The following is a 70,729-nucleotide window of genomic DNA, read 5'->3' as shown; positions in this document are numbered from 1 at the left end:
CCCGTTCCTCGTACTCGAATTTTCATTCGGGGGGAAAAACCCGTCATCGTACCCGTCCAACTTTCCGGCACGCATGACCGCTAATAGATGTCTGCTTTTGTCAGTTTTGTTTTGTCAACATGGCCGTCGTCGTCGTCGGGTGCTTGTGTGTATGTCCTGCCCCGGTTGGTGAGCATTTAATCCTTTTCTTCCTTGCCGGAAGTGCCTGGGAAGCGACTGAAGTTGATGAACCTGATCAAATTACAAGCAGCAGCTCGGTTAAAACCCTTTTCAGGTTTGACCTTAGCTGGTGGAGGCGGATGGGTACTTTGGGAACGCGAGGAAGGTGTATCTTGTTGCGGCGTGTGTCGATTATGTAGATTAGCATCTTCGTGCTGGACATGAAGTGTGTGTGTGTGTGTGTGTGAGAGTGGCTTTATGCAAATGATAATGAACGCAACAATGGCTTAACCTTTTTGCAAACCGAAAACTTTCGGTAAATAAGAATATGCTTTCCCTTCCGAAAGGTGGATCTTGCGTTCACTTTCGTCCTTTGCTGCGCAAACAAGCGCCCTATTTTCAAGGGCAACAGCATGATTTCCATCAAGAGATTCAGAGATATTGTGCCCCGAACTTACGCCCTGATAGTGGTTCGCTTTCTAAAAGGTCAAATAGTCGACTAACATTCGGGAAAATTTCAACCAGCTAGAACAACCGCAAAACCATCGGGGATGGACAAACACCCTATCTCAAAATTGGACCAACGGATTTTCTCACGCCTTTTCCTTACATCCCGAATCCCGGAATGCCGGTGAGTCACGCAAAACCTCGTCGGGATGTGTGCGTGGTCAAATTAACGTAACTAATGGAGCGATTTATCTTCACTTTGGTAATTACCTTCCACGGAATTATTGGACGAAATAGTTCAATGGTTTAATAGGATTTTCCTTTTATCTTTTAGAGAGAATGTTGGAGTTTACACAAGGAGGATTAGAAATTACTTACCGTGGTACACTAATACCACCTTCAAAAAATGCTAATGCTAGCTCATCTTTATCCTAACGCAATCTTACACAACTGCAAACAAATAAACAAAAAATAACACACTCTCGCATCGGACGCGCATCGATACTTCCAATGGGCAGGTTTCCGAACGTTCCGACTCATAATTACCAATGAGCATAAATCATTCCACCCCTCGTCCATCGTGGCTGTTGGGTTCGGGATAAGCCTACAGACAGATAGACGCACGGATCTCGCGTCGATAGGGAAAACACTATCCCTGCGCTATCGTGGAGGGAAAACTGCCTCAGCCTTTCCCTGACGGGGAGAATATGTTTTTTGTTCACGCTGCTTGTGTCCCTTCTACCGTGGACCGCTTTCTCCGAGGCAGCGCACAGAGTATGTGGCAATGTGTGCCGTTTATTTATCATTAACAATTTAACAGCTATTGAGATCGAATTAGGGGTTGCGTGTTTGAGGTTTTGACGATGCGGAAGAAAGCCGGAACCGGTACAGGAACTGCAACAGGAAAGAAAAAAATTAGACCCAAACAAAACGGTGAGAAACACAATCGAACACCAGCCCAAAACGCGAAGCGCAACCCGTACCGTACCGTTTGTGCCACGTGTCGGAACTAAAGTGGAACTAAAAGAATGTACACGATACAACCCAAAAAAAAAAAAAAATAAACGGTTCACGACGTCGTTCAAGTGCTGCAATTCGATCGTGCTTTCTCAGAGTAGGAAAGTTTTATCTTGTAGCAAAATGGGTTTCTCACCACCAACCTTGGTTCTAGGTCGCAAACCATCCAAATCGGTATGCCGCTGGAACGTGAATTCCGCACTGTCAAAAAGTGAATTTGCGCGATAGCGAAGGTTCCCGATTCCGCTAATTGCTTTGATTAATGGTGTGGTGGTGCGTGAAACATTGAAAGAACATGCCGCCAGCCCCGCTAGGCCAAATCGTCTATCGCACAAACCTCCCCGGGATCGGGAAGGTGATGTTGATTAATGGTTGTTTCTGTTGTCGGTGCTCCGCAGGTTTGCCAGCTCGATACCGACGAGAGTGCGTGTACAAGGCGGAATTGCAAAGACGCGCAAGGATCTGTGTCTTTGGTTGGGGACGTGCTCGCCTAAACGAGGTTGACGGGGAGGGATTCCGTTTGATGTGGTGTCCCTGTTTGTGTTACATAATCAAAAGTTAATTAGCACGTGCTTTTTTCTGTTGTCGGGATGTCACTTCTAACTGACATCACCTTAACCGTTTAATGGGTCTTTTGTTATGTTATTTTTTCCTTGTATGCGTGATCATCATCATCAGGAGGAAAACAATCATTAATTAGCGTTTGGAATGGTGTGACGATACTTTATCTATTGATATATTTTATTGAGTCCTGTAATACACATTGTCGTAACTTCCCAAACTTGAAGTAGAAAGGTGAATCAAATACATGACAACTGTTTATTGGAACTACTCATACACAGGGTGTGAACTACACACCCCGTCGTATGAGAAGACTTTTTCTAGAGAAGCAGAGAGTATGAGAAGAGTCTTTTATATAAATCTTCAGTAAAGAGTCCTTCAGTCCTGAATGATTCAGTTATTGAGCCCTCAACCATTCATGGATCCTCAAAGATTTAAGATTCCTCAACAATCCGTTAAGCTCCGTAGATTCCCGAGTCTAAGAAGACCAATGAACATCAGGAAAAATTCTAAATCCTCAATAATTTATGAATCCTTAAAAATTCATGAATAAAAGCAGTGCCTCACCATCTGTACCAACTGATCGGTTCAACGTTTCCAGTGTCAAAAACTGTACTGCTTCCGTACGGTTTGAATTTAAGATTTTCATTTCATAGCTCATTTTATTCTCTTCATTTTATCCTTTCTTTTGTTATGCTGTGATAATTTATGTTTTTTCTCTCTTCATTTGAGCCTTCTTTTTTATCGTTTTAACATTACAAATACTCAAGCTCTTTATGTACATATTTACAGAACAATTAATGCTACCAGTGTTTCTTTTTTTTTACTTTCACATTTTTCCCCGTTTTTATCCTGTTTTTTTTCCTGCTCCGTACAGGATTTGATTACATGCGACATATGCGTAGAATGTACTTTAATTTTAAATTCGCGTTTTTTCCAGCCGGACCATTGTCCGGTTTGTCCGGTATGTATTACGCAAGCCAACCGTGCTTGGTTCTTTATCACATAATTACTCCTCTCTGGGTTGTCACTTTCCCCGCCGAGTAGGGAGAGAGAGGGAGAGAGAGTGAAGATAAAAAACAAACCCTCACCGATCGTACGTACAGATTCGCCACTTGTCCATCCTAATTAAATTCAGACCCGGGTTTTCGTTCGGCCGCACCGAAATTAAAAACAAACAAATGGCTCCCGAAACGAGGTGAAAAATATCGACACCTTAAAAACGTAACGCGAAACCCTTAAGGGCGTCCTCACCGAGTAGCACTCGATAGCGGGAGGCGGGTGGCGACCAACGCGGGCAAGAGATTGATGGCCTGGGGAGACGCCCGATAACTCCCCACAGGAGAAGCCCGAAAAAAAAGGCGTACCGGGAGGTTGTCGTAAAGGGACCCAAAAAAGCTTCCTCAAGAAAAAATATGACCATCATTCCCGAGGGTGCTCATTAAAAACCACTTACCGGGTGTGTTGTGTGTGAGTGTGCCAGTGGCAAAGTGTGTGACAGTGTGGAAATTGCTACAGGCACTAAATACATAGCACACCATCCGCACAAGGAACACGCTGGCGCGATTCCAAATCACCCATAAAAGCCGACATGTCCTTGTGCGATCCTGTCCACGGAAGGGATACAATCATGTGCAGTCATCACTCATCATATTCTTATCAGCTGCTGAAAGGAGTGAATGAGAGTGCGGTGTGGGGGGGATGGTATGGGTGGCAAGCGAGGTGGTGAACGTTTACATCATAAAAGCCCGTTTCTCTCCTCATTGGTGCCGATTTTCCATCATACGCGACATAACGATCGCGATTGTCGCGAGTGTTGATCGAATAATTCACGCATTGACACTTTCCCTGTATGGCCGGGATGGCAAGAAGGCTGCAGCACAAGTCGTCCCAAAAGGCTACCGTTGTTGGCGTCAGTGATATGAATCGCGTGAACCGTAATCAATAATCTGCCTCCTTTTGTCGCCATCGGAATATGCTAATGAGAAGACAAAAACTCATGTCATAAACAGTGAGGGAAGAAATACCAACGAAATACACACACCAAAAAAAAAAACCGGGTTGCCAGTAAAGGGTCGCTCCAAAACTGCATGAAATTAAAAGCGTTGAAATCGAAAGTGCATCACTCATCGGTTGGTTGGAGCAGCAAAGGGAGGCCAGCGGGTAAACGACGAACTCGTACGAATAAAATGTCCGCACAACAAAAAAAAAACACCACTTCTGCCGTCACCGGACCGAAACTCATCCAAACAAAATCGCAGGTCGCGTGCATCGTGGTTTTTCGTCTGCCCAAGCCCCAACCCCCGCGTGCGATAGCAGCGCAAAACAGGCCAGCAAAGAAACAGTTCGCGGTGCGTATGAATAAATTACCGCCAACCGAATGCCTCCTGTTGGCATTGCGAATGGCAACTGCGATTCATACCGGCTCCAGGTGCATCTTACGCAGCACGTAAGCGAATGGGGTTTCGTTCAACGCAATAGCAATGCGCAACCTGCGCAGGACTCCACGATCGATCGGAGCCGTCTTCGCTTGCAGCTACCCCATTCTGAAAAATGCACCAGAACCAGATTGGTAAAGGGCCGGGACAGAATGGAAAGCTGCATCTGACAACTTTATTCGCCACCGATGCTTCTGCTTCTGCTCGGGCCCCATCATCATCGTCATCTTTGCGCGAGCTACTTCCAGTAGACCAATGTGGACCTTCGGTTCCCATTCCACCCCCCGACCAGAACTCCGTGGAATGTCGACACAAAGCATTGGCTAGATGTAGCAATTCCCGGAACAACCTGGTACTCTCGTTCTCGATCTCAACCGGCTGATATGATGGATACTGCCACACCGTCCGCAAGTGCCTCTGCACGTTTTTCCGCGTGCAACTGACCTACGGCAACGCCACGTGCTCAGGATCCGAAGTACCTACGGAAGGGTGAGTTGCCGCGTACATTCAACGCTCACGAGTTCACATGCAATCACGGTTCAAAGTTCATGCGTTGCGATGCATTGCATTGCCACCCTCAACTGCACTCGGTGGAAAGGCCCTCGCGATGACGGGAAGACGACGTTCGGTGAACAATACTATCGACAAATCGATTGGAATTCAGTCCGTCGGTCGTATTTCACTTTTCGCTCGTCGATCGTCGGACAGTGCGCGCGCTGCCTCAAAAACACGATCGCGCCGGGAAAAGCCGCATTTGGGGGGTTTTGTTTTATTTTATTTCCACCGTACTATTTTGCCGCTGCTTATCTGCGCTGACTATTTCACACCACGCGTTCTAACTAAGGGAGCGCAATTATAGCAACTATGCGAAGATAGTTTTCTTTCTGTTTTGTTTGCATACCGATCGATAACAGTCGCTGGACAGGGAAAATTATGAGCTATGGTTGAAATGTTCTTGCTGTGCGGTTCATTTTTCTTGGGATCTCCGACAAGACGGACACCAAGGCGGAGAGAAACTTGCGCCAGTGGCATGAAGAGGACTAACAAAATATGTGCCCAACCGGATTTTCTTAGGCAACTTTAGTCTTAAAGTATACGAGGAGACTGACTATGAAATCTTAAACTTGTGTTAAGTGGAAAAGGAAATTTGATTTCTGTTTCATTTACTCCTGATTTTGGACGATAAAGTCATGTAAATTTTTCTTTATAAAAATTATGACGGTAATGAATTTGCGTCTAGAGATCAACTGATCTTTACTTTAGCAAGATTATGATCACTTTCACTGTTCACTGAGAAGGAAGTCTCTTCAAAAGAATGTAAATTCTACCTTAGATTAAGTTATATTTAGTTATAAGCAATATGATCTGGCCGTCCTTTTTGGCTACAAAAAAGACTACACTTAAATATGTAAAGTTAACCTCAAGATGATTACTTATAAATTTTCATTTCCCGAGGTACTGCAAAGAGGTTACTTTTGTTTAGGCTTTTGACTGAGTTTTGTGAAGTGCAAAATATGTATTTGACATCTCTTCAAGCAATTGAGGTGATTCAACATAATGTGAGAAATTCTGTGACATTTTATTCATGAAATCTTCTTGGCGAGAGGTTTTAATCGTCCATCGATTGGTATAGACAAATGATTTTAATCAATGGAAGATTTTAAATAGGCTGTTTTTCACCATTTCAACCTCGTTTTTTACCTTCTACCAGATGCATGCTCTAGCTGTATGTTAAGCGCACATCCGCCTGATCGATTGCATTGCCGGTTCCAGGTGTCATAGTAAAAAATCTACCCCACAACTTCGAGGTGACACATCGTCCAATGTCATCCTTTCTAGCTCTTTCCAGTAAGCGGTTAACTGCTCATCTATGGGGAACAAAACAAAAAAACATTACAAAAAACCCCAACCCTTCCAGCCGGTAAAACACTTCAAGGGACACAATCGAAGCGTTACTCTGTCACCGGGTATCTTCCCGCGGGGTGAATAATTTAGCAATAAAACGCTCATGAATGAGCAAACATTGAGCAGAAATTGGGAGCGAAAAAAAAGCAAGAGGACACTGCTGCAAAGTCATAAAAACCGAACCGGTAAATAAAAACAATATGCTTAAACGGAGGATATTATGCGAGGATCGGGTGTGTGGAGGGAGTAGTTTTTTATGTTTGACTCTACTAAAGTTTTTTTTCAGTTTAATTTTGTTAGAAAAAAAACCACTAAAAAATAAAACAACAAACAATCCTCCCCGGTGCATCTTTTGAGTAATATACAAAAAAATAAACCACTCACACACTCTCACATTCCAACAACATACGGTTGTGGCGTGGTTGTAATTTATTGAAATGTTATGTAAATTATCCCAAACACTACCAGCAAACAAAAAAACCCTTTTCACCCGTTTTTTTCCTCCAATTCTTTCACCCTCAACGCTGTTTGCTGTCCGTGTTTGGATTGATGGTTTGCGTTCGATGACTGGTGCAGAAGCCATTGCCACAAAGCCGAGAAGAGGCGAAGCGTTTCGTCATCCACGTCCAGTCCACTGACGAACTTCTCGCCTGTCTGTGGGATCACCTCAAGCTGAACGATTTGTCTAGGTGGTGCGACGATATTAAATTAATTTTCTGATTGACAGGCCCGATCGGTCGACGCGTTCGTCGAAATTCATTGAGGTACCTGTTGCCAACATTTCATTGGATTCATTTCAAATTGTTTCAACAAGCGGCTGGTCCGCCCGGGAACGCACGACCCATGGCCGGGATTCGGGTGCGATCGGAAACATTTCAATAAACGATTTTTCATTTCACCACAAAACAGCGCTTCGAGTGGGATCCATTTCGGGTGAACCATTCTTAATGCCATGTTCTGGCGCTATCGGTCCAATGGTCAGAGCAATCGATTATCGTAAAATTAATCATATCCTCAACGTAACAACCAATTCACGAACTATGAACGACTGCAAAAGGGAAGAAAGCAAGCCTAGAGCAACAGCGTGCGCCTGTTAAAAACAATAAAACACGAACACGAATGGTAAACAATCGAAAATATCTATTTCACCCGTCAACCGTGTGACCCCGGGAGCCTTTCCGCACCATTAATCACTGGCGAATGGACCGGACGGTTCGTACGGTTGTGAGAAGCTAAGACAACGACATTAGTTTTGTGGCTCGTAGCCCGATCCGGTTAACTTTATGCTAAACGCATCTTGAGCTTGCCGCAATGTCACAGCGACTGTGCAATGCAGCATCTTGCGCATAAAGGCGATCATACGCGAGCCGCGCATGCATGCGATCAGCCAACAGGCTCCCGTTTACATTCGCAGCTGTTCAACCGGGTGGAGTCTGGGATTGTGGCTGTTTGCCTTCTTGCGTTCCCGTTTCCCTCCCACTCTTTAATTACTCGCGCTTAATCGATGCCAACGCACAGTGGACACGGAACGGAATGCCAAATTCCAAAAGTTATGATGTTGATCCTTTAATGAAATGACAATTTTTGGGAAATCTTCAACTCAACTCAACGATTTTTAGATGTCTTTAATATTGGATTCAGTTGGAAGATTAGATTAAAACAACGTTAAATTATATTCAGATTCAAAGATGTAAATAGTTGGACAAAATGTATGAAAAATGCAGGAGTTCGTGAGGTCCATCCTTTTCTTTATCCAACCTCGTGAGATTCATGGCATTAAGCCATTATAAATCAATAGTACAAAATGTTGATGGAGCTCTTTGTGTTGATAAAGTTAAATTAGCTTATGTTAGCCTCATTTGGTAATGTAAAAATCACCGTGGACGGACTGTGAAATTCTCTCGTACTTTTTCGGATTCTTGCCCAAATAGGTGATATTCTTCAGCTCCAATTACAACAATTCGTATATGAAAAGAAAATGCAGTATAAAAATTTTCCATAATGACATATTTTGACTGAGCTGCTCAAACAATGGTTGAAAACTAGATAATATTAAAAGCCTCTAGTTTGAATATCTTTTCCAATATCTCTCTTAAAGTACCCATTGTGCAACTGGTGAAGCTTAATGAGGTGCGAGCGCCAGATCGAGGAATATAAAAAGTCAAAACCTGCTCCTTCTTATAACCGAAAGCACAGCTGTCCGGGCTGTTACAACTGTACGCAGGATTTGGAAGATTTTATGCGGCAACCGCCCCGATAGCCAACCGTCCAGCGCAATGTAGGTCAATCGATATCGAATATTGATGTGTAGCTAGAAAATAAACTTTTATGATATGAAGTGAAGGAATATTGCTTGTAAATTGCTGTTAAAATATTTTTTTTGCGTATTGTTCCGTCACGCCATCTTTAACTGTCCACTTCCAGCTCATCCTAATCGATCACACATTTGACACACACATAGCTGTGCACCGCCTTTTTGTGCATCTGTTTGCATATCCCTTGGGGTGGATTGCGAAAGGTTGCGAAATGGTACATCACTCAAACCCCCCAAGGGGTATTCTTCTCTTTGCACACACTCAAAAAATCCATCTAACATCCGCCACGCCGATAATTGTTGTCATTCATTAGCATAAATGAAAGCATTTTTAATTACTGTCACCTTTTTATTCCACCTAGCCCTACCGCAATGCAGTAATTCCTGTGTGTGTGCTTTTTTTTTTCTTACATTTTACACACAAAAAAGGAAAAATTTTGTGACAGGAAAAAAAAAACACTCACACAACATGATGCATCACCGTATCGATAGGAGCGCGCGCGCGTGTCCGGGGATCGTTGCATATCCCATTTGCCTATTGTTCAATTAGTGCGAATAGGTAGATAGTGCCCGAAAGGGCCGTCATTTAAAAACCGTTTTTCCAACAGGTAACAGGACGATAGAAATGGGGAAGGGAGAGAAAAAAAAACCAAACAGCAACAGATAAATAAACCGGGTCCGGGTGTTTCTGTGCGTTGCACGAGCCAATGTGCACACAGCACTAGCATAAGGCACAAGCCCACAAGATGCTCGCAGGCAGAGCTGTCTGTGCGCCTCCATAAGGCGACTGATCACAAAGACCGTACACAACTACATGCACTGTTTTGTGCAGGTGCCTGATACGACGCGAGAAAGTGGCATAATCAGTGGAACAATGGACGCGCTCGGAAAATGGGTAGAGACCCCGTTCCGGGGTGTTGCATTTGGATGCACGATAGGTTGAAAGAGACGACTTTTTATGCTCACTTGAGTTTCAACTAACCGATGAAGGTTGTTTTAAGGAATGAAAAGACATTTGCTGCTAAATTTGATGATGATTCTACCAACTACATTCCTCAATGTTGTACTCTTGGATATCGGATATCATATACAGTGAGAGCAGTAAAGCCAATTGGTAATAAGTAATAAAAAAAATAAAAAAAAATAAATAACTTTTGAAATATTCAATCAATGATTAATAAGTTAATGAATAAATAAACAACTAACTTAAAAATAATTAATTAAAGAAACACCTAAATAAATAAATTAATAACTGAATAATAAATAAACAAATCACTTAACCCAAAAAAAGAGAAAAATAATGTTATGACACTTTATTTCATAAAGTCGGCTGCAATAAACCATCTCATTCCTTTGTAATAGAAGAACAACAGCCTTTCGACAGACTTGGAATTGGTATTCTTGTCCTTCACTGTTAATCTGTCCTGTTGTGCCTCTTCATGCCATTCACATCCTCCATTCGCTTTCGACCAGGTGATCATGCCTTTCTTGCCCTTTTTTTTGCTTTGCTGCCCATCCCGATCGGTCATTCCCTGCTGCTGCTGCTGCTCGCTGTCATTGACACCGCGGTAGTCCTTTTTTTTTTGTTGGTCCTTCTTTCATACAGCAAACCCCTCAAATTCTGTCCCCTAAATGCAATGTTCTGTTGTTCCCGGGACAAATAGCAATCGTATTACACTGACCACACCACTCCAAAAAGGTGGACACCGTTGCCCTAACGATCTGCGATCTGATAATTTATGAGCCTCTCGCACATTTTTGGTTCGATTCGATTCCTCTCGCCAGCGAATCTTCATCGAAATGGATCGGACAGCATGAAGAACCGATTTTCCAGTTCGCAAATACATGCTGAGCTGGACAATGCTGTGTATGCTAGTACAATGAGTGTATGTATCTCGGGAGCATATTTTCTTCTCTTTCATGCCATTTATTGTGGTTGTTAATGTAGTCGATGAAATCCGGAAGTCGGCGAACCATACGGGGCCGAATTCGGGATGTTCATTAATATTGGTCATTGATTGTTGTGTTTTGTTTTGATTATTAGTCATACGGACACAATTTTTTGGAACGGAAGCGATACGGTTTCTATTGGGATGATGATTGAAATTTATGTGGCTCCGAAGTTTGGGGTGCATTGTTTGGAAATTTGTTTAACACCGTTGCAGCCAATGGTGATGGTGGCTGGTTTTGGTATGCGTATTGAAAGATTTGTTGCACCGGCATGGACGCTTAACTACATGGTTTGTCTTGAATTGGGCGACCAACTTTCTCTCGATGCAACAGTTAATGTTGCAATTGTTTGTATGCACCCACCCACATTAAAAACGCAAATTCGTCCGCTTAAGTGGCAAAGCTTTCTGTTTGTAATTAATTACGGTGGCTTCTAATGGACAAAATGGCTGCCACATCACTCCACACGGTGCGTTCGTCTCGACCGCACGCTCTTATAATTAAGCAGCAGAATTATGCAGATCGTTCCAGGTGGCAAACAGTGCGAGATAAAACAATAGCTGCTACAGAGAACATCGCCATCGCCAGTGTGCTTATTAAGTATGTGGTTGAAGATACACAAACGGCCATTCCGGGCTGGCGACAAAAGAATGATGAGCGTGCCCGAGGTAACAGCCTCTATCCCCCTGGTGGACTGTCCACCAACTAATAAACCGCTCGCCCCAAAAACGGAAGGGTTGCACATTGTACGCTATTTACCCAACCCGACCTCAACACCGCCAGAATGTTTAAAGACAATTGAAGCGTCAGAGCAGTCAGAGAGACAGAGCAACAACAAAAAAAACAGCACACACCAGGGAACAACGAAACTGACACGAAATAAAAGCGTACGGCGTGTAAAGAAATATCACCTGAGCACGATTAAAACACCCGCATGCCCATTTTCCAGTTGAGGCTTTTGTCATCTTTTCAATATTTTCCACCAACCGCCGATGGCCGATGGTATTTCGTTTCATCTGCGGTTCCCGGGGAGAATATGTCTTGGGGTTTTTTGACGTCTTTTTCTTACGCTTGCATTTTTCACGATTTTCTTAGTGAAAGATGCATCATTCATATATGCACACATTTGATAAAATGCCACCCAGAAAAGAGTATATGTTTTTTTTTTAAACTGTATTCCTTACTTGACTTTTTTAATTATTTATTTTAAGTATTTTTTTAATATACTGCTTTTTGTTAGGATCAGCGATCTCCAAGTCACTCAATTGCTCTACTTCCTCTATTTACTCTCTATCTACATTAACTCTATTTGTGAGTTACCTAAGTAACTCTGGCTCAAAGAAGCTTCCCTTTAGTTACCTCTAGATATCCTGTTTGATAACCAGACGATCCCAAACCTTTTATTTATATCCCTCTTTCCTTTCGTTGAAATTTCGGATGGACAAAGAACCTTCTACGACAAATTGTTTCAGGACAAATAGAGCTCTTAAGCTAACTCAACGATATTTTCTTTCTGAGCTATACCTCATGATCTAGTCGACTGATAACCCGTGTGAACTAAGGCTTTAACGGCACTCAACTTCCAACTACTTGCATATTTAAAAGATCAGAGTAAATATCTCATTTATCAACTTAATGAAGTATTCATCTTAAATTTAGAACAAATGATCATAAGCACAAAACTATCCTCAATCAAAAATGTTCCGTAAAAATTTATGATAATAAATCTTCCTTCTTTCCGTACAATGCTACAAATTGGACCTTATCTTTATCATACAATAAACCGCTCGCGATAATTATCACCCTGGTCACCTTTTTATGATACTACCATTCGTTATCCCCATTGACCGTGGATCATCCCTTCACAAAAGAAATCACTTAGCAAGTCCATAAAAATCCTTCCAAACACTTTTGCTCTTCACGCTTGATGTTTTTGTGAACCCGGCCGTGCCATATGGTGCCATGACGGAGCTACTGACACGACGTTTGAGCAGCAGCTGCACCACTCCCACTGCTGCACCGTGGTGCATTTGCATTTTCCAAACATCCCTGGGGCACGCGCGGCCCGAACCTTTGGTCAGTAAGCTGAGCCAAGCACATCCATCGCGTATACTGCGTGGAAATACATCATCTTCCCCCATCATTGAGGTTGGTTCTCGATGTACCGGCACGCGGACCACGGTTTAATTGAGCGTCACGTTTTTATCCTTCAGTTTTTGGGTACGTGTCAAAATTGTTCTCGCTTAGCGTGCAATTAAAACTGACCACTTCGAATGGTGTCGTGCTCGAACGGCGAGGGGACAGACGCTACTACAGAGCGTGGACAATAGAGATATGCATCTAAACTGCAGGAATGAGACCGATCGGTGTTGCGATCGCGAGACGTCGTGTCACATTGAAAATTGCTGACGCGGTTCGTCGCATGTCTGTATATCATCGCATGAGTTTTAGAAGCATCAGGATTTCCACTTTTACAGTTCCGCTAGGTGTCTCTAATTCTTTAGTAGTAAAGTCTTGTATGTGCTCCTCACGATCAACACCGATCATTTGGTACTAGATTTTATTTGTTTTCCACAATCGTTCCAGAATCTTGTTAAATGTTTGATGAAACTCCTTTTCAAAGTATCAGAATGATGTTGCCGAATTTTGCCGTGTCCTGCTGGACCATATGGTACGAAGTCGAGGATGACACGCGAACTCCATCACATCCACTCTGCGATGCTGCTACTGACAAGCTCATCGACATGCTAGTTTTCCCTTCTCATTTCGAATGCACTTCCACCCTGACGGGAATACATTAGATCCTATCATCACCCGGCGCATGGTGTAGCCCTTTAATTTTTAAATTGCCTCCACTTGCGCGCCCGGACACGGTAGGGACCCGGTCGCCCCGGTTTACGATATGGATTTTTCCGACCCCCCGACAGTAGCTCACTTGTGAATATGTATGTATTTATGCGCAGGGAAGTGACTCCCGATCGCGGGGATCGGTGTCCAGTGGAGCATTTAATTTATTCACGCATTGACCGAGCTAAATTAAAGGGACTTTGCCGACGAGTTCCAAAAGCTAAGTGTGACCCCAGCAAAGATTGATTGCCTTACCATTGACGCACCATTCGTCTGTTGGCTACTGGCTGGATGCAGAAATCGCGGAACAAACTGAAACATCTGTTTTATCCCCCATACGGTTTTGTTTTACCGTGGATGGTTGAGGTGCATTTATTTGGGACCCTCCGCCTGATGCGCGGTGTGGGTCGCATTTTACAACCCACCTAAAATGTGAAGTAATGCACCAGGGGCTTTTTTTTTCGAAACCAAGGGAGAGTTGAGGAAGGCTTAGACAGAACCCGAACACACACGCACACACGTTTCCAATCGCGTGCTGTTATCAGCCAATTGTGCAGCATGTTGCAGTGGAAAGATAGCCGGATGACTAATTTTTCGACGTGTGCTGGCTGCATCGGATGCCGGTGGTCGTTTTGATGATGTTCGAAAAATTTATCGTCCAGCCCGTGATGAGGGTCGCTGTTGTGCTGTGCATTGCGATGGTACATCCCCGGGCGTGTGGAGCTAATGCAGTGGCAGGCGAATTATGACACGTGGTCGTCGATATCGTCCGGATCGTAGTGTGTTACGCATCAATGGTTCGCGTGGCCTAACGATGTGATGATATAGTGCTATTGATTTAGGCATGATAGGTAGGTAGCCTTTTATGGACGGCGGGCGTATGCAACGTCATCGTGAAAGTATCATCATGCCTGTTGACAGAAGGTGTAGCCATCGTATGGGTGCATCGTAACAAACTCGTTATCTGTGGGGTGGAAATTGGGTTAATGGAGGTGGTATTGAGAAAACAATACTAGGCTTATTACTGCATCATAATGATTTTCATGTTCAACAGACCAATAACTAAGCTCTTCCGGAAGTAAAATTTATTCGTAGGTTCCAGAACTCATAATCGTAGTTTTACTCATTTGTAGAATTCGACTCCTAAGAGCAGTTGTCGGAAGCTTACTATGTTAGTATCTTGAAGCATAGAGTGCAGATTTACTCATCTAACAGCGTCGTGAGCTGTGTGCTATTGCAGAAATCCTTCCCATTGAAATAACTCCTCTCAAACTATCGAAGGTTGAACTTCGTTCTAATAAACTCATCGGAAAAAAGGGACTTCTTCGTCTATTTTACAGCGGAAAAAACTCTCATTATTGGGAGATTTCATCGATATCCTTCAGCAATACCATGGAAATGAGCTCTCGGATTGTGATTAATACATAGCTGAACATAGTCATTGTTGTGATCCTTGGAGGAATGATGTAGTCCAGCGTTGAATTCGTACAGGGCTCCGAAACAAATGAAGCTACATCAACAAATGAAGCTCATAGTATTGAACTATGAGTTAAAAAATTCTTAATTTTTCGCTTGATGTCTGACTAACGTCTCACTTTCCTACAATTAAGTTCTGCTGTGTAATACAAAAACACATCAATTACATATTTCATTGGAATCTGACAAAAAATTCTCACGAGAAAAAAAGGACTCCCCACACCGGTATCCTAACCATCAAGGTGTTTCCTTTTTATGACCGTGTAATATTCTCACCCCATTCACTAGGAGGATTATCCGCATAAACCCTCTGAGTTTGAAAACAAAACCATCTACCCACCGATCGACCGAACCGCAAATAGATAAAGCGACGTCACCGTTGATTAGCGCACAACAAAAATATAGTCCCGTGTGCTTCGGTGCGGTGACGAACGTCTTCCCAAACAGGGTGAAACGTGCGCCACAAGAAATCGACAGTAAGCGATAAAAACAAAACACACCGAAATGACTCCCATTATCTCCCCCTTCGGATCGGAGGCCAAAAAACAGGACGGAAGGACGATCGTACCCTTCGCGATAGTGTGACGACGATCGCAGCGCAAAAGGGGCCAGTCGACGTTGAGAACGCTCGGAAAGTCGAACCCCCAAGGCATCTTCCACGCGTGCTGCCGTGGTGCGACCAGTATGAAAGTGCGCGTGGAAAAGCTGCCAAACATCGCGCAAGAATGATGGTTTTATTAGCACTCGAACGTGGGAACCGCTGGTGCGTATCCCTTCGAATCCTTGCTCGCTTGCCTAGTCCTTTGGCGGGAGCAAAATTATGAGGGTGGCCTTGGCTTCGTTTGTTGTTTTCCTGGGCCAAAATGGTAGATTGATTGCACGGGTAAACACGTCCATCCCTCCAAGGAGTCAGAGGAAGTGGCGATACGTTTACACCCACTGCGGTCCACTTCCGGCGCAACAGAGCCGAATGTCTTCGGCCATCAAATACAAATTGAATAGCACCGCCAGACACCGATGGGAAAAAGCAAAAGAAATGTCCCACATATAGATGATTTTAATATGAAATGTCAACAGCCAACAGCTTTCCCTTCGCATTTTCCCATCCTGGACGAATGCCACTGGTTCCATGTTTATTCACTGTTTTTTATTCTAACTCTGTTTAAAATGTCCATAAAAAATCATCACCACTCACCATTTGTAAGGGTAGTAGTATTGAGAGAGGGTGCGGAAACACTTTCACACTTAAAGCCTCTTGCCTCGGCCACACAGTGGGAACGCAGGCGCGGTTCAAAGTTGCGTAGAATTTTCATCAATTAAGACCCAATAAAATGCCGGGGAAAGCAAAGAAGACAAAAAAATACAAATCGAAAATATAATCAATTTCCATCAAAACGTTCACCGGGACTGGGAAATCACTGATGCGATTGCTCGACTGGTGGTGGCGGTGTGTCAGAAGAGACCGTCGGTTTGGGGTCGTGGCGTAGATTTTCCAAATCCCGACCCCGGGATAAACTCGCCCGGCACAGTTGATTATGCGGGTTTGGGTAAACGGCGAAAGTAGGAATTGATTTCGGGCGGTTCGCTGTGACAAACCAAAGGACTCGATCCTAACCCAGTGAATTCGGTGTAAAATGGTTGACTGTTTATGATTTGTGATAGAAAAAAGTGCTAAACCAAACACACATTTGGATAGAGTTTAACTAGACTTGTAACAATTATGGCAAGAAAATGGACAACATAACCCTGTTTTGGATGTTTTTTATATTAGTATTATAATCTGTGTATAATTTATTTGTGTTTTGTCTTTACGGAAATAAGTTCTTTTAAACATTTTTATATTTTCTATCAATTTATTAGATATAGAAGGGTTTGATAGTATGTGATGGGCAAATTAATTCCACACTGCAGGTGTGCATCAAAAAGTCTAGAAAAATAAATAAATTTTGAATAAAAACATTACATAAAATTAAAAATATAATTGTACAAGAAAATCTTTCAGCGTGGCAATTGTTTTTCTGAATTTTTCCATCTATGAACAACATGCAGCAAAGTGGATATTACGGGCTGGGTCATCCTATGTCATTCTCATGACATGACCAGACCCTGGCAGATCCTAAAGGTTGTCCCAGCTAAAGGTTATCAAAGGATCTTACTGTACTCGTAAATGTATATCTTGCTTTCCTGAATTGAACGAACAACTATAAAATAAAGTATAATGAACGAGTAATTCCTCTTCCTACATGAAGTTTAAGTTATAATGGCTCACAACCCCGTAACTTTCTCACCAATTTCTTAGTGCGGTAGGTTCAGTTCAATCGATCCAAATACCAACCATCAATCCCTCGATCGATTTCTTCGTCATGTAGCCTTCCCCACGAGTCAAGCTCGCCATCACAGACAACACGAACTGCTCAAGCTGATGTGTTGTGACGATGCTCATTACGATAGTGCACTGCGTCGCCAACGAGGATTGCATCGTAAATCACGCCATTTCTGCCCAAGGGCCAGCGGGGTGAAAGTTGACGGAGGATTGATCGATATCGGCAAAGTTTAAAGTTGATTGGTGAGAAACCGTCACACCCTCGTCAGTGAGCGCCAAGCCAGTTCAACAGCACCAATACCCGCTGATTGATAATCAATCTTTTGACACTTAATCAGGGACAGTTGGGAGATTTGCACACTGAAATTCGAAGCACAAAGGCGTCGGCGTACCGCCGTGAGAATGTAGCTCACGTAAAAGGAAGGTTAGAAAAGTAAAGTACTTAAATTACGTGCAAAGTTGTAACTTTAATCTTGACTATTTTCCTCAAAATTTAAGTGTAACCCTTCGTACCAACAATTCCAGACACAATGTACCCTTTTTCATCAAACATTGTTGCATTGTTAATTCAATGAACATCAACAACAAGCTACAATCAACATTTCACAACCATTGCTAAGGCTTACCTTCCCAATGCAGGGAAAATCATTTTCTACTCATTTTCCCACTTTACATCTCCGTTTCAGCCCATCGAAACAGGCGGTGCTTATTTTCATTGGCCAATTCTAATATACAAACCACCAACTTCGCTCACCAAAAGGTGGAGCTTTGCTGGTGGAGTTTTCAATCGGGAGAGTTTTCATAAAACTATCTCGTGAAAGATTTTCCCTCACGGTCGGTGGTGAATTCAAAAATGGATGCTCTCTCACGGCCCCATCACCATCATCATCGTCACGGAGCGCAAGTGCAGCAAACTCGTTCACAGAGGGTGGCGAGAAGGATTTTCCCACTACGAAGTCGTATAAAAAAGCTACCCCGGCGTGCGTCGTGCGATGGAAAATGTCGGCTGTGCGAATGAGAAAACGAGCAAACGAGTGGGATGAAATTGATGTGCGCCCTCACTCGAATATTTCCCTACCAGTTCTTTTTCTGTAATTCCTTTCATTTTTATCCCCCTTTGCCTTTTTTTCCTATCGCATTTGGATCTGTTCAGTACGTGAGCAGACATTCCAAAGAACGAGAGTCCACCGAGCAGTCCTACTGGCAGGCGATCATAGTAGTCGGTGAGAAAGTGTGTTGTGACAAATGAGATCCCACAATGTGTGTGTTTTTACCAATATGATGATGATGATGATGATGGTTGTGCTAGAAGATGGTGGTTCGGTTGTGTAATTGATGCCGCCACCAATCGTCGCTTCTCTACCAATAGCGATCGCCCGTAGGACAATTACTACGTTCCCCCATCGCGAACCACCGCTTACAGTGCCGCTGTGCCGCGGTTAGGGGAACAACGCGCACAGACGCGTCGGAAAACTGACTGCTCTTCACGCAAGAGTAGAAAACTGTGAGGGCGAGAGAACGATCTCCCAGGGAATTTTGGTGGGTTGAATTTTTATTTCCCCCGCACGCAACCCATAACTGTCTCACTTACCATCGATCGTGCCGATGGGTAGCATAGAAGGAAAAAAAAACGAGAGCAGCATGTTTTCTAGCGCGAGAGACAGCATAAACCGTGAGCGCCGTGCCGCGGGAGATGCATAGCGTTACAAGAAACAAACATTTCATCAAATTTCGTTCAATTGTTCCCGTCGTTTGTGGCGGTAGCTCGCGTCGATCGTTCAAGCGCGTGTCGGCCATCGTGTGTCGAGCATCGCGAGCCTTTCAATCGGAAAATAGCGGACTACGATTAGAAAACCGGAAAATTCGTTTCCTTATCCGACTGCCTAGTGAAAGTGATTGAAGGTGGAACGTGAAAGAGTAAAAGTTAAATTTAAACTACATAAACACACTTCAAAAGATATGAAAAAATAAGTTATCAATAAAGTTAATAAAATTGTGAAGAAAATATATAACAATAATTGTAGCACGGACGAAAAGCCAAGAAAAAAAATAATTAAGTGAGTGAAAAGATTATCATGTAACCGAATTTGTACTCTAAGTGTTGTCTAATCATGGACGATGATCAGTGATAGTGAACTGAGGGAGGAAATATTAAATACTTAATTGGTGTACATAAACTCGTGCAAAGGAATCGAGCAGCGACAAGTATGTATTGATTTAATATTACTGTGCGCTAATAAGTTAAGTGATTTATTTTAGAAACTTTTTTTCAAAAGTGCCTTTTAGTGAATAATAATTAATTTAAATCATATAAACTAAATATATTTTTAAGAGGCCTTACCTTTTTAACAAACTAAATGCTTTACTTCAAATCTGATCAAACAATTCGGATTACGTTTGTATTTTAACTAAAAATTGTGAGAACCCAAAATTTTGATTCCAAAAACTTAAAACCCATCATGAATTTTACACAAAGGAAGAAACACAACCCAACATTCGTTTCTATACTACCAATCAGAAGGAAACCGCTTCTAATTGATTTTTAACTGGTTTTGATCAAATAATTACACATACTGCTATCGTTGCTTAACCAAACGCAACATCATGTAATGAATTGATTTTGCCTCTGATCAAAAGTATCTTTATTACAACCTATTAAAGTGTACAGCGGACACACAAAACACCATGATGCACTTTAATTAAGCTTGCTTGTTGGATTTTTGGTGTTTTTCCCTTCATGAGTTGATGGTATCAGATAGATTCCTTAAGGTTCTACTTTTTTCCCTATGAATACTGCCTGAAAATGCTAGATTTTCCTCAAATACGTTATAGAACTCAACAATTGAAAGCTTTTCTTTTGCATCGCCAGCGCAAAATGGCCGGCGAATGGGACATCAATGATGCGCACATTCCCTTCATCCAGGAGCTTGCGTACGAAAAGTTCAACGAATGGGCCGACGGGCACGTGCGGCACGTGTACTATCCGACGGACGATCACGCCCGGAAGCACATCTCGGGATGGGCGATGCGCAATACGAACAACCACAACGTGAGCATCCTGAAGAAAAGCTGCCTCGGGGTGCTGATCTGTACCGCCCGCTGTAAGCTACCGAACGGAGGGCAAATCAATCTACGGCCCGCCATCTGTGATAAGGCACGGCGCAAGCAGCAGGGCAGGGCCTGCCCCAATCGGCACTGCAAGGCGGGTCGGTTGGAGGTGTTGCCGTGCCGGGGGCACTGTGGCTACCCGGTGACGCACTACTGGCGGCACACGGAGAAAGCGATCTTCTTTCAGGCGAAGGGGAACCACGACCACCCGAAGCCGGAATCGAAGACGTCCGGCGAGACGAGGAAGTTGATCGGTGCGACAGGCAGTGGGGCGAAGGGTGCAGCGGCCAAGAGTAAAAAGCTGTCGGTTCTTCTACTGCGAGATGCAGCACTAGGCAATAAGGTGTGTGGTTCGATGTTCTTCATCACTAAAACAACCCATTCTAAACAGTTGTGCCTTTCTTCCTTTAGCTTATGTCTCTTAAGACATCGAGTAAAGCGCATGGTACTACAGGGCCAGACATTCTACAGCCTCCACCACTGATTCCAGATCCCAGTTATGGTACAGTTCACAGTAAATTCAATAACTCAAATAAAATAATCTCATTACACTATCGCATTGGTTTCGGTTTTAGAAGATTCCTCAAAGTGCTCAACCTGCACCCGAACTCCTTGCGTTTGTAGGACCAAGCTAGGAATCAACTCTCTGGCCTCTTCCCTCGCAAGGCCTTCCGAAGGAAGTGGAATATTTTTCGAACCATCTGGTCATCAAACAACCCTCCAAAATCATCACCACTCCAATAGTGGGACGTGGCAATCGTACGAGCCCACCATCGAGTCCTTCACACCGTCCTCTGCATATGAACCGGGAGGCGGTCCTGCCAATGGCTCCTGCAATTCTAGCTTAATGAACGAGTGCTTCCATCCGGAGGAAATCTTCCAACTTGATCAGCCGCTTCGACAACAGCAGCAGCAGCAACAGCAGCACCATCAGAACAGCAATGGAAGTGCACCGGTCATAGTCAATCAACTGGCTACGACGACTCCGACCACTCTGCTCGATCTCGGCAGTGGAGCTATCTACAAAAAGTGCAACCAAATTAGCCCTGAGTACATATTTGGAGCGAACAGTGCAGCTAGTGCTGATCCAATCACCGGAACCTATCACACATCGAATCAATCCTGCTCCTACGGAACTTCCACGAACGAAAGCTGTAACACGCCGGTCACGGCGGACCATCATCTTCCGCTCCAGAGCAGCAAGTACTTCGCCAATGACACGGGCTACAGCAACATTCCCCACGAAGAAAGTTCCTCCAAGGATTTGTTGCGGTACATCAAAAAGGAAATTGGTTCCACCAACGCGGGAAAACCCACGCTCGGGGACGCCTCCCTAAATGGTGCACGTGGATCGCGACCGTACGACTGTGATCAGAGCCAATACAAAAAAGCTTCCTACACCTTCCGAGGGACATCCACCGTTGGGTCGTACTTCAGCAATAGTGTCAACAATAATAGTAGCAGTATCGTTAACAACAATAGCATAACCTCGGTGATATCACCCAACAAACAGGCTAATTACGACCATCTTACCAACGACGCGTCTGTCAATTACGATTATCACACCGCGGAACATGCCATCTCCCCCGGCAGCCATACGCACTCGAACTTTGCCGACCAGACGTACGGTACGAGTAGCTGCAGCTACATGAGCGCGTCGGTGACCGGCGCCCAACATGGCCAGGACCTGCAGTACTCTTATGCTGCCGGTGATAATTATCGTTTCGGGAGCAATTACGTGAAGGGTTCGTCCCTTGCGCCCATACACGGTGGTGCATCGTTTCAAGCAGCAGCAGTTCAACAAATGCATCCGGAGCTTCCAATGGCGGCGTATGAGTTCTATTAGAGCGCCGCGTGCTCTGGAGGGTGGGGCAATTCGATATGGGGAAGAATAAATGGTTGATAAGCTAATGGTTGCACAATTTTATTTGTTTAACATCCGATCATTTATTATTGCAGAAGAAACTATTCTTGGGCGAAGAAAGTCACGGAAACGTCGTGGAAGCGATGTATCATATTTCCCACTGTCAACCGATGTAATGGTTGATCTCTACGCTCATTTCTCAATCTCTATCCGCTCAAGGTCCAATTATTGCTTCTATTAAACTATTGTTTTTTTCAAATTGTGCAAAAACATAGACAAAATGGCTCATGTTTGTCCCTTTTTTATGACTTTATTATCCGCTAAATGAGACGGTCAAACAGGGACCGGAAGAAGTACAGCACATTGCATACCATCAGGGGCTTTGCGAATCAATACCGCTAGCGCCATCTACATGCGATGTACTGTAACTATATACGCTGCCCTCTGTTGGTGAAGTATGGAAGCTTGGCAATGGTTTTCGATTGTTATTGCAGTTTAGTTTTGGAAACCAGCCTTTTTTCCAACGACAACCCTTAAAATTTGTGAAAATTGTATAATATGTAGGGTAGTTTTAAACAATTAAAATTACTTTGAGAATCTTTTACTGCAAACATTACTGTACAGCAAAGCAAAAGCGCATGTTAAAAATTTGCCATAAGGATCTCTCATATTTTTGCAGGTTTAGTATTATAGAATTTTAAATTGAAAGAAATGTAAGGCTTGTCGCCTATAATATAAGTTATAATATATTCAATAGTTATTAAAATATACTCAAAAAATGCTTAGCAATGCTAGAAACCTTGTGGAGAAGCGATGAATAGGAGTATGCAAGAGGCCTTTTTAACTGATTTTTGAATGCACAACTCAACACAATAATTATATTTAGCAAGCTTATAAATATTTTTGTAATAAATAAAAACATAAACAAATAATCATTAATTGTGTTTATGTTTCATGTATCGGAAGTTAAAATGATAGCTATGTTTCAGATAAGATTAACACAACCGCATCGATCTCACGAATTCTACGCACACGATCTGTTAAATTTTAACTCCTAATTCACACTCCGTCTCCACCCGGTACAATATCCTCCCCAAACCACGTCCACGATTGAAACACCCACCATACGTATGCAAAATTTCCTGTTCTCTATTGTGAAAAAACACAATTCAAATGGAAATGGATTCTGTTTTCCCCCACTTGCCTTAAAGCAAATTCCGAGCAGTAGCCGAAGAAACACCAAATACCGTTAGTGGAGTTAAAAGTGCCTCACGGGCCGAGTTAGTTCCGAAGGCGGAAAGGACCTTGATCATCGGCACACACGGTTTGCTCGCGCTCGCCCCTATCGGACCGGTTGGGGGGTGTCTAGACGGCTTGTTTGAACATGCGCCAACCCGTGCAACGGGACGGATAAATTGCCTACATCGGCGCTTTATTGGCATCGGGTGGCACACGATCCACATTAAAGCACGCCATTAAGGGGTAACACTACATGCAATTGAAGCATAAACTCCCGGAGGTGGTGTGACTTTCCTTTTCGGCAGCTTCATTCTTAATGTGCAGCAATCACACATTCTCTATGTGATACATTGTTTTTTAAAGATTTGTAAGCAACTCATCAACAATTGTGCAAACTGTCACCTATTCTCTTTCGCTAATTGCATTTTAATTGCAACTAAATAATGCTCCGTAAGTCAACGCGGCGCCATTATCATTGATTGACTCCACACACCCACCCAGCATTGGTGCACAGTAGCACACTTTGTATGTGACAGTGAAATATGATCACAGGCTCACTTGGGCACGCCGGACAATATATTCCGCAAACTGGTCTATGCTATTCCTATCCTCCGGCACCAGAGTCAAACACGCTGCAAGGAAAACAATCCGCTACGATCGGATGACAAGAACTTTGTTTTCAAATCACCGGGACTGCTCAAGTGTCGTCATGTACTTCCAGCTATTTTTCAATAAACAAACAATTCCTTTCAAGTGTTCCCTACACTCGGTAATACAAATGTCGAGATTGTAGGCATAATCTTCTACGATTCAGGCACTTTTAAAGTAACTCATTAATTTTACGCTTTCCGAGCGAATGTTCCAGGCGATCAAACGCAACCGATCGCTGCTGTTTTGTATTAATTCTAGCGGCGTCTTAAATTGTCGTCCGGAGGGGATTAAAATAGCTTCCCGTCACCCACCGATTTCTTCCTATTGCTCGGGCCGCTATTTCATTTCCTGTCCAGCACGGTCAACCTAAAACAAGTCGTGCCCATATGCTAAGTTCAAGCACGTATAAGTGCCGTGCCCCCACCGATCGAGTCGCTTGGGCGGCTTTTGACGTAAACAACAAGTGTGGAGACGCATTCGCTTCATTTCACCTCCACCACACACAAGCCAACGAACACTGATACAACGGAATGGGGTAAAAAACAAAAAGCCAAACAACAACCCTTAGACACTTGCTCACTGGCCCAACGGTACTACTAATGCTGCATCGCTCGGGGTGACGTGATGCTGGCGCTTAACAATGTGTTCCACTGCGCACTAGGAGGTAGTGCTAGTAAACAAACAGCGAAACCGATAATTATATCATCCGATTAGGAATGGAGGCATCGTCAAAAGCTCGTCCGCCATCGTTCGATTACTCTGTCCCGCAGAGCGCCAAGATTCGTGTTGAGGTAATTAGTCCAAGTAGCCTTTTCCTTCCCTAAAACACTATAAAGCTGTCAGTGAGGACAGGTAGTCTAGCAGGGTGTGATCGTTTGTCAAATTGATCGTCAGCACTAGTGCTGCTAAACATAGCCCCTCTCCCCGCACGTGTGTGATCTTATTTTATAAGACCAAAAAACAACAATACGTAACCTAAACAACTAAAAATAACCTCACCTTACCGAGGGGGATAGTAGTACTATTCAATGAACCAACCGTCAATTGGTTCTTAATTCGAACGAGCAAAGCAACGCAGCGCGGTAAGCGGTTTGAACCATCCGGTTGGAATGTGTTGACCACCATCCAATATAGGTCAAGGAAACCCACCCGAGACCGTTCTGGATTCCGAACACTTTCGATGCATTTGGTGCCGAAAATGTTCAACAACGTACAAAACAGAAGAAATGAAGTGCAACGATGCAAGGCTTCGGACCGTTTTGATTAGTTTCCAAAACAGTCGCTTTAAATTCATTCATCCTTGATGTACTGCCGATGAGAGGGACCGGTATAGGGGAGAAATGTAGTATGGGTGGGGGAGGGGAGAGTGAATTTGGTATTCAATTTTATCCACCCCAAGGTTAACGATACGATTTTCGGCAATGTTGTTTTGTTTTCGGGTGTGTTTATACAACCTGTGCAGGCTACAGTTGGTGAGAAAGTTTTGACATTTATGAGCGATAACTTACAATTCTTTTCTAGGAATCTAACAAACAAAATTTAAATAAACATTTTTCTAAGTAGTTATCTTATAGAGGCGGTTTATTGGTGTTGACCACTTCGCGGAAAGCTGTAAACAACCTTTTATCCTTTACTTACAGCTGCAAAAGGGATTGGCGATCTGTTACATAATAGTGACAAGCCCCACTATAAAACCAACCCCTATAAACATCAACACCAATTACCGATGGTTAGTGATCGTTGACATTTTGATAAGATAAGAACCAGGGTACGCGTCTTCCGCTTATCAGCAGCCCCAGTGCAAACGATGCGTACTACTGCTTACTCACGATGGCTTGTGTTCCACAAACGAAAGTTCCTTCGAGCTGATATGGCCTTTAACACTGAAGCTGAAACAGTGGACTATGCAGGCTTTATTGTTTCAAATATAATAGCAAAACTATTGAAGTCTTAACCTCATGTACAATTCACATTAGTTTGGAAAGTTTGGAGTTCCTTCTCGGAACAGTGAAAGGGTACCTTATCCCGGATAGACATAAGGAAGACGGAGTCCCTCACTCTATTGGTTGGAGCCTGGCAACCTAGAGCAAGAGTCTATTAACTGCGGCCCTTAAGCCAAGCCTCAAGCCTTTGTGTAAATGACCCCCAACTACGGTAATTACAACCAATGCTGCCCGTGGACTGAAAAGTTTGGAGACCTCTGTCCTAGACCAACAGCAGAATTCAGGGGAGCAGGGGATCTTCCTATGCTAAGAACTGCGTCCTTAGGACATCGTGGATTCCGACGCCGCAGATACATGCCTTGAAGACGATCTGTCCTACACATTGGAGAAGTTGGTACATCCAACATCCAACCTGGAGATCCTCAAATATATGAACATTTGCTTCCAATGAGCTTATATATATAAAATAAAGTCTATATCTATTATAAAATCTGCCCAAGAAACGATCATCAATCACCTGAAGATTAAGAACAATGTGTTTGTGTTGGAACAATATGGAACATCACTTCCGCAAGTGTTGAAACACAACGTTACAACACCTCTTACCCACCAGGCATCGCCGCAAAGAAGTGTTTTTGTTTACCAGCGTGTTCCTGTCGACCTGTCATGATCCGATCCGATCCACCGGTGTACTTTGGAATCCCGCTTCCCGGCTAGATCACCCGGCATAAATTCACTCGTGATCCAGATTGTCGAAATTACGTTTCAAGTACCATTTTCAGGTCATCTTTCCTCACAGAGAACAAGCGTTTGGATTGTTTACAAGCGAAAAGTACAAGGGACGCGCAAAATCATACATCACCCATCCGATCGCAATGACCTTCGATTCGGCGAACATAGCGGAACTGATAGTCGCTGATCGGCACAAGAAAGAGGAAAAGCATCATTAGCGTGGTGATGATTTCGCCAAGCAGCTCCGGACGCAAAATACCACATGCGGCTTCGCTAACCCAGTCCAGAACATCTGCGCCACGGCTTGATAAAAAGTATTGCACTGCCAATGCTAAGCCGAAGTTTCATCATACTGTGGGCCACTTATTCTCGTCCGCTTCTCAACTTTCTTCTCAACAAGCTGCGCCATGTGGTGGTATTTTGACTGCAAGATGACGGAATTTTGCGTCGTAAATTCACACATGCACAAAAGGGATGCTAGTGGAGCGGTGTGCATGGGCAGCTAAGAGGCAAAGCGATAGACTCGCTAGAGTCACACTTGATGCAACGCCGCAGGCACGTGATTTCGGAAGGATCCATTGCGGTGGAAGGTTGGGAAACAATGTTGAAGAATCGTCTAATGTTGTGTAGTGAAGACCGAACCATCGCTTTCAATGTGTTTTATTTTCGTAATTGAACAAAATTCTTTGAAGACTCGCCTCGTTCTTACTTGCCTCAGCAAAACTGGTCTCGGTGTAAAACACAAGGCGAACCATTGTTTGATGCCAGACTCGCTTTGATGGATTTCTTCCTTTTAGCTGCATCTCATGTGCAGTTCAAACTCCATGCCGTACGAGATACATCAGTCACCCATCCGCACTGCATGTGACGTTCCGGATGATGCTAACCCTGGCAACTGTTGCGTCTATGGGCAAGGGTGGTTTAATCTGTTCACACGATTTAATGTGAAAGCTGTTTACTTTACTACAATTTCTGAAAATGGTTCCCCATCCGCATACGGCGTACGGAAAGCCGAACGTTGTTTGAACAATAACAGCCACAAATATTAGAATCCTAACGTTGGAAGCAAAATATTTATTGCTTCCTACTGTGCACATACTCTCACACACGGCCCCACCGGGATAGAAATAAGTTGCAAACAGAGCCAACAGAAGGAAGCACGGGGAGTTATTGGGGAGGTCCACCGGCAACCGGAACGGTCTAGAGCAGCTGGGGGCAATTAAGATAGAGGAGCTGCCACTAAAACCAGCTCGAACTGAACACTTACTTCCCACAATGTATGCCGTCGATCAGATTAAACGATCGCCAAGCTAATGCAGGCACAGACGTTAGGCAAACGTTTGTAAACTGATTAGTGCTCGTGAAGCACTTGGTACTTTTGAGTCGGAGCCCGCCAATGGAGTGTCACATGCTAAAGCATGTCTCACTTTCTCTGTCCACCTCCGTACGCCTCCGTCCTTAACTCCCGCTCAAGAGAAACTTGGAATTCCAGACTACTCTGATCAAGAATTGTTGCTGGAAATCGTCTGAACGAACGTCATTGGTTTTAGAATTGGAGTTGCAGATTTCTGAGCGCAACAGTTGGAGCTATTTTCCAACGAGCAGTGCCATTGAACACTGCACGGTGTACACTAAATCTCTATCCAACTATCCACGCTAAAGTGACAGTTCTTCAGGTCTCTAAATCGAGCGTCATTATTCAAATTTATTCCACGGTTCCAACGAGTTCTTAGCTTATCCAGCAGTTTAACTATACCCGTTTCGTTGACTCTGCGCTGCCTGGAACTTCCTGGAGCCAACCTTGCATCGCAGCTGACACTTTCGACAAAGCAATAACCGCACCATGGGTGTGCAGACCGGTTAAGAAAGAGTTAATTCTTGCGCACCCACGATATCGCACCACCCCCGTAAAAGTGTTCGTGACCGGCATACGGGCGGGTTCGGAAGCCGCCTAGGGTTAGCCTGACGCTTCTTGTTTTGACTGTCACGAATACGATGCGTTCGGTTGAGGCCGGCGTCCTGAAGCGATTAAAAGAATTCCCCTTTGTTGTACCAAATGGAGACAAAGACTGGAGCATCTTCGGTAGTAGAGTTGGCGATTACATGCATGCAAACGCATGTACTGTGCGTTGACATTGAATTGCGGAAATGCGAATTTAATGCAACAAATTGCTTTTGAGTGGAGTTAATGTATTTTGAAGAGGAGATTTAAAAGGAAGATATACCGATGAGTTCACGTGGTGTACAGTGCGTGCCCATTTAAGGTGATACGGTACCCAGTATCGTGTAATCAGCTTGTTTATTTCAGACTGGTTGACCAGAACCAACCGAAACCAGTTACCATGCTGCCCCGCAAGTACATTGAATCACCAGCCGTTCCAGTTCCATCCAAACTCAGGAATCAAAACATGTGGATGTCGTTACCTGCCCACGGCGATAAGTTGACAGCAAACAGAACCTTCTCCCGCTGATATGCAATCCATCGTAACTGACCTTGCCATTTGTTTTTTTGGTTAAATCACCAAATCGAAAACAAATGCAACCAAACCGGAGCTGAACGTATTTTGTTTTGTTCGCTAGTGGTTTTTTTTTTATTATTTTCCCTAAGGTCTATAAACGAAAATACACGAAACGCATTTACGAGCTGCTTTGAAAACATACCATCGGGCGCAGGCGGGCATGCCACGGAAAAAGCCACGTTTGAAAACACACTACAGATTGTAGGTAAACAACAGCGGATCAACAATGCGATAAACCGGATTTCGTTTGGGCCTTCTAGCTCAAATCTTGCCCCTTCGCGGGCAAGCCATACGGCAGCGGTTGACAAATGGCGATAAGAACACATCGCTAAAGAGTGGTCTACTATTGCATCAGATTCTGTTGTTATCGTAAATACAAGGAGGAAGCAAACGAAACACACGACGAGAAGAAATGCCTCACACACAAATATTGCTCGCAGTAGGCCGTTTGAGACTACCGGCAAACGATATTACCGGGGTGGTTTCTCTGGTCCGGGAAACCATCCCCTTCAAACGTGAAGGGCGAGGAACGCATAATGGCGCGTAGCTCACACATTCGTGATATTTGTTTCTTTTATCTCAACACACACACAGATAAACCCCCAAAAATAGAACCCATTTCGGGCGGAACAGACAGTGCTGCCTGTAGTATAAGCCGTAGTCCAACGTCCAATGACCACACCTCGGCCGGCAGCCTACTGAGACGCACGATGCAGGGTTGGCTTTGCAGCTAATTTGATGCTGCTTACCATTTGACACCTTTCAATCGCATACCAAACGTGACACGTTAAGTAACGGCTAATAATAATTCCGCACAATACCTGACCCATCCTCAAACAACTCTGAGCGAGCAACTCGGTTTTTAAGCGAAAAAGAAAGCGAAAGTCCCAACATTAGTATCTTCATTAGCGAACCCTTCACTACACATGTCTAGTGCCGAAATTTGACCTAATTTCATCCACTCGTCTACTGCCCCGTCGTTGCCACAGTGGGCGATGGTCACCCATTTTTCCGTTGCTATCTTCTCCTCGTGTTCGGAGGTTAGGTCCCCCACCATGCAACCAATTAAGTATCCGTTGGCGAACGTGGCATTCGGCACAGAAGACACGCGAGAATGACCTCGCCGTGTAGCATCTCCCGTCTACGCTGAACGTGGGGGAGAGAACGTATTTTTGAGGAAAAAATTCCATTACTTAGAATTATTGTGTGTCAGCACAGGAGTGGTGGAAGCTAACGATAACGAGCCCGTAGTATCCGTAGTGCTTCGTGATGATTGATAAAGCGATTCCATCGCAGTATGCATATTGCTGGAATAACACCAATCCCCTAGCACGCGGCTGTGTGATGAAGTTTCATTGAAACGCCATGTATCCGGTTGACATTTCAGACCACTCGGGAGGAAGTTCGTTGACAGATGAGCGCGTGGTTTAGTAATACGATCGTATCAGCACGTACACCGTACGGGACGCAACATTCATCTACTGATGGCTGATGCAATATCGTTTCCAAACCACGACAAAACATAGACAACTGTTTACTAAATTCGGTATCTAATACGAGCGTGTACAGCTGCTGTGTGCGGGACACTTAATTCAATTCCACCGCTGTCAACTGGCCGAGGTCCAGGGCCGGAGTTGTCCTTGAGAGAAAAGGCGAAGTGCGAAGAATACATTTGCAAACGATCGTTGCGATACACGGGAGATAATCGGCGTCGGAAACAACTTCAAGGTGAAATCACCTTTTCTTTGCCTAATCGCCAAACACCACAGGCAACACCCTGTCTCGGAGTGGCCAAAAGGTGTTTGACACGGGTAAACAGGCGGCGCTGTTATCGGGCGGGCATTCTTATTCCAGCTGCATGGGAATGAGATGCGTCGCAGACGCGTTGGACGGACACATGTCCATACACCGTTACGTGGTATCTAATATACGGTACAGTCACATTCCGGATTCACTGCTTTGCATCGGATCAGAATCGGATCGTGAACGTTCGCTTTCTTAGCGCTTCATTCATCGTGCGGTGTTAGACAGAGTTGAACACTTGTATCAACAAATGCTCATAACATGGGAAATTCCAGCAAGCTTTCGCTAGTGCAAAGTGACTTTAACATTAGTCATGCAGTACTTAGAAGAACGATACTAATTGCTTGGTTGGAGATGATTCGATCACAAAAATATCCTAAATATCTTCCATTACTACTGCTCGCAGTGGCTATAGATATGCTTCCGAATCTGAGTACGTATGAATCACTCAGTCAGTCACTAAGCGCATGAACAAATCTACTTTGTTCACATAACTCGTCCCAACAGCTGTCAAAGCAATGAGTAATTCTTCCTCGTACTTGCACCACATCAGACTCCTGCAACAAAGCGGCATTCTTGATGATTAAGGTTCAGACATTTCACTGTTGCAAATAAAAGGCACACAAAGGTGTTGCCTTGTTTTCCAATCATTATCCTTTCTACACATACGAAAGTTAGCACACCAACGTGGAATGTATTCTGCAAAGAGTTCCATCGTCTGATCGAACTGTTTAGTTAATGATGCAATACAGGGTACCAACGTTTACAGAGAAAAAAAAAAAACAGTCAGAATTACTAAGCTTGCTACACTCGGTAACTTTCCACGAGCGGTGAGTGAAGAAGGAACTCCGTCCAATAGCAGAACCGGTACGGGTCGTATGTTTCTGTTTACCTGAGACTCCAGTCAAAAAGATAGATTATTCTTATCAAACGTGAGTCACCCACTGGTCCGCTTTTTTAACAAGGGTTCTCCTTGTTTTATGTTTAGTACCACACAACAAAGAACAGTATCGAAGCAGACCGACCCTTAGTGCATGCATTTGAAGTGCTTGTTTAGAACTCTTCCTTCGTTACTTGCGCCTCTATTGTGGCAGTAACATAAACAATTTCGCTCGTGCAACAACCACAAACAGTACCGAAGCGAACATGGTTTATGATGCGGATATAATTGAAACACCAGCAGAAATAGCGCTTCCCATCCGCATGCCTCCTACCACATTTCGTTTGCTGAAAATAGCGTGGATAAAATTAAAACGCCAAGCACATTACTACGACGTGCGAAAGGACATTGGCGTAAATAAAATATTATTGTACGATGTATTTGTTTTTTTTTCGCTTGTTGTTGTTATTCCATCTCGTACTAGAAACATTCCTCTACTCTGTCGGATCTTAGTTGGAAGAATATAATGTATTAAAAAACCTGAACGCAACATCAAGCCTCAGTCGGTAGGAAGTTATTTGCGTTCGCTCAAGTTCAATGCACCAGCGTCCGCATCGGATGAAATATTACCAGGAAATGTCCCACGAAAATTCAGTGTTCGATTCGAAATGTGTTTCGCTTTTCCCTCAGTGACGCTTGAAAGTATAAATATTCCAAGCGGTTAAAAATTCTTAAACGTTCAGCACAACGTTCGGACTCGGCTGCCTCGTTGGCTACATAATAATGCGCTTGGGGACGCGTTTGTTTATGCTCACCGAACCATTCGATGGGGAGCCACGCGAGAAAGCATTGCAGTGCAACTTCAATATTGAGGAAACAGCGAGAGAGAGAGAGCTCGCATTCTGGAGGCTCGTCCCACAGCAAGACCTGCTTTAAAAAAAAACCCATGCCCTTCATTGTTGACCTTCGTTTTCACGATGACACGACGCAGTTGCCGAAATAAAGCCCGGCTTTAATGGGAGCCCTTAAAAACTGGTGAAGAACACGCCGTAATGGGGCGTGTTTGGTTTTTGGAAACCATGGAAGATGAAACCGGTTTCGCTTCGAGCATTCCACGGCAAGGGACTGCTGCGTGAAGATAAACATGGCAATGGGAAAGGCGTGTGTGTATCTTGGTTTTTATGTTGTTTTGTTTTCGTTTGTTCGCTATCAGGTAATACTATACCCGAATGACACTCCCCGGGTTCTGTTGCGTCTTAATATTTGACGATTTTTCAATTATGTAATTAAACTTCTAACGTTTGGTTAACTTGGACACTGAGGGCGTTGCGAACATTGCATCCAATGCCCGGACAATTGTTATCATTCATCATCGTCAAAGCAGGCCGGTCAAGTAGTACACGTAATTGAGCGGCAAATTCGGTGTGCCGAGCGGATCTACTAATTAGATCTACAGGAGTTTTTCCACTCGATCACGCGGAACAGCAAAACATCAACAGCTATCCAAAACGTTCAACAACATCGCTACAACAATCGATAAGCTGTGATCGTTTATTGCGTTTGTTAATGTAAGTTATTCAAACTTACACAAACGCTTGTTGACGGTGACGAATATGGTTCCGATAAAACGTCAACTACTAATCAGTCGCAACCCCCCAAACAACGCACTAACGTTTGCTGTCATCTGCATGTTTTGCTTGCCTTCAATCACGCCGATAATCGCGAGCACTTTCGCTCACTCTGTTCGCTCTCATTCGTTCACTCTTGATAGGTAGGAATTTGCTATGGTGACCACTAATGCCACTAACGTTACTTCCACAGCTTGCAAAGACGTGGCGTTGTCTGCCAAATGTTTGCAGCTGACGCAATCGAATGGATTGCCCTTTTTTAATTGCTTACCTCAGCGTGTGTATCAAAACACACACCGAAAAGCACACGGTTGTCACAGCAAACGTCGACCGTACGATAGCTGCAAGGAAGATCAACAACGCAACACATTGCCAGATCGTTTGCGCATTGGTCGGACGGTATGATCGAAGGATGATCGTGTCCATTATTACAACATCGTCACCGGGATGGTTTGGTAAGGTTTAAGTACATCGGTGACGCACCGTACCGAAAATAACTGAAACAAATCCAACGACTTGTCAAGTTGTTTACACTAGCCATTTCATTACTGTGATACTATCAAAGTGATACCGGCTGTTGTAAAAACGTGCAATCATAGTCTTATTGTGCCCTTTACACTAATCCAACTCTAATCATTTTGATAGTGTCCACTCTAAGTGGAGCTCGTAAAAGAGCGATAACCAATCCAGTTTCAACTAACTTTGCTTCGTTATTCGCAGTAAATTAAAGAATAACCTCAAACTATTTTTAACTAAAATGTTGGAGGACTTTTTCTTATGAATGACATCAAGCACCATTCAAACTTTTGGGCTGCAACGAAACGAAGCGGACTAATCTGGAATCGATTACAAGTGACCATTTAACGATGATATATGGTGCCTCGGTTAAATGATTTTGCCACAATTCACCACGGTTTACGATCGGTTCTTTATTGTAGCGAGTTGGAGGATTAAAATGCCCTCTCTACACCGGACCAATCATTGGCCAGAATTGACAGTAACGCTCGGTGCCACTCCGTCCCCGACACTGATAATCTTCGCTAAATCCTTCTGAAAAAGGGCACAAAACTGGATGAATCAATCAGCACCGCGTGTTGGTGATGACCTTGCAAAGTTTGCAATCTTCCCTAATGGCTTCTAGCGACCCGGCAAGGTGTGCGACGAGCTATCGATAATCGTCATTGATTCCAGGCAATCTTTTCGATAGTAAAAATAACATTTTATTACCATTGTGCCCTCACGTCGTCGCAAGATAGTCAAAACTCCCGCACTCCCTTCGGAGTGCGCTTTGTTCCCTTCAAAACGCGATGAAATGGGACAAAATGGGAAACGGTGGGTCTGGTAGGAAGTTGGCAGCCTGCTACCACAATACGTACACTCACTCGCACGTCCTGTTATCATGGACGATAAGAGACATCTCCAGCTATATTTTGTTAGCAAAAGTGACCCGGTCGGACGGTGTCGGTACAAGACATGCAAGAACAATCGCACATACGTATCGAGCCCGTAGACACACGCGATTTCATTTTCATTTCTCGCCCACCGGCGAACCGGTTCGGGGCGGTTTACTATTAAGGGTGAAAGATTAGGGCGCTACCACCGCCACCACCTACCGATGGTGCTGATGATGCGCTGAACGGAGGTCCAATTACTGACGCAGATGAAGAACCGCAACCTATCATCGAAGCGAAAGGCCGTTGTCTGTACTTGCAGTGCTGATAACATACCAGGCGCTTTTCTTCTGGCAGTCCGCTGGAAGTTGGACACAATCAGTGGCAAGTTTGCCGTCCACCCAACCCGTCTTGATCTGCTGCTTACTGCTCTGCGCACCCGACAGAAAAGACTCTGTCGGTTTTGTTGTGCGTCAGTCGGTCGGGAGTCGAAATCTGGAATCTAGCCGCTAGACCGGTCCCTGGCTGACGGGGCGAAAATGTACGCCTGTTTGCCAAACATTTCTATCGGCCACGTCTCGCCACGTCCGGGGCGATATGTGTGAGTTCGCTAAATAAAGCGCAATTGTTTCTTCCTGCTCTCGCGCGGATCCCTGCGATATGAAACCAGTATAGCGACTGGCAGGCGTGGCGAGTCGTGTGGCCTTTTTGCATAGAATTATCTTTTTCATATATGCTGAAGTTTCTAGTTGGTTGGCGAGTTTGTTGTCGTACTTGAATCGAACCAACAACAAGCGGGGGTACAATCAGATTTCAACACACGCGGTAGACAAATTGATTGATCGTAAGAGGTTCTGCTATGTTTGTTTACCCCCTGCGACTACGACTATTATCATTCTAATTATTCTTAATGTCATTTCCCTTTCTAGTGTAAGCGATCGCCCTTGTCTATCCACATGACTTGTCGTCACGATCGCGCCACAACATCAACACACCGGACATAATGCGTCGTTCCCTCTGTTTTTTTTGCAGTAAAATATGCGAAACATCCGATCGGCAGCTGGGGGTGTTGTTTTTGTTGGGGCGATAGATGCTGGTTTATCGTGCTCTAAACAACAAATTGCGCCTCTAACATCCTATGCACGATCAACCATAGCACTCCCACCCACAACACATCGTCGCATTTGCGAGTAGACTGCCTCAGTTTACATTTTTCGCTATTGAGTTGCGATCTGCACAACTCCTTGGAACTGCTAGCTTTTCTTGAAGAGTCCCTACTTCTGGTGTCCCAACATTTCTAACACCCTCCCCCAAAGATCGATCATCACGTTTGTTTATGGATCGATCCAATGTACCAGAGCGTCCAGAGAAATCCAACTGACGCTTTACATGTGCGGTGCGAAACATTCCTGTTTCGCATAAAAAGCCGCTAAAAACCGGTTCACAAACCGGTGTTTGTAAACATAGCACATACACCAACCCAGGGGGGCTGCGTAGCATCAAACTCAAACATATTTAGTCGATCATTTCCACTTGATCTTGCCCATACCATAGCCTCACCGCATGACTCACGCGGTGCTAACCGTTTCATTTTCATTCGGCAAACGGTCGTGCCTTCTACTTTCGAGCGAGACAAGCCTACAGGAGAAGAATACAAAACAAAGATCAGCTCAGATCCAAGGGCAAAAAAGGTCCGAGTGGCTGACAGAAAATTTTGCGAACCACTGCCGTAGAAGCGGCTTCACATTTGGTCCACACTCGTGGCGAGATGGTGTGTGGTTTCTGGAAGTGAGCAACGGACGGGATCTTCTCCGCTCCAATCTTAACAAAAACCATCAGCATAATCCAAGTAATATTGCGTGTCGCTTTTTTTCGGGGTTCTCCTCTGTATATACTGCTGCTTTCGGTGATAAATCCACCGAGGAGGATGGGATCTCATGAAGTTTTAGAGCTTCTTGAAGCTTGAAGGTATCATATGCTCGTCTAACTCCTTCCCCAAAGTTCAAATACTGAATTCTGAGTTACTCAGGCCCCAGAAAGTCTCAATAAACTTCACGGTTGTTCCTCACACAAAGTTCCAGTACTTGACGAGAGTCTACTCACAAAAGCCACCTTATTGTTTTATCCGAGCTGAAATCTCACCTACGAAGGTGTACTACGTATTATTTCGTATTGTTTTTTGAGGTTATATTTGAGTTGAATATCTACGCGGCAGGTGCTTTTTATCCCCGGAGGAAATTACCAGACTGTTTGCCGATCCACGTTCCGTGTTAACTACCCATGGCGTGGCATTGTTGTTTTTTGTTGGCAAAAGAGTTGTAACTTTTGTAAAGCGAATCGAAATTTCCGTGCGGCGGTGTGTGGATATGTTCCACTTTATCGAATGTGCCAACACGTTCTGTTAAGACGCACTTGCGAGGATTTCCCAAAACCGAACCGGATTGAGCGGGGACGGGGTGAGTCTCTGTGGAAACATTTGTGGAAAATTCCTGCTTCTGGAATTGTGCTGGTACAGCTGTTTACGAACACAAAATTGCTGTTCTGATAAGGTGTTTCGGGGAGGGTGGAGAGTGAGCGGGATCATAAATAGGACCAGGCATCTGGAAGAAGATATACCGAGCTCGGTACTGGCCAAAACTATTTTTATGAGCTGTTGTTTTTTTTATTCAACCCTAATTTCAAACATTTGCTGCAGCAAATGGAAACACATGTCGAAATTTTATGTGATTGAACCGGCAAACCCATTTACGCGTACAGTAAACAGCGCGCATCTCTTACGTCCGCCATAGTAGGCAGGCCGCACGCACACTGCTTGAATGACTGTATTGGGCAGGTTAAATGGTTAAACACAAACACACATAGAGAACCATTTTTATAATTTTATAATATTCCTTAAACCATCATTGATTCCCTTCAATGGAATATAGCGAAAAACTCTACACACGAATCGCACTGATTAGTGATGAAAGCGTGCCTTACACATTGTCATACATTTGCACAGCACTATTAATCTCCTTCCACGTTTTCTACCGGCAAGCCATTATTTTGAAGGCCACAGCAAATTCGTGGCCTATCCAAAACATCACCGTACCACCGCCTGCCCGCTTCCATCAAAAGCCGGTCCCACAAGCTAACCGGTGCCAGTCTTACGCACACTACCCTTAACGCTTTTAAGGGATGGTAACGTGGTACGAATGTGGTTTGGCAAAGGGGATGGTGGTGGTGAAAGAATTGATTGAAGCAGGGTAAGGAAACGCAACAAAAAAGGGGGAAGAAGAAATTGTTTGTGAGAAACTGCGTCGTAGCGAAACCGTCGCCCCGGAACGGGAACCCAGCCGGCATTCGATGTGTTTTGTTGGAAGTTCTTTTCCGTTCCCGGCTAAGGTAGCTCTTTTTGTCCAAGAGCCATGCCGATATCGACAGCACCCGACACAGTGCACATGCAATGTGTCTAGTTGAATGAATGCGTATTACGGACGCATTTCACGCATTACGCACGCAAGGAAATTTAACTCCCAAAAAAAGCATTTAAAATAGTGTATTAAATTTTTCCGGTTCTTTTGGGAAAAGAAACGCATTATTCGAATCCAGAAAATGTGCGCTTCCCTCGTTGTAGCGCTTGCGTTTTGCGTCTGGGCACGATAAGGAAGGAGGCCAACACCAACACCAGAAGCGTAACGCACACCAGTGCGACCCGAACTGCTGCGTAACTTGTGCTATGTAAAGGCAATGGCTCAATACAAGGGGTGTGCGAGGGTTGATTTGAGGGTGGTTCGTGGAGCGGTGTATAAAATATCGAACTGTGGGACATTGCGGTGAATGACACAAGTGGGCGTTAGAAAACAAAATTGCTCTCTTCGGAAGCACATTTAACTTCACTACTCACGCTCCATACCTTTAGAAATTCTAACTTGTTGGAGGTTTGTATTACAAAGAAATTTAAAGTACATTAATCCCCAATATGTTCATCTCGTTCTCTTTTTTGTCCACTAGTACAACCCCGCTGAATCCACCGTGCAGCATGAGCGCGATTAGGTAAGCATAAATATCTACTCGCGGATGTTCTTTGTGTGTGCGAGAGCGCCGATCTCGCGATTGTAGCGAACCGATGCGCGCACCAGCTCCTTGGATGTGTGGCTGGTGTCGGTATTGGTGTTGTTTTGGTGCGGCTTTAAATGGGACGGTCAGGCCGCGTTCAGGCTATAGTTCGGTTTCAGAGATTGTTCCGTGCGTACACTTCTCGCAAGAACGGCAAGCGCTACGACGCCACACAATTTGCTTTACTGCAGCAGCAAGCAAACTGACTGGACGTGTGTTTAAATTCGCCCTTACCGTTTAACACCGTGAACTGCTTCCACCACTGAAACACCACCGAGAAAGTTTACCGTGTGTTTATGTGTGTTGTTTAGTAACTGCCAAAGAAGGAAGTACAAAGCGAGATAGTATCGCCACCTCACCTGGATCACCTTCAAGTACAAAGAAGTCCTGTCGGATTGGAACATCCAGCCAACATAAAAAAAACCCCAAACAACCCCGAGTGCAAAGTGTGCCAGTGCTGATCCTCACACCCAGAAGTTAAGAAAGAGACACACCAAAACACCATGTCGGCATCACCGATCGCTCGTCAGGCTTGCGCCTCCATCTCCCAGGCCATCCCGTCCAAGCGGGTGCTCATCCATGACGCATCCGAGCTGCCGGATCTCTACTCCTCCACGCCCGGTGGCACCCTGTACTCGACCACACCCGGAGGTAAGCATTGCCCATCCAACTTCCCAAAACATACCACCCCCACGGTGGACACAGTGTTTCGTTTTGAAGCTGCGGTGCTACGAGCGCGAATACACGTACGCCGAGTGGCCCAGTGCGCAGACTCCCTGCATTACTATTACTTTCCAAATCCATTCATCGTACGACCCTACCGGTATGTTCTGTGTAGAACTGGCAGGAAGAAAGTGTGATTTGAAGGGGTGGGATGGGGTGTGTTATTGTTTTGGGCTCCGAATATAAGGGCACGCGCGCGCAAAATGAAGTTGGTAACTACGCAGTAAGATGAAAGGTTTGGTTTTTTTTGGGAGAAATTCTATTCTAGGAAGAATGATACAATTTCCAGCTCAAACCCAAGAGCTTCAAGATGCTCAATGCATTCGAGATCTACAAGCCTCTATCGGTAGAATTCCAGATAGGGGAAAAATTGAACTCAAAATGTCCAACTGATCCAACAGAACAGAACCCCAAACATGTGTTTTGCAGTGGCATTTCTGGCATGTGTACACATCTGGAAGAACTTATCAGGCCCAGCTCTCTACAACCCCAAGTATGAAGCCTTTTTGGGGTGATGTGATCGTGATTCTCTTGAGTGGTTCAAACGATTTCTTTCCTACTTCTCCTTCGACGAGAGTGTGCGTCGTCACACTGGGCGCAAGGGTAGTTCTATTTTCGGTAATGTGTCGCACACATAGCGCGTTGTGGCCACCAGCAGCAACAAACACTTCCCGTATTTCTGTTTTTTCTTCTTACCGTTGACGCACTTTGGTCCCATCATACAAATTGTGTTGGCCAGTGGTGATCGTGTGTGTTACCACCATTGGGGACATGCACAATTTGCGTTAGATTTGAATTTTATACACCGCATCACTTCCACGCAGGCAGTCACTGCGGACAAAGACCCCCATTTGTGGTTGATTCAACGCTCTCCTTCCGTATCTGCCACCACCACCACCAGACACCTGGGGACGTACTCTTGGCGAACGGGCCGGGGGGATCGGTAGATCAACACTAATAATTGCGAATCGTGCGACAAACAGTAAGCGGCTATGGATGGAAAGAAAACGTGAAACCGGTTCCTCCCACCAGGCTTAGCGAGTGCCTGCTCGAAGCTCGAAGTGTCGTTGTGTCCCGGCGGGTTCCAAGATGATTTAATTCCGTCCATGAGGTATTGAGCATTTGGACCACGTTGTCCCATCCTTCGGAGGCTTTGCTCATTGCCAGTAAATGTGTGCGCTTCATGTTTGTCTTGTCGCTCGCCCTGAATGTGTGTTTAGGGGTGGAGTTTATCCATGATAAGATGCTCTTATCCCCGTGGCGAGTACATCTTGATGCTTTCCTAGAAGTGGTCCAATTTATTTCAGCAATGCATGAAGGACTCTGGAATATGTGAGCCGAACAGCCAACAATCCATAACAAGATGGATAAACACGTTTTGGGACCCTTGTTTTGGGGAGACAGTGGAACGAGTTTGCTGTAAGAATAACCACCCCAACTACAGACGAGGAATTGGTTGTCCAAATAGAAAACAATATCCAAAATTGGAGCTCTGTTTTCATTCGCTGGGACACAACTTTCTGAACTTGGAAGTTGATAACAATGTCGTCGTCTGCCTATGTCCTTCGAAGTTCTTGCAAACTACTTTCATACGAACTTGATCCGCTTTTGGTGTACCAGCGAATTGGGTGCGATAAATTTATGCTCACCAAGATTCCCCGGGACTCGGGCATGGTGAGCATGGTTTGTGAATGTCCTACTGGAAGTGGCCATTTTTGCACACGGTTCTCATCCCTTGCCCAACAGTGCGATCGAACCATCTTATCAACTCGGCAAAAAGCCAATGAACCGCTCAAATACAACGCGTTTTTCTACCGCGGCAAGAGGAAGAAACAATGCCTCGTGTTTCGCATAATCGGCCACAGCGCTGCACCGAAATCAGCACACAGTGGCCGGAGTCTCTCTAATCAGTTGCTTCCAAGGTCCTTTCGACCAATCTTATCTCACAACAGCACACGGGGGCTCTCTTACTGCCGTTCCATACATTCTTGCTGCGTAAAACTCTTGCTAAACGCTGAGTAAATACGCACTGGTACGCACTTAACGACAGTTGGATGTCAAATGTGGTGGATGCGGAACATTCGTACTGGGTTTCACGATCAAACGCAAAGAGGGAAATAGGAAGGCCTTTTTGGCGTACATTGCATAATTTGGGAGCCTTGATCATCACCGTGGTGCCTGTTGGTGTACTGCCACGCACTGGCAAGTTAAAAATACACATCATCCAAACAGCTTACAGCCGTGTGTATTCGTGCAGGCCTGACGACGTGCAGGTCTAACACTAATCGCAGCAAGCTCTTCCCAAGCGGTTTTCACATTTAAGATATGGCACATACAGTTTAGATACCTTGTTTCATCCCTCATTTCTACTGATTGATCTTCAAAAGTGTAGAACATTCTTGCAACAAAACTATCCTCACATCGGCTGTACTATCACACCCACCAGATGCTCTCAGCTGAGAGATCCTCCTCTAGACAAGCGGGCGAATGGTTAAATATAGTACTCTACTACTGATCTAACCTTCGTTGTATGTGGGAGGGAGGGGGCTTCTTGGTGGGGAGATCGAATGCACGGGGTGGTTTGAAGGAAGTTAATTTTCTTTTCGACTAGCCGTCAAGCTCTCCACTAGGAAGACTCTGTTTACGACATATTAAACGGACATAAACGTGTGGACCACCATCAGCAGTCCGCCAATATCCCTATCGAAGCGTTCGGCTACCGAAATTTTGGACGCACAGATAAAAGTTGCGTGCGTGTGGCAATATCAAATCCCCTGTCAAACGCTGGCCTCAATTTCGATCCACGCACCCCATTTTGTGTGGTGGTGGTGCGATATGCAAATGTAATAAATAAACCTTCCCTTGTGTTTGGTGATCGCCATTTTGGTGCCCGTACCCCCCCTGGTGTACAGGTAATGTCTCACCAGGAAAATATGTGTATTTTGCAAAACGCGTGGACGTACACAGTTCGGTACGTGTGATAAAAAAACAACAGAAGCAGCTGTTGTTAAAGAAGCTTCTGGAATTGGATCCCGAGATGCAAATAAAACTGTCTTGCCAGATTTCGCGCCCCTGTTTGCTCGGCTGGATATGTATCCCCAAGAGAATGTGCACCATCTCTTATCAACGACGAAGAAAATTCTCGGCTGTACTGCGGTGCCGTGCCCGCCGTGCAGCTGTGCGATAGACAGTTGTTGTACGTTTGAATAACAAAAAAAAAAACAATTCTCTGCAGCAAATGGCTGGATGATAATTTGCTAATAATTAAAATTAAACCTCATTCCGCTGAGGCGAAGTAAAAATTTACGCCTCAACTCTCCTCGATCTGTGGGAGCTATGCCGGTAGATACACGCAACAAGAGGGAGCATTCGACAGGGTGGCAAACTCAGCAGAGATGGGGCCGAAACGAATACGCGCTAACGACGTTCGGGGGTTCTATGAAGGTCAAACTCGTCCGGCGGTGAGAAATGTGAAACCGCTTCGTAAAATATGCACACCAACACAACATGGGCATGATCGGCGACAGACGATCCGCGCGAATGAATGATAGGAAACGGTTTAGAATTCATGGCTCCGCTGAATGTGTACAACCATTTTGTTTCGCGAGATATCACGCTCTCTATTGCAATTTAGACCAAATATTAACGAGTGCTTTTTTTCTTCCCCACAGGTACGCGTATCGTGTACGAGCGAGCATTTCTGATGAACCTGAAGAATTCACCGTTGGCACGCACGCCACCGAGCAATGTGCCACTGAACCTGCTGCGATCAAGCGGAAGCCCCAACGCGAAACCGCTGTCGACACTATCGGTGGTGAAGCAGCAGAAACCTGCCCGTAACTCACCGCCAAAGTACGACGAGCATCAGGAGCAGTTCGATATGGATCTGTAAGCGGTCCGGATGTGGCGAACGGACAGCTCTGTCCTTCGTGCTGAGAATTCCACCACACACCATCCAGGAAAGGGAAAGTTCTCAAGCGGACGGGACACCAATTCGTTGGACAGTAATGCCCCGTACCCGTACCAAGGAGCAGAGGGTCGTCCAAAGCATCGGGGATGTGGAGCAGATATTACTATTACTTTCATTTTGCAATTTTCGTTTTACCTTGTTAACTTTGTTACGCACGTGCAGTGCCAGCGGGGCGGACCGTGGGACCGTGCTTTTGAGTAATATTAGGCATCTCTGAGTATTGTGAGCAGCCAATGGGCCATGGCAAGCGGGGGAAGCGATGGTATTGCTAGTCAGCGGCAAGACCACTGACGGGTCGTCCACACTTCTCGCCTTACTAACGAGACCGACGCGCTAACAAACCGCACCCAGAGAGAGTAGACATCTCGATAAATCGTTGGATGTAGACTTTATAAGTTTATCGTTCCTTCGGTAGTAAGATTAGCGTGCTATGTGTTTTAACGTGTACACATACACACACACACACCGGTAGCCACGTAAGGATCACGGCGACACGCCGTTTTTCTTTTATAAGTTTAACATTTGTTCGGTTCACATCACCAGCAAGGCAAAAGGCGACCATTTTGCTATGGACGATCAGTAGAGTTGTCACTGAGATAACAAAAAAAAACCTCCACAAAACTAGCATCCATTGCGTATAAGGATAAGGAAGAGAGCAGGAGAATAAGGTGAACAGGTCGAACCATACGTTACTACACAAGTCAACAAGTCTGTTCTCTAGCAAAGCGCCACCGAGGACGGTTTGTTTGACGATCGATTAAGTACGATTATTTTTTCCTAACGCTAGTAGCCGTACTCCACACAAGCTGGACGGAAATGTAAGCAAAGAATTCTCAGGATTCGGTAATTCGCCCACATTCGTGTCGCGCCGGATCCCTACACATTTGCTAGATGATGAGCATAGCTTATCGCTTCACTACGGTCGATAAAGGGATACCGCGTTGATGTTTGCTGAGGCCCTTCTCCAGAAGAGAGAGAAAAAAAAACAATGGAAGCAAGGCACACGCGCCTGGAACAAAAGCTTAGGGTGCAGATTTGATTTTTGTTTTGTCCTGTTTTAAAAAGCAACCTACTGGTGATTTGTGATAAAATGTGAAAGATTTCATTGACTGCATCCACCGATGATACCCGGACCTGTCGCGCGGTCGGACAGATACGAGCTCTAGCGTTGCGGGTTGAGGGAAGAGAAAGGAATCTTTCATAGTTTTGTATTGTTTAAGCCAAGAGTATAATTTTATTGTCTGTAAGAACTCATAAAGCCAGAATGAAGGAGATAAAATGTTTCGAAAAGAGTACAGATTTGATTTATTGGATTTCGTGAACGAGAAAGGCACGCTAAACTGCTGAAATATGCAAACAAAATGGAGAGCTTAGTGGCGAAAGAGCTTTATAAAAGCTAACAAAAAAAAGCGAAACGTGCACGTTGGTATGGTTTCCGTATGAATGTTCGTTTTTCTTTCGGTTTTTGTCTGTGATTGAAACAGATTTTGGTGTATTCATTTACCAGTGCAGGGCAATTTAAATGTAAACAAACGTATCACCATGTGTAGCAGATAGTTTGGTCTTGGGTTGTGTTTCGATGTTTCCATCACTACTGTCGCATTCAACATTTTAAATGTACAAATGGTCATTTTGCACCAAATATGAAACCAGCCATTTCGGACACTGGTATAACTTCTGTCGCATTGGAATAGTGAAAGAGTTTGTATCGTCAACAATCCTGAACAAAAGGAAAGGCGAAGAGTTAGCTGTAGCTGAAATTAACAGGGCACATTGAGTCAGATAGATTTTATAGAACGTATTTGTATCGTTATCGCTACAGCAATTTACTACTGCTATCACTGAATCGCTATTAAACAATTAAACTACGACAATGACAACATATGATGTGCATCATCTATCATAATGAAATAAAAGCAGAATTTCGCATATGCTATAAACATTTTACTCGAAACAAGCGTCTTTCATTCAATTTATTTCGAATATTCGTCGAGACAAATATCACCAGAAAAAGTAGTCATCATGTATATAAGGATGAATTTAATATTATGCAATACGTTCCCCATTCAATCGAAATTGGATTCACTAGTGGAAATGGCGTCCGGCAGTTCCGTACCAAAAACGGAAGGAAAAAGAAATCACGAGCTTCATTTTCTAACGATTTTTAACTTTACATGCCATGCTTGTTTCAAAAAATCCTCTCTCACATCATATAGTGTAGTTTTTTCACCGGGATGCAGATGACATTTCCCGAAGGAAGACCGAACTTTGACAACCAGCCTGTGTGGTACTGTCAAAACGTTACGGAATTTTCGGTGTTTTGGTTTGTGGAGTATGTTTTGCAATAATCTATTCATATTTCGCATAAACACATTAATTAGGGTTTGGTTTCTTTTAGAACGTGCCGATTGATCAAAATGCCGGAGGCTCCTGCCCGTAATCCACTCGAAAGCTTTCTGAATGCCGTACAGGCAACCATCGATTCGCCCGTAACATGGTTCCGCGGTAAGTATGAAGAGCAATGATAAAATATCGCTTTAGTTCTCAAAAACAATATCTCTTTTGGTTTTTCATAAACTAAAACGTCTCTAGCATTATTATGAGTTCCAAAAAGGGCAATTATCATTGAATGAAAGGGTCGAAAAGCTATCAAAACGTAACAATGTTTCATGCGAAAATATTATTACATAATTGGTTCTTACCTCCAGACACCGGACGCCGACTGTGGTACTCACTACACTAACGCACGTTTGTTTTCATTTGCAGAGAAAATTGTGGAACCTAACCGGCAAACGTATCCTTGGTATCACCAGAAGTTCCGCCGTGTGCCGACCATCGACCAATGTTACACCGATGATGCGGTGTGCATTTTCGAGGCAAACCAACAATTTAGACGCGACAAGTAAGTGGCAGTGATTTATTCACAAATCGCTACAGTTCACTATAAGCACAATGTTATAATCGGAAAAAGCAGGAGTCAATAATATGTCCGGTTCGAATTTTAATTGTACCCAGTCCCTCGTCTAATTTAACTAGATTTAGCTCAAGCTGCAGATAGCCAGATATTAGGTATTAGAGAAAGACCGATAGAATGATATTGAGAGCTCTTGTCATATGCATTTCTCTGTATTCGAATACTAACTAACCAACAAGCTTTAAGAATGAACGTGGATGTCGGAATTGTGTGTTTGTCACATGGCTTGTTTATCCTAATAAAGCTTGGATACACAAGTTTAAGAAGAGTGATTTTGCCAAATTAAAGATTGGCAACTCTCTACTTTTTGTCAGAGACGGCAGACTTATGATCTTCTGCCCTAGCAGCAGAAGGAAGCATAGAGGATTTTAATTAGTTTTGTTACTTAGAACTCCCGTTCATTAAATTTAAGACATCATATTTGCCTTAAAGGTCTGTCTGGTCATGCTTTGGTATTTGTGACGAGCGTAGAAAATCTCTCTTTCTCCGTCATCCATCATCATCATATTCCATCAATTCGTCCTCAAATACCAATCGCATTTGTTCAGGTTTCGTATCTTTCGTTACGTCGACAAATCAATTGCATTTGCAATTTTCGGATGTTGGCATATCAAATATAGACATGAAGGAAATATCAAAACCATCTCTCGCCTGTTGTGTACAACAATTCCCACGCCTTTTGTGGCCTATGATGTAGTAGTTGTATATTTGTTGGAAAATTTCTTACCTAACACATATGCTAATAAGCAGTCACATGTAGTTCCTATCCCTCACTTAGCTCATTCTATACACGCTAAAGTAAACACACCGACATACCACAACCCCCGACAAAATAAGCGTCTGTAGCCACATGTAACATTAAACACAGGCACACTATGGCGCCATTCACTGTACCGACTGCAAACAGTCTGGTTTACTGGCCGGCAGGGAGTGGAGGGTAAGCTGCTTGGCATTTCTGTTGGCTGTACATCCAGTCACAATCCATTAGCCATCGATCATAATTTGCGCGCGGTTCCACAGCACTGGCAGGCATCTTCGTTTCCCGCGCGAATATCCCCAGCAGCTGATTCGTGGCTGAGATCATTCACTTTCTCTGACTCGTCACTGTCGATGGGCGGCAATAAAAATAAACGCAGAAATTAATATTTCATTAGTCGGATGCGAAACACGGTGAGCGTGTCCACCGTTGTCACGTACGAAACAAATCCCACTATGAACACCGACACGATGAAACAGAAAGATTTGGATGTTGGTACAGTTGGACGGACAGAACAGATTCCGCATCCAGCATCCGTTACAATCGGATCGGGAACGGACGGGAACGGAATGAATTCGCAACAGTAACAGATAAAAGACGAAGCACACAACACACTATAGACACTTGTTGACAATGTTGTTGAGAATGGTAAAGATTTTGATCAGTATCAGGTAGAAGAGGTTGCCCCTGCCCAGCCGAAACATGCCCCGTTGCACCGGTATGCATTTCTTCACCCGCACCTCGGCCGTGTTTTTGCTGTACTTCGTGTATTGCTTCGGATTTGGCGCATTACCCATCGCTGGTCGTTGGTGGAATACGGTGGAAGGTTTGCAATAAGTCACTCCCGACGCAGGTGCGGTGCGTTGTGTGGGGCCACGTGTCGACCAATAACGAGCACACTCGAGCCACTTCGGTTAGCTAGACCACACGACGAAAACGAAATCGATGTGCGATGGGATGGAATTGAGAATTAAGACTGACCGAATCCGTTTCCCCTGTGTGCGGAGCGTGTGGTACGAAGCTTTGAATCGGTTTCGAATGCTGCTGCCAATACGATCGCCAATCGATATGTTTGGGTAGACCTTGAATTGTGGGAAAGTATCGCGCTGGACGGTCGTCAAAATAGCATCAACTTGAATGTTGATCTATTTTTTTGATCTCACTGAGTCTTTCTACTGAAAGAATCACTCTCAATCCCAAATTCTGTGTGAAGGTTAATGAATCCTCAAAGATTCTTGAATTCCTTAATAAATCCCGATTTGTTCTTGTGTCCTTTATAAAGAGTTTATAAAACTATAACATTTTTAATATCTTTGAAGATTCATTAATCTTTTGCGGATTATCTCATGCTTATCTCTGAGGATTCGAGGATCTTTTGAGAGTTATCTCATGATTATCTCTGAGGATTCGTGGATCGTTTGATGATTGCTTAATCTTAGAGAATTCAGAGAAATTTAGAGAGTTGTCTCATGGTCTTGAATGAATCAAAAGATCGTAGCCAACACGAATTAAAAACCAGTGTGATCGACTTGTGACCAGTTACAGAGTGACTCGCGCGACCAATGTGCAGCAATAGAGTAATCGTACTGCCGATTCTATGATCATTTCGTAGCAACAATCGTTTTCCTTCGGACTAATCGATACACGATAATTTTCCAAACGCTAACGAGTGTGTTTGTTTCCCTTTGCGCGCTTTTCTTATTCCTATTTTGTCGAGCACACCGCCGCAAGCTGGCTGTATTGAATGTTACTCGATCCCGTATTTATAGGGTGATTATGGCTTTATCTTAGCGCATCCATTGCTCCGGCTGCCGCCAAAAGGTGGCACACAACCTTACAAAGGGTTCGTTTCGGTTCTCCCTCTACTTCCCGAGCTATAAAAAGCAATAACACATCGATGGCCTTGCGATCGTGCGATTTTACTGCAACCAGAGCCCCGCGTATGATCTGCCCATTGAAAGCGCGATCTCAAGTGCTCCGCCGCGTGTGTGTGCCGGTCTGGTTGAAAGGTACTAAATCTCCGTCTTTTTTAGTGTGTAAAAAAACAAACCGGTCCACCGGAAATCCATTACCAGGCGAATGTACGTGTAAAGCTCGTTTTAAGTGGCATCCATGCGCCCGTCCATAGAATACAAACAATTCGAGACGCATAACCGCATGCGAAAGGTGTGGACGCCAGCAACACTCCATAAACATCCTTGTAAGCCGCGCGGGTACACACAATGTCAAGATCATCTGTTTTATGTTTGCAAACGCAAAAAAACGAAATGGTGTGCTCGAAGAGAAGGATAGGTGCGCAAAACAAGGAGAGGTCTCGCCGGGAATATCAAATGTAAACACGTACGACACACACCTGCACCATCATCTTCATTAGGCGCGGACAACATCTTCATTCCTAGCATCGTTCGTACGTGTATGTTTACTCGTGAAAAATCCCCCACAAGGCCCCGCTCTCCCCTCCCGTTCAATGGGTTGGGTGAATGATGCCAACATTGTCCGTCCCTGTCGTTCGTTTGATTGCTTCCTTCGGTGTGTTTCAAGTTGTGCCGATCGGTCGAATGAAGTGATCGGTTGTTAGCGTTGACAGATTATCGTTATTCTAATTAATTAGTCCTTTGATGCCGTTGTCCCCTACTTTGACGATGGTTATGATGCGATGCCGTGCATTGGAAAGGTTAAAGATGAGCTCAACCTTTTACGATTGATGTTTTGACGCTAGATAAGCTGACAGATCTATTTATTTTGTCTAAGAGATGCACTTTAAGAGATGAGGGCCTGTACAAAATCATTACTATCGCAAGCTACTCAAAACCGACCGGGTACCGACCAAATTAAATATTATGTCCCTTGCAGCTTGAAGATATAAACTCCTGCTCGTGGGGCAAATTATTTTCGCTCGTTAAAATATGTTATTATTTCCCACACAAAACGCCACGTTCCAATCAGCCACGAGTAGCTGTGGCAGTAAATGGAAAATGTCCAGCACGTTACAATTACCGACCTCTCCGTTCCAGATGAGCAAAATGTCCAAAACAACTGAGAATAGCCTGGAACGCATAAACAAATGCATTTTTCACCAAACCGCGCGGCGAAGAAAGCGCTGCGCGAATTTGTTTGTTGGGCACAATGTAAATAAAAGATATTTATATCCCAAACCGGCGGGACAAACGTTATCATCGGGGCGTTGTGTTGGCGAAATATTGTGTTGTTCGGGGTTTGGAAATTGGTTGTTTCCTGCTTTTGAATTTAATGCCGTCTCTTTCCGTGTGTGCGTGTGTGATTTGTTTCATTCTTACGCACGCCAAAAAGTAATGGAGACGCCTGGTAGTTTATAAAAAACCAGCGGTAAAATTTATTTGAATAGGGACTGCCGTAAAATCCGTACAAAAAATCGTTAAATCGACTCCCCACCCTACCAACCAACAAACAAACTCTCTTAAAACAACTGTAACTATCCAAACGATCATGAATTGCAATCGAAATTATTGATGCAACTGAATTTAATGATTGTTTTTTCTAGTGCGGCAAGCAAGATCATTGTTTACCGAGGTCAAATTTATTGATTGGATTATTAATGTTTATATTCGTCTATGTTTACCGTCAGCCGCTGGATGATTGATTCAGTAAACCATTGAATGTAACTATTTTCCTTCCTGTCGTTAGCGTTAATTAAGCTCTCCATCGTTCAGATCGAATGATCGATGAAATCATCACAAATTAGTATTTTCCACGATGCCTTTCTGTTTTGTGCTTCGCGTTGAGAATTATTTATTTTTCTCTCTCAACCATTGGAGACCTTCTGTCTGTGTTGTTTGCTGAGTCTGGGTTTCACCCGACATAACAACTATCAGTCTACTTCCATCAAAACACTTGAAATTGCGGGCGTGGGAAACATTTCTTGTTACCCTTCTTTTTGGAACTGAAATGTTTCAATTGGCCCAAGAAACAACTGGAAGATAGGAAGCCACTATTTGAGTATAATCATAAATAAACCCCTTGGAAATGCATTTTCCATTCTGAACTGGAATCGTTCAATTTACATGCTCATTACGGTTTGCTTGTCGATAAGCTAAAATATATTTTCACTTCATTTCGTTTCTTTTCGCAGGATGGTCGACAATGAAATCCTCACCATCTTGCGCCAACGTTTCGAGGACTGTGTGCTGTACGAACAGCCTGACCACGAGCGCAAGTGCCGTTCGCTGCTCGACACGTACGAGAAGGCGTCCGAGAATTGGTTTATCAAGTGTAAGTATCGATCGATCGGCGTTGTTGTTTTATTAGATAACGGTTTAAAAAATGTACCATGTTTGCCATTTGGCGCTGCTTTCAGATGGAGATCTCGGTGGTTACGCAAATGCGAAGACGGCCTACATGAAGCAGAAGCATCGCATGATCTGGGAAAGACGACATGGACCGGTTGGTAGCGGTATGAAAACGGTCGATGGAGACGATGATGGTGCCAGCGGACATTAGAAATATTGCGACAGGGCTACAAGAAAGCGGTTAACGATCGTTCAATAATTAATTCCGCTTCAGGAACACGTCGTCGGTGTAGTAGTGGAAAATCTTGAGACGATAGTTTGTCGTCGCGCTTACAATTTGTCGAATTGTCGAGTGTAAATATAACAGCAACGCGTAAACACACAAAAAAAACAACTCAAAATAGGATGGCACAAACGTGATTTTAAAAAATATTGAGAAGAGAATTCCCCAAAATGATCATGCGGCGTTCTCGCATACGATACATTGCGTACAATGTTCAGTGAAGAGTGTTGCATGCAACAGTACATGGTGGAAAGTTTAGGTTGTTCAAATATTTTTGTAGGAAAATGAATTGTTGCACTGTCTCACAACAAAAACAAGGTTTCAGGAAACAAGGAATTAGTGAAATTGTATTATCACTTTAAAGCATTACTCAGAATTGGTACCAAACTCAACTACATTGAATTGATCCCAACAGATCATACATAAATTAATTTATCTATAATAGATTGGCGAACTCTTTTGCAACATGCGTTACAACCACCTTATTTGCTCTCGCATTTAAGCAAAACGACCTCACCAAACCGCACGCACCCGAGTAAAGTTTGCCTCGTTACTCTAATCATGCCTGCCTTGTCGGAACATGCCGCCACACAAAACCCACAAATCGTATGCGCATGCGGAGTTCACCTTACGCACTAGCAGACGGGAAGAAATCTTGTACGCCTTGTGAATCACTACAACAGCCGAGGTGGAAAGCGAGAAGTGGTTGAAAGTATAAAAAGGGGTGCGAAGTGCAAGACCTCGATCGTCAAATTAGCTTACCATCATCAACACTTGTTAGGGCAAACCGGTACCGTATGCACGCAAACAGGTACCATGAAAACAATTTCCCGATCGCGATACGGTCATGCGATTCGTTTGTAATAGAAAATGGAACATACAATTGAATTATAACAGACATTTTAAAATACATCGGAAAGGTAAATAAGAAGCCTCGAAACGAACAAAACCCCAATAACGTATGATCAACTACTGCTACTTCAACATATTCGCTACAGATCGCTTTCGTGAGTGAAATTTCCAATCGAAACAACACACTGCATGATCATCCTGCCGTATGGTTCCTGCCCCGAAGCGCAAAATAATGACAAATCGAACGATGCACACACCTTTTCGAACAAACGAAGAGGAACAGGCGGATCGCTTAGTGGAGGCCTGGCTACTTTTTGGATCTGTGCTAAAAATAAACACGCGAACGGCAACCGTGGAAGGGGAAGGAGCTGTGAAAATAGCACTGGCGAAACAACAAACACAAAATAGCCGAATAGCCCCGAAACAGCCGGCCGGTGTTGCACGATGGGAGGATTTGCTGGACAAAAACAAAAACAGGGACACTAGCATAGTATGCACGTGTAGTCGATAGTGCAAAGTGAGTAATCGAGTGTGTTCCAAATGGTATATTGGAATATCGACGGCGGATTAGGAATTAGGATTTTTTTACAGCTCTTTCAGAGAATCGAGAAGACATATTCATATGAATCTTTTGTGAGGAGTCATTCAAATCAGCAGTCCACTCTTAAAAGATGCATGAATCCTCAGAGCTGTGGTGGAGCATGCCCCTTCGATGGCTACTGCAGAATGGTAGTTGTACCCATTATTAGCAACTCATATCCGGAGGGGAGTGGTGGACTTGTAACAAGGTCATACGAGATACTTGGAGGTCATAAATCTTGAAAGAGTCATGCATTTTTCAAATAGAGATTCAGGTTCATGTATCAGAATCCAATTCATCCAACACTATATCTGTGAATTAAGTGATTTTCGTAAGTGTTTTGCAACCCGTGAATCCTTGAGGGATTCTTAAAATTCTACTGAAATGAATCTTTGGAGGGTTGTGAAGTTCCTGAGAATCATAAAAATTGGAGCATTCATTTCCAAAAAACCTAAATCTTTTGACTCATGTTCATCAAAGATCATAGAATCTTTAACGAGTCAACTCATGGCTCTTTATTGAAGAGTGGCACAACTACATCTTTTTGAAAAGTTCCACAAGTAGCACACCACAGTCCACGTATCATCCCACCGTGCATCGGGAGGTGCGTCGTTCGGGTACGGTCCCACAGACACAGACGAGTGCGGTTCGACATCGGTGAAATCTATAAATGCAACCACCCAGAACCCGAAGTGCGCCATTAATTCGTTCGTTAGCGAGCGGGAAGCTTGAAGCGCGCCTTGAAAACCACGCGTGACTCGCGGTTAGTGTCGTTAGCCGGGAAGATCGTCTCGAGTGCGGTTGTGTGTGGTTTAATTTGTGCTTCCTACAACGGACGGTCGTAAAATAGTGGTGCGAACCATGGATGACGGTACTTACAAAGTGCTGGAATGTGTGGAATTCGGTCGTTACGGTGTGGCCGCACGTAACCTGAAGGCAGGCGAACGGCTGTTCGGGGAGCGCCCGTTCGCAGTCGGTCCAAAGCTGGACAGTCCACCACTCTGTCTGGAATGTTGTTGCCCGGTGGACGGTAGCAACGGTGGTCCGCGATGTTCCCGGTGCGGTTGGCCACTGTGTGAGGACTGTAGTGGCGCCAGCGAGCTCGTCTACCATCAGGGCGAATGTGAGGTGTTTGCGGCGTGCGGTGTTCGATTCCGGCCGGTGGATGATTCAACCGCCGGCTGCGTGCAGCTCGATTGCATAACGCCGCTGCGGGTGTTGCTCGCGAAGGAGGCAGACGAAGCCCGGTGGATGCGCGAGATCGAACCGATGGAGTACCACGACGCGGAACGACGCGAGAGTGCCAACTGGAAGGTGGACGAGAACAATATTGTGGCGTTTCTGTGCGGTCCGTGCAACCTTGGGCAGAGGTTCTCGGCCGAGCTGGTACAGCGCGCGATCGGGCTGTTGGATGTGAACGCGTTCGAGGGACGTACGTGCAACGGGTACAGCTTGCGGGGTCTCTACCCTCAGCTGGCGATAATGGCGCACAACTGTGTGCCGAACGTGATACATTCGATACATCCGAGTGATGGGTTCAGGTGAGCGAGTGAACCATTAGTGCAACACACCAGTGTTGCGCATTATTCAGGTCAGCGTGAACGAAACAATGTAGATTGCATGTCGATCCCTGACCTGCGGGGAGCATTGCTGGCCAATCGAGCAACAGCTTGGCTGTTGGTGGATGGTTTAGGTTGCAATAAAAATAGATTTTCTACCGTTTTCGGGAGAAATGCCACTAGTCTTGGCCGATGCTAAAGCAGCCAAACTGAGAGAGTAGTTGGCGTAGAATAAAGTTCAATAGATGCAGTTGTCGATCGACAACAGATCTCAACAGGCTCAAGAAGATTTAAGATTCAAGAACTCTAATGAATTTGAATCTCTTTTTGCAAAGATTAGCGAATCCTCAAGATGAATGCATTACTTAGATTAAGGATCTTTGAGGATTCCTTGACCTATCAATATTCATCATGAATCTTTTGAGTTTCGATTCCTGATTTGAATGATTCCTCGCTAATGCGATTCATATGAATAACTCTTTTCAAAAAATTCATTAAGCGCTACAAAATTGGTAACAACATTCATCTAGACCAGAAAAGTCACACCTCATTTAATTCAGACAACAGATCCTTTGGGCAGAGACTAGGTGACAGATCGAACGGTCCCCAGATTTAAAGACTTCGCAGACCGAACGAATGATATATCTGTTTTGGACAGATGCCTAAACCATTCCCACCTCTTCACAGATTGGAAGCACGCGTTGCAGTTGATGTGCCGGAAGGGGAGAAGCTATACACGACCTACACGTACACGCTAACCGGCACGGTCGCCCGACAATCGATCTTAAAGATGAGCAAATTCTTCACATGCCACTGCACTAGATGCCTCGACCCGACCGAGCTGGGAACGCACTTCAGCACGCTCCTATGCAGCAAATGCAGTGGAGGATTCATAACCACCACCGATCCACTCGGTAAGTGGGTAAGCTCCGAGTTCGCTACGCGCTACTAATCCATTTACATCCAAACCCACTACAGATGAAAACGCCGAATGGAGGTGCGCTCAGTGCAGCTTCAAGACGTCCGGTGCCGCTGTCCAGAAGGCGGTCATGACGATACACAACGAAATAGACGAGCTGGCCTGTCTGGAGTACGAAGCGAACCGGCTGGAGGCGTACGAGACCGTGTACAAAAAGTATCGCAGCGTGCTGCATCCGCTGCACTTCATCAACACCTCCATCCGGCACAGTTTGATCGAGCTGTACGGGCGCATTCCCGGGTACGAGATGGTGGAGCTGCCGGACATACTGCTCGAGCGCAAGGTCGAACTGTGTCGCACCATACTGCGAGTGCTGGACGTGTTTGAGCCGGGTAAATCGCGTGCCAGAGCGATGCTGCTGTACGAACTGCATGCGCCGCTCATCATGCTCGCCCAGTCCGCGTTCGCGCGCGGCGAGGACAATCGGGATGGGAAGTCGCTCAAACAACAGCTCACCGAAGCTGCCAACATACTGGAGGAATGCGGTGGAATCCTCGAATGGGAAGATCCCATGACACCCGAGGGTATACTGGCGAACGTGACCAAACAATCACTGGCACAGTTGCTACAAAGCATCGAAACGCTCGACTAACGAGAAATGGGAAACTCCTTTGTCGTGAGGACAGCGGTTTCTACTATTTGTGATGTACTTTGCAGCGCTCGCGAAGATTGTGGGTGTGCGGTGGGAGCAGCCTGCACAACTAACCTATCTGAACGATTGTAACGTGTTTAGCGTTTAGGTGTCTAGCTTTAATCGTGTGTCTCCGTAACGACTCGCGAAGACCCTTTGTTTTTCTTCGTTCCATTCATTTCCGTTATAGCTACTCTTTTACTGGATATACAACAAAATAAAGAGATTATACCAGATGTATAAGTTAAAGTTGTCCGGTTGTGTTTTGTGTCAGAGTTAAACTATATCCTGTAAAATTACCATGAAAGAAACATCACCCAACCCTCCAATAGTTGCGTTATTCGACAATTTCTTTCATATAATCATATAAAATAAACATGTTTCTTACCTAAAAAAGGACTTCTTTATGGCTTCGACGTGCTGCGTCGCCGGCTAACAAACAAAAATCACCACTTATCAGCACTTTCCTTGACAATAGTCAACTAAAAACTATCCTCACGCGCTCACCGGTTGATTCAAGTTGTAAAACTCAGTTCACTGAGCTTAAGGCAGGACTAACATTGTGATTCTCCGCGTCCAACCCCGGGGCGAAGCAGGCAGGCAGGCAGGCAGGGGAATACTGGGCAAGCTCGATCGCAATCGGTCACGGAACATCCGTTGCGCTATTTGGATCCGGCATGACTAGACCAATCCTTCACATTTGGTGTAACTCCGTCGCGAAGTGATTGTAATGAAGCTCTCTAGCTAAAGAAATACACCGAATCAAGCACCTTGCGTAGATCGAAATCACCCTTATCGGGGCACTGCTGCAGAATACGGTTTAGCTTGCGCTTGGTGAGATCAATTACCGAACCATCGTTGCTAATTTCACTAACGGAGGCAAGCAAAGAAAAGAAATACGAAAATCGTTAACTTTCATTCAACTGCTTACATTTTAAAATAAGTCTTCACTTACTTTTCATCGTAGCTGTACTTTTGTACCAGAAATCGGGACAAATCTTCCAATATCGGTTCGGAATGGAGAGCAACAAACTGTTCGCGACAAATCTGTGTAAATAAGAGAGCAGCATTAATCCATCATTCTCCCTTTTAACATCCTTGAAAAAATAATCCTCCATACCCTGTTCATGGTTGGCACGGTGCAGGCATGCGTCCAGTAGCAATCGTGCACCGAAATGAACGTCAAACCGGCCCGCTCACAGTACAGTGACGTTAGCATCATGTGGCTAGAATCAAGCGAATGCACAAAGTTGGGCGGGAACGCATTTTTCTGCTTCATAATGTTCGGCTTCTCGTACGAATCCATCGCAAAATGTTCCGGCAGCTGGACTGATTTGCTGGAACCGACGGGTCGATCCGCCCGGTTGTACGGTTGAACTACCGGCAGTCCAAGCGGCGTTACCCACTCCACGTTCTGTGCACACACGGCCGATATCAGCCGTGCGCAGTCCGTAAACCAGTCCTGTATTTCCTTGGCGGAGGTAAACATTTCGCTCAGCGCATCGAACGTTTTCACCGTGAGGTAGCTTGATGCCGGCCAGACCCATTCCTTCGGGAACTCGTCGATGTATTCGAGCTGGCGGGCAATCTGCTTGCGGGCACCGTAGCGTGTCACACCGTACACTGTCGTCATCACAGTTTGTTTGATCACCTTGCGCCGTATGAAACCATCCAGCACGGCAGCTACCTTTACGTTGTTCTGTGCATCTTTCGCGCGGTTTTCTTCAACCAGTGCGGCCACCGCACTGTACACATCTTGAGGTACATCGGCAGGTGCGAGATTGACGCTTATTGCACCGGGTGTGTCGCGACCCAGCGCGGCATAGTGCTGCAATCCGTTGCAGGAGCCATCCTGATGAATCGGGAAACCACTTTCAAACTCTACAAAAAGGGAAAATCGGTTAGTTATGTTTCCAGGGCCTCAAACAATACACCACCATACGCACTTTCCGGATCTGCACATCTATGCACCTTGGCAATCTCCATACAACACGCCAACGTTTGCCAAGGTTCGTCCGAGTTGCTCCACCACATCTTGCCCGTCAATGGGTGATCGGCCGAATCCAGTATATCGTCCATGATTTCGTCCGCATACCGTACTCGCTCCTCAACCGATTCACGCTTCTTCAAACCGGTCAGATTAATGCAGTGCAGCTTCAACCACCGGAACCCATCCGGACCGAGCGGTTTCTTCTGATGAAACACCAACAGACAGCGAGCAAGATCGTGCCCGAGATGGTTCAGATGGGGCGGTATCGGATAAACACGTCCCCGGAAGTCGATGTTTTGCGGCAACCAGAACACCTTGTCCCGATAGTGGCTGGCCAACGAAAGGCGGTAAAGCGCATCGCACCACAAACTATACATGTCGCCCTGTTTGCGTCGATGATAGAGACGCTTCCGCAGCAGGTGGTACTTTTCGTATCCACTCATTTCACTTCTCGGAACCGTCTCCACGATGGGTGGCAGTGAGGATGGTGGTTCCGGTACGTCCAGCTTTGCATTGCCACCGTCATTGAATACCTGCACGATCACATCCAGAATTTGCCCGTTCACGACCCACGGTATGCTGGCGAGCTGATTCAATGCGTCAAGCGTCGGATACATATCCTGCGGGTCGGCATCATCTATGCGCTCTGTCTGCTGATGTGCCTGATGCGGCAATCGGATGAGGTCCGATTCAGCCAGGATGTACCCACCATTGCGAGGCGTACTCCACGGTTGCGGCGGACATAGCATCGGGACTAGATTAACATCAAACTTCAGCGTGTCGGGTTGCGATTTGCGGTACAGTCTCATCAGCACCGGGTGCGGTTTTATCTGTTCCTTCGCCATCTTTGCTTCGTACCGGAACAGTGTGTAAAAGGCCGGCACAAGCTTCACCTTGCGGTTGCTTTTGTTCGTTGCATTCACGTTTATCTTTAGATCGCACCGTAGGATGTTGTACAGAAACTTGCCCACACCGAGTACCGCAGCCTTGGGCCAGGCGACACTCTGTATATCCATGCTCGGACCCGAACAGCGCATTTCGTGCACCAAACGTTGCCAAAGCTGTCGTGGATTGTCACTCGACTGACCGTCGGCAAGGGCCGATGTGTAGCGGTCATAAATCTCACACGTTTTTCGCAGCACTCCGTTCATGCGCTTCTGCTCAACGTGATAGCGGGACTCGACCTTACGTCCAAGTTCTCGTTGTAGTTGCGATATTACGAAGCTGAACGTATCGGACCCTTCCAGCAGCATCTGCACCTCGTCGAGTAGGATTTCCGTAAACTGTTGCACCGAAAGAGCCTTAAGATACGGGAACAGATTAATGGTGCGAGACGATTTTGTTTCGGTAACCGCTTTCAGTGTGTTAAAGTCCCGATGGAAAGCCATCGCAATCTGTTTCGACCACACTTTCTTCAGCTCGTCCAGTTCTTTACGCTGTCGAGAAGAAAGAGAAAGAGTGAGACGATACATTAGATAAGCGTAGAGTGGATAAGCTCGATCGCATACTTACATACTGCATTACTTGCTCCGTTGGAACGGGAAACTTTTCGATGCTTTTCACCGCCAAATAACCGCTCAGCTCCATATCTACCTGTTTCTGAGCCATCTGTTGCAATTCTTCCCTTTTAAAGCCTCCTCTGGGTGTCATAATTTCCGACCCGGGCCAACATCCTTCTTCAGCGGGCGGTTTGCTTCCAATGGGCAATACGTTCACATTCAATGCGTCCAGTAAGTGATTGTTGTACGTCAAGATTGGTGCCCGATATTCGGGCACATAGTTCGGTACCATTCGATGAAACAGCGACAGCACGACATCTTGCTGATCGTGCGAGAATTTACTCTGATCCAGAATATCGGTCATGGTATATCCAACCGTGCTGGCCTCATGTACGTATTGCTTTGCCAACTTCAATACCTCGGCGGTCGGTTCCAGACGACCCAGGCATTCGAGGATTCCCGCGTACATTTGTGCATTTGGTGTAATGGAATCCTCCCGCATTACCCTCACAATGTCCTTCACGCGTGAAAGATTTCCCTTTCCAGCGTACGCGTGGATCAGCTGATTGTACGTACCCACATCAAACTCCCGGCGTTTGCGCTTATGGCGATAGTTGAGCGTGGTTGCGTACGCTCGATTTACCATCCCTGTCGTGATGCAGATATCCAGATAGGCGTTCAGCGTCATCTGGAAACTACGCTGCCGGGCAAGACACTCAATCTCGGACGATTTGTAATACTTGGAGCAAAACTTTTTGCCCTTCTCCGAACCGTCCAGCAAAGGATGTGGTTGTTTGGAGCCTCGTTTCGTTTTCTTGGAACTGCCTGCTCCACTATGGGTGCTGGTCAAATCAATCGGTTCTTCGAACGCGAGTTCCGCCTCCTCCGGGAGTATTGCTTCCGATTCTAGCAATCCTACCTCTTCATCGAGTGCCGGATCTAACTCGTCGTGTGGTGTCAGTGCTCCACTCACGCGTACTGCCCGGTTTCGGTGTACTTCCTTAAGTATCTGTACGCTTTCGATTATTTCCGAAAGTACGTCGTGCGATATGTCGGTTTCCCTCATTTCACCACCAATATAGATCACCGGCGTTTCCTCAAAGTTCCATTGTGACATTTCTGTGGGCAGGGCTGGCCTAACTCTGCTCGATCGAGGCAGCTCATCGGTAATTTTGTTGGAAGGCGAAATGGATGTGCTGGGCGAATAGGCTTCGAAGGCAATCTGATCGTGTATGAAGTTGGCCAACTTTTTCGACTTCAACTTCTGCACCGTTGCTTTCATTTCTTTGGTATCGCCATCTTTCACTAAAAAATAAGCAGATTAAATGAGTGGAAAATTCTTGTTGGGCAGCAAATATCTAACGGGTTAATACCTGCAAGCAGTTCGGTAAATTTATTTTCATTCGATCGTCTACGCTTCGTCTTTTTGTCGCCTATGCTCGATACAATTTCCGCCGACGGTGTGGTCGAATGGACGCGTTTTACGTTCACCGCTGCATTGCCTAGAAATTGAGATAACACAAAAGACCGGTTTTAATTCCGTTTGTTTACCAACGATAATTCGACCGCACGGTGCTAAGCAAGGTGTCCGGTTCGGGGAGGAAAGGAAGTAAGCAACTGTCAAGCCGCACGCTTTCGCGCGACGTAAAATAAAAACGCAATATCGTGCAAGCACATGTTTTCGGGGACGATGATGTAATAATTGGCCTGCGCTTGAAAGAACGATTCTTTCGGAAAACCCATGAAATCAGATCAGTTTCGATGTTCTCTCATGTGCTGGAATTAATTCGTACCTCGTGCTATAAGTAGATCGGGCACCCGCTCCCGGTTACATAAATGGGACACTTTGCGGAACGGGCAGTACACTACGCTGCTGGTTGAGTCTACACGCACAATTCCACTTTTGTGAGCAAGAAACTTATTTTTGTTCTGTGCTAAACTCCTCAAATTAAGCATGCGAAACATCTTTACAACGTAAAATCACAAAATTCGTCGCCGAACGCAACCATCGGAGCGCGCACGAGACCAACGAAAAGAATGTAAACAAAGCAACTGTCAATCGAGTCGCGAGTGTCCTGTCAAGTTGGGTGTTGTTTTGAATTATTTTCGCGAACAAAAACCCTATTTTTTATGTTGTAATTAAATGATTTTAACGATAAGCGATTGCAAATTGAGATAATAATTCGAAATCCATCTTCCAGTGCGCAAAGGAGTTTTATTTTTAATTTGTCCACGGAATACAGAACGCTTTTATACTACCAGCTTCAGAAGTTGAATCTAGTCGCACACGTGGTACGTGCATTGGTCATAGAAAAGGGAAACCAATTGAATTTAAATTTTATTACAAATATTAATTAGAGTTTCAACGAAATGGGATATGAAGTCGCAAAAGATGACTGCAATATAACTTTCGTGCTATGATGCAACCAAACTGTAACAAAAATCCGATTGAAACCCCAATCTTAGCATTTCGTGCATTCGCTTCAGTTCCATATTAATCGACATTAATTACCCGAAGGCCTGCAACGCAATTGCTCCTCGCAATAGCATTGAAACCACCGAAAAGGGTCATTACATCTTCCGCAAAGCAACATAAACATTATCGCCCCGATTCAATGGATGTGTTCTCCAGAATCGATTACGGCAATGATGTTGCACACAAAAGGATTACACTGCACATACATCTTCCTCACAGCCCACCAATCGGTCTTTCTTCAGCTCGTCACTGCAGCAAGAGGCAACCACATGTGCGTCCCTTTCCCGAAAGATGCAGATGCATCCGTGCGATGTGCAGCAGGGATATAGAATTTGTGAAAACGCACCAAGCCAAGGGAGGGTTTTATGTAAACAAAACTCATCTATGCGGGTCAGGCGAACCACAAACGTTGGCGTAAAGCTACTCCGGCACCCGTTGCATCCGGGTCGTACTTAGGAACTTCGTTCGTATAGCCTCATTAATAGCCTGCAAGTAGTTCGGTCGTGAGAAGACGGTAGAACATCACGTTCTAGCAGCAATTAACTCGTGTTACAGTGCATTACAAAGCACTTGCCGTTAAAGAATGCCCAATAAACGACATTTGTTTAAGGGTTTTAGGCAAAAAGTTATTTTAATTGAAAAATAATAATCACTTAAGCTTATAATATGCGAACAACATTCAACAACAACTCATTCCACACAAGTTCCCAATTCATTAACTTATCCTTTTTGGGCGTCACGCACTGTAGTTGCATCTTGAAACTCCCAGCATCCCCTTTCCGCTTTCCATCTTGATTTTCCAACGCAGGCACACACATGCGACGCAGAGATCAAACAGCAAATGGACATTCGCTGTCTCTTTCACGCTTCCTGCCCTTCCCATTCCCACATATGTGTTCCCACCGCCGTTGCAAACCAACCCCCTGGAACAGTTTTTCACTTACACCGGAGAAAGAGAGAACCATTCGCATTCGTGGAAGATCATCGCGCACAAAGAGCCGCGGGAAGTCTCGCCGACGATCCATTACGATCCTTCATTCATTCGGTTGCCGTTTTCCGTGGAGATCGTTTGAACTTCTTGGTGAGCAGCCTTTGCCAGTGAAACCAGTGTTGTGTTGTGAGATTTTGGTGTGAGATATATCATCCAGTATTAACAAGTGAAGTAAGGATCTTCCTCATCTGAAGACGTCAAAGAAACGATCACTTGGCAGGAGTGCTCTTGGCTTTGAAAGGTTTTTATACTCTTCTCAAACATTTACTAGCTTTAAAAGTGATAAATCTTCGAATGGAAAGTATCAAGGAAATTCGATCCGGGGTCGCCTTCAGCTGCACAAGGAGTTCCAGCTTTTCCCACTTACCACCGCGTGTGCATGTGTGTACCCGTTCGAGTGCAGTTTCAGCTTGAGCAGGGGGTCAAATATTAACCAGAAACATTGGAAAAACGAAACAGGCAGACAGTTGATGTTGTGGCCATTCCGGTTTCCAGAGCCTCGAATCGCTCGAAAGAAACTCGTGTAGACAAGTGGGAACTGTTCAAATTATCAATGAACCGATCGGAAGCGGTTTGGGGGCAATTGAACACCATATGCCCGTGTTGTTGGGGAATGTTTATGAGTATGGAATCAAATTTTAGCCGCCAAACGCGTGCATGCCGTGGCATGATCATTAATAGATTTATTTATGGGATCAAGTGCCTTTTACTCCGGACTCTTTTTTCTTCCCACTCCGTGGGCCGAGCGTAAACGGTTTGGCAGATTCGTGGAACGACGAATCGGTTAAACAAACCGTCAATCGATTATCAGCTAGAACGGTCGAGGCAAACGAGCAAGAAACCATCGGCAAGATAGAGCGTGTACCATCGGTGGCAGTAAGAACCAAATCATACGGAGGTCAAAGTGACGAACTTTCGTTCAACAAGCGCCGATCGTAGATTTATGTACACCTTGACTGTGAGAGTTTCGCATGCGAGTGAGGATGGCTTTCATTCCACTTAACAAGCTTAGGAGAATGAATTGATACTACGTAGAGGGTGCCTACCCTAGCCGACTGCAATCAGATGTGTTGTCAATGGCTTCGAGACTGATAGCGACACTAGACGGACTGAACTGAACAAAAAAAAAACAACATTCCCAGATCGATTGCGAATGTTGAATAATTTAAAATCAATTTATCATCATTCGTACAGAAACTAATAACGAATAAAACTAACACGGGAAGGAAACACAAACCACCCGGCCTGGAGTCGGCTGCAATTATCAACAAGGAAACTGATGGAATGATCTGTCGCCCGGCCTGTTTGTTTGCTAACCAGCGGGGACACCGATCGTTGTGTCTGTGTAAAGCCACGTATTGTTGATGTTAATGTTGCGTGCTATTTGTATACATTTCCTGGAGTATGTTTTAAACTGTTGTACCAGACGGGACATCGCAGTCTGGAACTATTAATTAGCAAAGGAAAGATCTCCAATAAATGAAAAGTTCCGAAGAAGCCACGATCGCTGATCGTTCAAGTACAACACTCTAAAGTGAACAGAACCTTCAATGTTCCATTCTCTACAATGTTGAATGCGGCCTACACTCGCCAGATTGTTTGCCTCCCCCCACACGAATAAGACTGATTTTATCGAAGCAATCCCTTCACACCAGCACCAGATGACATGCATTAAGTGCCTTCAAACACACCATCTTATTGTACAATCCAATTCGAAGGGATAATAACTCTACGCATATTAAAAAAAGAGTCTTTAATGGAAATGAAATTGCTTTTACGCTCTTCGCTTCTTGCTTTCTTCATTTACAGCACGTTTTGCAGTATTGTTAACCGCACGATGACGACTCAGTTCTGTTGGCTGATCTTGTTGGCCATATCCACCCTATCGTACCGTGCGGCCGGTGCCGCACATCCTGCCACGGAAGTTACGTAAGTACATAGACCTTATGGCGCGTTTTCTCGTTATATACACACACAAAACACCCCAAGTCAGGCTTGGAGTCAATTTTGGCAAACGCTTGCGGCAAGACAGCCGAACGAAACATCAAGAACTCACCAAAGAGAGAATGTCAGCAAAGTCAGAATGCTAACGACCCGATTCCCTTTTTGGCCCTGGTACGGTTCAAACAATCAACCGCACTGTGCGTTCAGGGTTGCCGAACCGGCAAAAGGGTCTCGAATGTCTTGCGCGAGCGTTTGACCCCGCGAGTTAACTGGCAAACTCCCCGTTTTCACTATCACCCGAATGGCAATGAACCCGAAAGATAGAATAACCTCCGACAAGTGCCGTCCTCCACAGTGCGGCACCGAAGAAAGTCTAGGCGCTGGTGAGCGAACGGGCTTGTGGATCGATAACGAAACGCAACCATCAGCCATTTGTTACCATAATTGATCATAATTGGAGGGACTTAACCCCGAAAAACGGGGGAAACCGTCATGGTTCCGCTACCCGGACGGGCATCCCGCGACTGATCACCGCGACACCAACTACCATTGGAAGGAGAGCGATCGTGCTGCAGGGTGTGGGGAGGTTTATGGGTTTCTGCGCGTACCGTAGCGATCATCTTTCGTACGGAACCCGTGCATCAAGATGAGCCGATGCATCTGGCGAAACACGGGGCATCTGGAGACGATGCATCGGACGTACGTGGCGGTACCTTTCTATTTGCATTTGCATGCTTCACGCCTTGATTGACTGTTTTGCCACAATTTTCACGCGCATCTGCGTGATGCATTGCTGCAAGATACAATGCGACGCCTGATGCATGGTTTACGGCAACCCTTTTGGAAGATCCGAGGTCGCCAATGGTCCGACGCTGGCTATATTTACTGCACTGATTTACGTCTGCTGCGCTGTTTAACGCGGGGTTTGGGGCATGTTGGATGTGGTTTTCGAAGGTCTTGGGGTCTCTTTGTTCCGTCTGCATTAAGTGCAGGATTGGTTGCGCACATGCCAACCGTTGTAAACAGGAAGGCGATCGTTTGGTATTCGCTTTTCGCTATTTTATCTGTCGATCACAAAACCGTGCGGTCAGCTCTGGATTAAATATTTGGACACATTTCCCAGATAATCGTGGGTAGTATCTCATTTTTAGAGAATTTGTAAATGATTCTACATGATGCATTGTTTAGAGGAAGCGTTAACTATCTGACTGTTTGTTTATCACGTACTGAATATTGCATTCCATGCCAGTCACATTAAACTGACTGCATCAGCTCGTTGTTTATTCGCGAAATGCAGCAATCGCTCCCATTCTCTAGACAACGTTTATTTACAACAAAATATTGTGAAAGTAAACGATTGCAGCGTTTATTACTCTACTATCACTCAAAACCAACAGCAATCAGGAGATCCGTGATGCCATCCTGTCGCTGGTACACTCCTACAACACGCTGGACAACAAGCTAGAGCGCCACGAGCAGCGTGAACGTGCCCATGCCGAGCAGGTGAAGAAGAGTCTTATCACGGTGCAGAAGAATCTGCGTGGGTTGGATCCGCTTCCGGGCATGATTAGCCGTTTGGAGAGTCGTACCGCAGACATTGAGACGGCTCTGCTGCAGGTACATACCATTGACACCCGCATCGTATGTCATCGCATTTCAACGTTTCCATTCACTTTGTTCCTGTCCAGCAAGGAGATCAAATCAAGACATTCACCCAACAGCAAGCGAAGGTTGGCGAATCTCTGGAGGGCATTCTGAAATGGTTGACTGAGAATGCTCAGGTTTTGGAGACACGTGCGGGTAATGGGGCAGCACGGGATGACGATGACGAGAGTGTGGCAAGCAAGTTGGATGAGGTAGCGGGAACTGTTCGGGAATTGCGCCGCGAGTTGGCCGAGCTGAAGAGTGATCGTGATGCTACTGAGGTAACATACATTGCAGTTCACTACCATTTCCTATTGAGACGATATCTTAACCTAAACTCTGGGCCTTTTCCAGGACGTCAATCGTCAGTTGCTGAAAGAAACGGAAAAGCTGGTCAACTCGAAGCTTTCCTCAGCGGACGAGATCATATCGAAGATGGAAGAGAAGCTGTCTCAGTTCTATCTGACCAGTCCGATGATTGCGACACAGAACGTAGAATTCGAGGAAAAGGTACTGCGACAGCTGGATAGTTTGAGCAATGCTGCCGGAGGATCGGCCAGCAACTCCCTTGCCATGGAACCATCGGCTATGCCCGATAAGCAGTTCATCCAAGGTCTGGTTAACGAAACACTCGAAGCAATCAACGATATGCGACTGGAGGTGTTGACTGCATCCGACAAGAGCTTCACCAAGACAGCAACTCGCATCAAGGAAAATAACGAGGTGCTGCAGTCATCCGTCGACGAGATATTGAAGACGCTGACGGAGGAGCTAACGACAGCTGAAGCGTTCCATAACACAGCCAAGGAACAGTTTAACTCGATGAACGAAACCATGACGCGGTTGTCAGGGTTCTTGTACACGGCCGGTGAAAACATTCTGGATGCGAAGCGCGGTATCGACTACGGTATAATGCAGATCACGCGCGACGTTGGGGACATGATCAAGACCAACACGGGTAGCCTTAACAAAACCGTTTCGAACCGTTTCGATGAGATCGGCGCTACGATACTGGACAATCACAACGGAGCGCTCACCAACCTGAGCTCGAAAATTGAAACGGAGATCAGTCAGGTATGGCGTCAGATTGGAATCATGTACCAGGAGATCTCGTCTAGCAAGCAGGCACTCGACCGTCTCCAAGAACAAACGGAAACATACGTCAATGGTACGCTCAACACAATGGACAGCATGGAGGGCAAGGTAGGAGAGCGACGCTCATATTACCAACTAGTTTGCAGCTTATTAACTTCTATCGTTACTTCTAGGTTTCACTTATTACCAACCGCATGACAGAGGTGGACTCGAACTTAAATTACCTCCTCGGACGCCTCTCGATGGTGACGCAGGAGTTCAATCAGATAAAGCTTGGCCTCGGTAAAGCGCTGGACGAGATTAAGGGCAGCTTCACGGAGGTACACAACCGCGTCAGAGGTCCCGGACCACACCGAATCTCCTCCGAGGAAGTCGTCGATGATTTGGGCAATGAAACCACCAAGTAAGCGCGGTACACAGCTCAACCCCTTTTCGTTCGATTGGGAAGTATTTTTTAGTAAAACCAAATAGAAAGCAACACAAAACCATGCATTAAAGCCTACTCGCAGATGGCGTGGTTGCGTGGTTGTCCGCTGATCGAATGTGTTAGCATGTAGGCTTGTAGTAGTAAGATAAATTTTTTATAGAACAATTTCTTGAGACACATTGCGGCTGGCTAGAGCAATGAGGTGAATTGACCCTTTTTTTGTTGTATGAATTTACTTACTAGGTTTTTAGAGACTATCGACTGTACCCGTTGTGCTTAACGATGAGAGAGAGAGAGATATAGAGAGAGGATGTATAATCCAATTGTATTGCCGATATTGATACACAATAAAGCGTCGAAACCTTACTCGTAAAAGTTTTAACTGTACGGAAAAATGTGCTGGGATAGAAAGAATAATTTACGCAATCGTTCTTGTTCACCATTTCATTAACGAACTATTCGAAATGAATGTCGACTTGAGTTTCATAAAATCGACATAAATTGAGTGAAGCGCCTGCGAGTATGCAATGGGCATGCATTCAGTGGCAGCGGGTATGCAATGCGCAATACACATAGATTGATCCCTTTTCATATCCAGATTGTATGTACGTTTAGAACGTTTTAGTTTATGTGATTTTGTGATAGAAAATGAAGAATATTAACACAAATCGAAATTCTTCAAACAGATAAAATGAAAACTTTGTTATAACCTTTCAAGAAAAGATATAACGCATTTGGCAAACAATGTTGACAATCCACTTAAAATCGCTTGCACCTGAGAAAGGCGCCGAGTAGTGCCTAGTCAGTCAGTGTTCCTTCGGCGAACGATAGCAACAACGTCCATCGGATGCAATCCTCAGGAACAGTTGGCTGGCGAAGGAAATGGATTTTTAATTATTCACCAACGCTCTCACTGTCGTCCGGGGAACGTTTGCTTGCACAGTTGCAATTGACTGTGGCGTTAGCAGTTGAATCAAGTTGGCCCGGAGATGGAAGCGTCAGCGTGAAAGCTATTCCAATCATCTGCTGCGGCTGGCAAGAACTACACGATTTTTCGCAGAACAATACGGCCGACCCTCTTTAGAGACCCATTTTTAAATGATGAAAAGTTGATAAACCAATGCACAGTGGAAAAAAGGAGGAAAAACATTCAACGAGTAAAAAGTTGCTTGTTATGCGAGGGGGAAAAAATGCATGGGGATACGGTTAAGATGGACAAGTGCAGGGTGGAAGTGAGCACTTGAAATGAATTGAAGATGTCCTTTGCAGTGCACACGTAACTGGTGTTGTGGGAGATTCGCCTTAGTTCGACGAACCAGCGCACTTTTGCTTGGTAGTGGAATAATAATATTGGCAATGTTTTTGTAAAAGGGAAAAGAACATAATTACGAGCAGGTTTTTCGTGCTTAAAGCTCTTCTGAATGATGAAACCGATCTGGTGTTAGATCTATCGCGTAATCTTTTAAGGGCGACACGTGAGCGTAATCCAAGATCATACGGTTTAGCGTGATCTCGGATCATACGGAAAGCATCTTTCATCTCGCTTCAACTTTCCGTCGGCTGGTGCTGACGGAATTCCATACAAACCAGCTGTTTTCAGATTTCCGATACCAAGAGAGCATGTATTAGCAGGAGGTAACATGTATGTCCATTCAGCGTGCATATTTTGTTGCTTGGGTTATCATTACGCATACCATCAAACTCATGAGCACCATCGCGTGTGTAAGTGAGATGAAGTGAGATGAGATGTTGATGGTATGCGTAGTGATGGCCTAGGCCATCTTGATTTCTACTCCA

The 70,729-nt window shown here is 44.9% G+C and overlaps 6 protein-coding genes and 1 pseudogene across 6 annotated transcripts; 6 read left to right on the top strand and 1 right to left on the bottom strand.

Moving 5' to 3' along the window:
* The first annotated feature begins 20,312 nt into the window (after nt 1-20,312).
* Nucleotides 20,313-22,391, top strand: LOC128304775 (uncharacterized). Its single transcript, XM_053042005.1, has 3 exons — nt 20,313-20,888; nt 20,957-21,047; nt 21,121-22,391. Exons 1-3 carry the CDS (start codon nt 20,313-20,315, stop codon nt 22,389-22,391), a joined length of 1,938 nt encoding a protein of 645 aa, XP_052897965.1.
* Nucleotides 22,392-39,384: 16,993 nt separating this feature from the next.
* LOC128300735 (eukaryotic translation initiation factor 4E-binding protein) lies at nt 39,385-45,283 on the top strand. The gene is made up of 2 exons (XM_053036907.1): nt 39,385-39,944; nt 43,688-45,283. Exons 1-2 carry the CDS (start codon nt 39,797-39,799, stop codon nt 43,906-43,908), a joined length of 369 nt encoding a protein of 122 aa, XP_052892867.1. The 5' UTR covers nt 39,385-39,796; the 3' UTR covers nt 43,909-45,283.
* A 992-nt stretch (nt 45,284-46,275) lies between these two features.
* On the top strand, nt 46,276-52,573 carry LOC128302124 (NADH dehydrogenase [ubiquinone] 1 beta subcomplex subunit 10). The gene is made up of 5 exons (XM_053038863.1): nt 46,276-46,318; nt 46,385-46,491; nt 46,753-46,888; nt 51,826-51,965; nt 52,051-52,573. The coding sequence occupies exons 2-5, from the start codon at nt 46,404-46,406 to the stop codon at nt 52,191-52,193; spliced, it is 507 nt and encodes a 168-aa protein (XP_052894823.1). The 5' UTR covers nt 46,276-46,318; nt 46,385-46,403; the 3' UTR covers nt 52,194-52,573.
* Nucleotides 52,574-54,558: 1,985 nt separating this feature from the next.
* LOC128303436 (SET domain-containing protein SmydA-8) lies at nt 54,559-57,078 on the top strand. Its single transcript, XM_053040383.1, has 3 exons — nt 54,559-55,238; nt 55,944-56,170; nt 56,235-57,078. The coding sequence occupies exons 1-3, from the start codon at nt 54,559-54,561 to the stop codon at nt 56,825-56,827; spliced, it is 1,500 nt and encodes a 499-aa protein (XP_052896343.1). The 3' UTR covers nt 56,828-57,078.
* A 175-nt stretch (nt 57,079-57,253) lies between these two features.
* Nucleotides 57,254-62,320, bottom strand: LOC128300997 (DNA-directed RNA polymerase, mitochondrial). The gene is made up of 7 exons (XM_053037276.1): nt 62,149-62,320; nt 61,729-61,857; nt 60,369-61,660; nt 58,813-60,292; nt 57,987-58,747; nt 57,822-57,913; nt 57,254-57,736 (listed from the first exon to the last, which is right to left on the bottom strand). The coding sequence occupies exons 1-7, from the start codon at nt 62,318-62,320 to the stop codon at nt 57,607-57,609; spliced, it is 4,056 nt and encodes a 1,351-aa protein (XP_052893236.1). The 3' UTR covers nt 57,254-57,606.
* Nucleotides 62,321-63,948: 1,628 nt separating this feature from the next.
* Nucleotides 63,949-69,294, top strand: LOC128302431 (coiled-coil domain-containing protein 39). The gene is made up of 6 exons (XM_053039253.1): nt 63,949-64,063; nt 65,632-65,751; nt 67,164-67,383; nt 67,455-67,691; nt 67,765-68,613; nt 68,679-69,294. Exons 2-6 carry the CDS (start codon nt 65,660-65,662, stop codon nt 68,910-68,912), a joined length of 1,632 nt encoding a protein of 543 aa, XP_052895213.1. The 5' UTR covers nt 63,949-64,063; nt 65,632-65,659; the 3' UTR covers nt 68,913-69,294.
* An 828-nt stretch (nt 69,295-70,122) lies between these two features.
* Nucleotides 70,123-70,729, top strand: part of LOC128300201 (fatty acid hydroxylase domain-containing protein 2-like) — a 1,879-nt pseudogene continuing 1,272 nt past the window's right edge.

This window comes from Anopheles moucheti, chromosome 3 (assembly GCF_943734755.1).
Source record: "Anopheles moucheti chromosome 3, idAnoMoucSN_F20_07, whole genome shotgun sequence".
Taxonomy (NCBI): domain Eukaryota; kingdom Metazoa; phylum Arthropoda; class Insecta; order Diptera; family Culicidae; genus Anopheles; species Anopheles moucheti.
The sequence above is the reverse complement of the archived record's forward strand: the minus strand, read 5'-3'. Positions and strand labels throughout refer to the sequence as shown.

Coding starts and splice junctions, on each gene's coding strand:
- LOC128303436 (XM_053040383.1), top strand. CDS start 54,559: ATGGATGACGGTACTTACAAAGTGCTGGAATGTGTGGAATTCGGTCGT. Junction 55,239..55,943: donor CATCCGAGTGATGGGTTCAG/GTGAGCGAGTGA, acceptor ACCTCTTCACAG/ATTGGAAGCACGCGTTGCAG. Junction 56,171..56,234: donor AACCACCACCGATCCACTCG/GTAAGTGGGTAA, acceptor AACCCACTACAG/ATGAAAACGCCGAATGGAGG.
- LOC128304775 (XM_053042005.1), top strand. CDS start 20,313: ATGGCCGGCGAATGGGACATCAATGATGCGCACATTCCCTTCATCCAG. Junction 20,889..20,956: donor ATGCAGCACTAGGCAATAAG/GTGTGTGGTTCG, acceptor TTCTTCCTTTAG/CTTATGTCTCTTAAGACATC. Junction 21,048..21,120: donor GATTCCAGATCCCAGTTATG/GTACAGTTCACA, acceptor TTTCGGTTTTAG/AAGATTCCTCAAAGTGCTCA.
- LOC128300735 (XM_053036907.1), top strand. CDS start 39,797: ATGTCGGCATCACCGATCGCTCGTCAGGCTTGCGCCTCCATCTCCCAG. Junction 39,945..43,687: donor GTACTCGACCACACCCGGAG/GTAAGCATTGCC, acceptor TCTTCCCCACAG/GTACGCGTATCGTGTACGAG.
- LOC128302124 (XM_053038863.1), top strand. CDS start 46,404: ATGCCGGAGGCTCCTGCCCGTAATCCACTCGAAAGCTTTCTGAATGCC. Junction 46,889..51,825: donor CAACAATTTAGACGCGACAA/GTAAGTGGCAGT, acceptor TTCTTTTCGCAG/GATGGTCGACAATGAAATCC. Junction 51,966..52,050: donor CGAGAATTGGTTTATCAAGT/GTAAGTATCGAT, acceptor CGCTGCTTTCAG/ATGGAGATCTCGGTGGTTAC.
- LOC128302431 (XM_053039253.1), top strand. CDS start 65,660: ATGACGACTCAGTTCTGTTGGCTGATCTTGTTGGCCATATCCACCCTA. Junction 65,752..67,163: donor CATCCTGCCACGGAAGTTAC/GTAAGTACATAG, acceptor CAAAACCAACAG/CAATCAGGAGATCCGTGATG. Junction 68,614..68,678: donor TGGACAGCATGGAGGGCAAG/GTAGGAGAGCGA, acceptor CGTTACTTCTAG/GTTTCACTTATTACCAACCG.
- LOC128300997 (XM_053037276.1), bottom strand. CDS start 62,320: ATGTTTCGCATGCTTAATTTGAGGAGTTTAGCACAGAACAAAAATAAG. Junction 57,914..57,986: donor CCGTGCCAACCATGAACAGG/GTATGGAGGATT, acceptor TTATTTACACAG/ATTTGTCGCGAACAGTTTGT. Junction 57,737..57,821: donor AAGTACAGCTACGATGAAAA/GTAAGTGAAGAC, acceptor TGCCTCCGTTAG/TGAAATTAGCAACGATGGTT.